The sequence below is a fragment of the Carassius auratus genome, unplaced genomic scaffold (assembly GCF_003368295.1).
Source record: "Carassius auratus strain Wakin unplaced genomic scaffold, ASM336829v1 scaf_tig00021540, whole genome shotgun sequence".
Classification (NCBI taxonomy): Eukaryota; Metazoa; Chordata; class Actinopteri; order Cypriniformes; family Cyprinidae; genus Carassius; species Carassius auratus.
This window is the reverse complement of record NW_020525119.1, coordinates 1-71,129: the sequence shown is the minus strand read 5'-3', so window position 1 is coordinate 71,129 and position 71,129 is coordinate 1. Positions and strand designations below refer to the sequence as shown.

Genomic DNA, 71,129 nt, shown 5'->3' with positions numbered 1-71,129 from the left:
ATGGAAGTTGAGTAAGTCTTAAAGTGGCAACGGGAATCCCACTGATGAGTAGGCTTTTTTAAAAAAAATTTTGTTATGCTCGACTCTCAGCCAGGGGCCCGGGCCCTCAGCTAATGTCCAAGATGACAAGATCGCTCAAATTAAAGCGAATGGGAAATGAACCAGAAAGGTGAGAACTATTGTATCGTATTGAATATGTGTATTTGCGCGCACACACATTGGTAATGTAGATTAAAACTGAGTGATATTTCAGAGAAAATTGTAATAAATCGAGTTAAATAATCTGTATCTAACATGGTATTCTCTCTCTCTCTCTCTCTCTCTCTCTCTCTCTCTCTCTCTCTCTCTCTCTCTCTATCTATACATTAATATAACTTCAGATATTTCTATTTATTAAAATATATTACAATATGTATTATGATTGTACCAGTCTGAAATAATTATTGAAATTCATTACTCAATTGTCAACTAAATTTATTCCTCTTTTCTTTTTTGGTCACAGCACAATCAAACAATTATTTGTTTATATAACATGCCAACAAGCTTATCTACTTAAAAAAAATTCAGATAAAAGAATGTGAAGTAGTCAGAATTGTATTAAACCCATGACCTGTGTTGAATATGTAAGTAAAGGTTAAAGGGACTCTAGTGCTCAATTTTGCATTGAAGTTTGCATTTGATACGAAAGATGCTTCTTTCCGCCTAGAAGCCAAAACTCATTGTTTCGATGTTAAATCAGCCCTGTTATTAATTCGCCCTCCCCAGTTTTAGGTGGACGCTGTTTTCCATGTAGCAAAGCAGTGAATCCGTGTCTTTGACAGATCGTAGGTTGTTAATGCCATTGGATTCTATTGAGCGTCAACACGGTAGCCACATCTTCAAAACGCCAAGATGAGCGTCCGCAGACCAGCAAAGTAAAAATTTAAAGTCATGTTTGGAGTCGATAAACTAGGTTTGGGTTCTCGTTTTTTGGATTAAAGGTTCGCGAGCTGCTGCAGACGCAACCGGGCCGGTCAGGTGGACGATATTTGATAATAAAATGCATTGATTTGTCTGCATGGTTTCTGATCAAAGGGAGGACCTCTGTGGTGCGTGGTTTATGTTTGGTAAAAATAAAACAAATGCTACTCGATCCGAGACGCGACAAAGGCCGGGTCTATCAGTACTCAAACCAGAGTGAAGTTGAGTCACTCTTCTGGTGATCTCAGTAAATTGGACGATAGGAGTAAAATTACAGCTTTCGGTCTACACCCAAGCTTCCACACCGGGGGTAACAATTGGATGAAACCATGAATGTTCTGCTTCTATAAGTCTGCTTTGAGTGTTGCTGTCTTATGTAGTGATTACTGTGGCATATTCTTTAGGTGATCTGTGAAACTCAAGTCGACTGGCTACATGTGACACTGTGAGGGAGGCTGAAGCTCTGCTTGGGAGTATTTTTAGCTGCACAAATGCTACTAGTAAGTTTAGAGTCGGTCTTGGTTTGGTGTATTTGCATATTTGAATGTGCTTTTATTGCTCAGGGCTATTCTGGTTGCCTGTGAGAGATGTCTAGCTGTATATGGGAATTTTGAAACTTTGTGTAAATGTGGTTGAATCACTGTGATCTGATGAACTCGATGATTTTTAATTGTTGCAGTAGTCAGAAACATGGATTGAAATGCATTTGGTGTCGTTTCTTCATTGCGTGTTTTAAACTCACGTGACTGGTGTCGCGTAACACGTGCACATGCATTGACGTTGTATATTGTGTACTGGATTTCACCAACCCTATATCTGTTGATTGACAACATAACCTTTTTACCTAAATGGACTGTTTTACATAATATTTTAGAAAATTGAGTTAACGTGAAACATTTACAGCCTTAAAAAATAATTCACACTATTGTTTTTTTTTTAATGCGAGATGTTTGTTGTATATGGTTTAATTTTTCACAATTTGGTGTTTGTATATACTCTTTATTTATTTGTTTGTTAATTTAATTTTAATATACTATTATTTGAAATTATTTGTATTGGTCTAAATTTAGACCTTAAGTATATATTGCGGAGACATTGTAAAAAAAATACTAATAATAATATTACTATTATTAACATTATGTATGCATTTCAAAATAATGAATAAAAATATATTTGATTTATAGATCATATTAAAATAGTCTGAAAAATGTATTTCAGTTCACAGTTGTCAACTAAAGTGCTTTATTCTACTTTTTTTCTGTCACGGTGTAATGAAAAATTCAAATTTCTGTTTTATTAATTTTAATAAAACTTTACAAACTTGGCAACCATATCTCCTAAAGAAGTAATAATAATAACAATGCTGAATTTACTATAATATTATTATTAATAGTAAATATGATTTTAATCAATCTGTATTGGTCTGTCAATCTCTTTAAGTGTGCACTGATTTTTATTCTATTTGCTCTAATCTAACACTTTAAGTTCAACTTCAAGTTAATATTTAAAAACACTAATAATTTATGGCAAATGTAATTTTTGTGAATGCTGTGCAGCTGAAATGAATTTGGTTGATTTAGTTTAGTATTTAATTTTAGACAATGATATTAGAATTTTAATATAGTACATTTTTTGTTAAAATATGTAAAAGTATTTAGCTTTATTTGCCAGACTTTTAGTGTCAGTGCATCCCAAGTGAAAATCAGAATTTTGACCTCCTTATGTCTTCTCATTAGGTTGCATGATTTGCTGTGTCGTTAAAGTCTGCAGCTCAGGAAACTTCTGCTTAATTCAGTCTAATTCTGACCGGAAGGAACCATTGTTGTGCACTTGACTTTCACTTCAGCCGTAGATGACCAGTTTGCCTCACATCTGCACTTTAGCTTCTTGAAGAAAAAAAAAACGTAGAGGTTGTGTCGGTCGCTTGGTCATCTGGTGAATGCTGTATTTGGATGAGAGCTGGGCTTCACCTCTTCTATTCTTGATGCTTGTTTGAGAGAGAAAAACACTGGTAGTCAGAATGACTTGGCTCTGCAGAAAAATAGGTCAGCCGTATTACTGGGCCGCCTTGTTGTTTGTATGTCAATGGGGAAATGCATTGTGGCATCTTGGTTTATTGCACATGGTTCCTTTTTCTGTTTGTTGTAACTTTGAGTCCGAAGGTTTTGTTTTATCCAGCAGAGGTTTGTCACCCAGCAAGCAAAGATCGTTTCTATAGAGATTTAAAGGAATAGTTCACATGGAAATGGAAATGCTGGGAAGTCATACGCATTTTTATTTTATTTGAATTTTTAACAACATTAGGGGGAAGCAGAACTTCAGTTTTTGGGTGAAATGTCCCTTTGAGATATGTAATTGCAACAGCATACATTACTAAGAAAATTCGATAAATTCGAATTAGATTTTTTTTTATAAACTTCACGCACTTGAGTTTTTATTTTATTTTTTTATAATTGAAAGTGAAGTACAAATGTTTTGGTACTTAAATTTGCATAATTGGATAATTGAACTTTGTGCAGTTTAAAGTGTTTTCTCCAATGATAAATTTAAACCATTTGTGGTAAAGTCCTTTGCCAACAAGCCACTTCACAAAGTTTCAGCCAAACAAATTAGACACAAATCTACTCCAGGATTTAATTGAATATTTATTTTTGTTGGTCACAGTGAAGTGAGTCCGTGCTGCTGACATGTTCACCTGTTGTAGCTTTATCACATTGTGTGCATGAGATATGGATGCTGAAACGGTCGAAATGTGTCGCTAGAAAAGTGCCAAAACTTGCAAATGTGGGGACGTTAAGTCACAATTACTTTCCTTGTTTTTGTTGTTTAAATTCCACAGTGGAAAGAAAACAGAATTGCGAGATGTAAATTTAAAATTAAGGAAAATGTCAGAATCTTTAGAGAAACTTTTTTTTTAATTTTTTTTTTTTTATCACAATTCAAATTATTACTATTTTTTTTTAAGAATTCAGTTTTTTTTTTTTTTAATTCTGAGTTTATATTTCTCAATTCTGCCTTTTTTATTTTCTTAGAACTGTGAGGTTCTAAATATGACAGCTCTAAGTTTATGGCTTGCAATTCTGGGGAAGTCTGAACTGTGAAATGAAAAGTCATAAATCCTTTTTTTCAGTGTTTTATTCTGCGGTGGAAACGAGCTTCCATAAGATAAGCCGCATTGCTATCAAACTGACATGTAAGAGAGAATCCAGTTGGACTCTGTCTGCTCTCAAAAGAAAGTCCGAGTCCTGGCGCAGAGTTTTAAGGAGTCAATAGTTGAAGTAGTTCAGAGGTTGTTCTTGGATTACAGGTCGGCCGTGCCAGTTTCTACGTTCTGCTCCTCTGGAGACTAGCATGTAGTGTACAGATGGCTTCAGTCAGCAGGCTGCACAAACACTCATTAAAGGGCCATAATGATCTTGGGAGGATGTTTATCTACCCTTTCTTGATGGGTAAACTACATTACATGCTGGGTGTTTTGCCCCTGCATTTGGTGTTCAGGGTTATCGACCTACACAATGGCTTGAGTGACACCGGAGGGAGAAGCACAAGCATCTGCGTCTTCACCTTCCTCTTAGTTTGCATTTCTGTGCAGTTCCACAGGTGACTGCCATTTGATTTGTTGCTAAAGCTGTAGCTTTATCTGACCGATGCCAAGCCTGGTGCTATGACACGTCCACAGGTAGTTTAAAAGGCATAGTTCATCTCAAACAAAGCGAAACTCACTCTCATGTTGTTCGACACCCATCTGACTGAGTTTTTGTTAAACGTCAAAGATGAAGTTAAGCAGAATGTCTGAGCTCCTCTTTGATGGTTGTGGTCACCATTTACTTATATTTAATGTAAATGATTTTTTTTGGGTGTGTGAACTTTTAAGCTGTGACTTTAAAGTTGCTGCATGTCAGATTTTGACTCTACTGAAGCACACAAATACCATATGTTTGCAGATATTTAAGAAACATGCTAAGTTAACATACTTGTTTATCTGAAAACGATAATCGGTTATTCTTCTTTGAAAATGTGTTTCCGGGCCGGAACGTCGGTCTCTGTTTTGGTTTATGAAACCCGTCTACTGCCAGTTTCCCCAAATGTATTTCTGCACCTCTGGTTGCCAGTTGGTGGAAAACAGTTTCATTTAATTAATTCTCAAGTGTGCTCATTCCTGTTTGTGTCATTAATCTGGCAAGAGGCTCCTGGTGGAAAAAATAAAAATAAACTCCAATATTTTGAATTTGGACTGCAATACCTAGTTCAACCACTCAGTGTCAATCATACAAATAGCACCTTTAAATAGTCACCTAATATAATTTTTTTTTAGTAGTGTAGCAACTTTTAGTGAATCACTTCGCTCCGACAATTCATTTTAATTGTTCAAACACGGATCTTCTGTTTAATTACTTAATATTCATTACTTACTTAATATGCAGCAGGATTTAATGTATTTAAGTAATTACGGTTTCAGTGTTTTGTGAGCTGTTTGAGTTAGCACACCTTAGGGCTGCACGATTAATCGAATGCGATTTGTCATTAGCATTTTTTCAGTAAAGCCGGTTCTGTAATCAGCAGTAAATCGTCATCACGTGCTTTCAGATGGAGTAGCATTTAGTACAAAGAGCCATAGTTCATTGACACAAAAAGCTTTCCAGTGAACTACGGCTCTGTGTAATAAATGCTGCTTCATCTGAAAGCATGTAATAAAAAAAAAAATACCACATTTAAAAGCATTTTTACTCCCAACTCCCTTCATAATGTCAGGCGAGTGTTTGAAATAAATCCTTCGGTCATATGATGTAGCTTCTTACATAAAGCATGCAACATTGCATAGAATTCTTAGCAGTGATAAAGGCATTGCATTATCAATATACTTTAATATAAAATAATGAGAACTCCGATAAACCATATATAGTCATAAGTCGTGTGTTTATTAGTTATGCTGAATCAATGAAAGCAGCTAAATCTTCTGTTTATCCAGCTACCGCTATAGGCACTTCCTGGGTTTCTTTCAGAGCCAATGTGGATTTTCAGTGCTAGAGCGCCCCCTTGCCTTCAGATGGAGATTTACTGCGGAACACAGAACTGTGCTTCACTGCGCATGACAATCGAAGCTTCTGTCGGATCGTGATTTCAATTCCATTTTAATTAATCGCGCAGCCCTAGCACACCCCTAATGAAGATTTGTTATTCTACAATATATGATATTATAACACCATTAAATCATTTTATGTTGTAGTTTTGATTTTATCAGAAAAATCGCAATTCGTTTTTTCCCTCAATTGTGCATCATTAAGCATATTCGGTGGTTCATTGCTTACTACCATTCTGCTTGGTTTCTCCTTAAATATTTACTTATGTTTGTTTATTGTATTTAGCATCAAATTTTTTTTTGTTTGCTTACCCTAACAAAGATTTATTTTTGCACAAGAAATAATTTAATTCGATAATATCTTTTGCGTCGGCCTATTTTAAAAGCGTTTTGTAGTATTGTTAACTAATTCTTTGTGCAATGTGACTTAACTTATGAGTAGTTTGGCAAGGAGCTTCCCCAACAATTTTCAGAGCCAGAAAATGACGCAAGACTTTATGGTGACATAACCATGGCATTTGATAACATGAATTCAGAACAAACCAGTCAAGTAGTTATTTGTCCATTTAGACTTGAGGATACATTGAGACAACATTGATCGCAAACCTTGTTGCACAACCTGACTGCAGTAGATGGACCAGATTGTGACTGGATCCACGTGGAGGTCAGTCACTGTGGCATGGATATTTAAGGAATGCTGATACTACGTTTTTCAGTGCTGGAACTAGGGCTTGGTAAACCAGAATTAGTGCCAAATATGACTCTGAAATGTCAGGCTGTCATGAGACCGTTGCACTTTGTGTTGAGGTTTCATTTTGACCTTTTGACAGTTTTAGATTGTAAGCCTAAAATTGCTGTTAAACCATTTCAGTCCTGACTATGATGTTATCTGTATATTGCAGTTCCAAGGTCCAGATTCTTATTTTAAAATCTGAAAACGAAGGAAACTTATGCTCATTACAAACAGGTTTTTGATTCATTTAGCGGTTATGAGCTCTGGAGTCCTTCCGCTTCCACAGCGTTTGGATCCCTGTGTTCAGCACTGCTTCAAATTCCACATCGTCTTGAACAAATACTGAATGTTTTTGTTTTGACCCAAAATATTAGTAATTCATTATTATGTTGACTTGTGTTATAAATCTAGATAAAGTCTTAAGTTTTCGGCGGCAACAACTTTGGTGCATTCCTACTCTAATTTTAAAGAATAAATCTATTTGATGGCAAACATAACGATATAATTTATAAATATTTTGCTTATTACACACAGCAACTTTTGTTGTTGTTTATGGTCAACAGGTGATATGGTGACTGGTACTATAAATCTAGATCAAATAAATAGGTGTTTATACAACACAATTGTCAAATAAAACAGAAAACTTTTTGGCCATTTGTTTACGACAGTGCCTTTTTGGTGGCCAGAAATCAAAAGAGTTTTGGCATAAACAAATTTCAAAGTGCAAGTTAAAAAGGATATTGTTATTGTCTCTGCATAAACAAAAAAAACGTAGGTTTGCGGAAAGGATGTCGTGTGATTTGTGTATTATATGTCTGGGCTATAGGTATATGTGTGCAGGTGTGTAGTGTTTCTTTACAAAGTGACATTGCCATCTACTGGCCTGGCATGCAAAAGGGATTTTTTTTTTTTTCTTTTTTTTTTGAGGCAGTTGTCGTCGGAATACAAAATTTTTCAAAATGCAAAGGAAAAACTCTTACTGTTGTCATGTAAACATACCCTAAATCTAAAATAAAATAGGCCTATATATTGATAAGTCTAAAAAAACACATTTGAGAGAAAATATATATATAATTCTTAAATATCCTGCTTACAGCCAACTCCTTTGTATTGTATTGTACTGGTCATCATATCACTTAAATGTTTTTGGTCGAGGTCAAAATTTCCATATCTGTGCATTGTGCATATCTAGCGTCGTCCAAAATTAGTGCCAGCGCTCTGCCTAGATCTGCGTTGTGTGATCCGCTGGGGTTCCTACTGTGAGTGTTGGTCCGGAGCCACCCTCTGTCCCAAGGTTAGCGCTGTGGAACATTCTGGGCTCGTGTCCCAGTGAATAGTGACATGTCAGCAGCCCATTCAAATGAACAGGCTGAGGGCTGCACTCTTTTTAGGGCTGTAGAGAGTGATTGGCTCGGTTTGATGCCTGTATTTAAACCGCTTCTGTTGAGATCTGATGTGGATCGTCATGTTTATCTCTAACTTATTTTCTATTGGAAAAAGAGAACTACAGGCCTGAACTTTTTTTTTTGTTTCTTTAGTTCAGATTTTTCTTACCTTCCCCTTAGATTTTTAATTATTTTAATTGTCACAGAATGCATTAATAGAATGTTCTGTTAATTAATGAAGTAAAAATTGTAAATTTGTATAGTACAATACCAGCTCATTTTTACAGCTTCTATGAAGACTACACTTCATAAACACTTGCTGAAATCGTTACTGATCACTTTATAATAGAATTACATTTTGCAGGGTAGCCACCATATTTAATTTTAATCAACTGACCTGAAATGCACTCTCACTGGCCATCGGCTCGTCCTTATTGTTGAGCCCTGAAGTAATAAATCCTTCAGTCTTCTCAACTAGACCTAATTATCCTCTGTTGCAGTTCATATGAACATACATTGATGTATTATTCTTAACCTAAACAACTGGGCTTTGTGTGTGTGTAGAATATACATGAAGTACAAATTTCCTGTGTCCTGTCTTCTGTGAATGTACAGATGCCGATAATTACCGTAGCATTGGATTTTGACGTACAAAGCCTGTACTGGCGGTGTAATGTCTCCATTATGTGTGCCTATCTCAGTCGCAGATGGAATCAAAGGGATGATTTATTCATTTCCTGATGAGAGCCAGAACCCCGTTGACTGAACACAGTGCATCACTGCATCTGTACTATTTGAAATGAACCATGATAACATGCTACTGTAGTCTTGAAATTTCAGCTGGGATGGGATGAGATGGTGACCAGTTTTGCCTTTTTTTGCATTACCTGCTTTGTGCCTCCTGTTGCCCAAGTCATGTTGATTTATGAATGTTCTCGTTGAGATAAGGGTGAAAATCTTGAGCTAAATTGTAGAGATGCTGTTATTTTACAAAAATGTTCATTATCTGATTTAAGATGACCTTTTTAGTTGATTTGAAAGCCTGAAACATACTATGTAGTAAGTCATCACGAAATATACTAAAGTAGGTTGCAGTGAGAACAGAACAGACCAGGTTCATACTCCATCTGTGGTGCGTATGCAGTGCGTAATTTTTTTTCCTGTGCTGATGTTAACAGATCAGTCAACGCGTGTCAAAATCGTGATTTTAAACTCCTTTCATTTTATGCTCACGCTGTCTGAGAGGCACATGTAGAAATTTGTTTTTGCTGCTTTACCATTGAATTACCATTAAATACGTACACTGGTATATGTGTCAAAAAGCCCACCTTTGCAAGTATCCTTGTAAACACTGTAGTTTAGGTCTTAAGTGAAAGCGAACAGTCAAGAGAGAAAATGTGTAACATTGGATCCGGGCAGCTCTTATAATGACAGCAGTCTGTCATTCCTGTTAATCAAACAACGAAAGTGACAATCTCTCACTGCTTTTGACTGAATCACTTTTGTAACTTTTAATAAGAAACATTTAATTTACACGGTGAAGAATATGCAGTGTTTTTGTACATTTGATTTCTTAATACGATGTATGTAGCCAGAGCCCTAAAATTAACATTTTCCAAGCGCCAAATCAGAGTAAAAATCTGCATTGGTGAGTATATGTAACAGTGTCAGTTGCTAGTTGGCGGGTAAAACTTTTATGAAGTATAACAATGTAATGTAGTGGGAACAACAGCCCATTTTGAAAAATTAGCTGTTTCTGATGGAAGCAAATCTTCGTGATGGTTTAGCTTTTCTGTCATAAGTGACTCAAAATAAGTGAATCAAATAATAGGATACAAACGGACTGATCAGGTCAGAGCGGAGTGTGATAGCCAGCTTGTCCCCAGACACAGTTCTAATAACTTTTACCTGAGAAAATATTGCGGCTTCATTTTGGAAGTAACTTTTCCCTTCTTTATTGTTCATAATCTGAGAATGCGGCGACAAATACCTGGAGTTATGCTGCAGAAACAGTGCAATGGACTAGGCTATAGTTGAAAAGGTTGCTTGTTGACGATGAGCCACTTTAAACCGCTCACCAGTTGTGCTTCAATGGTTGAAAACCATACAATTATGTCAAAATAAGACCTTATTTAAAGCAAAATGAACTAGGCTATATTGTGATTGTTCACCTCTAGCAGTGCACGTTAAAGTAAATAGTGTAAATTTAGACTCTGACAACCTCTTTAAACAAACCCTAAACCTTAATTATGCGTAGTTGCGATGCTAGTCTGGTGGGATCTGCTTGGCTGACGTCTCTCCAAAACACCTCCAGTCCTCCCCGCTGATACAATCTTCCGCTTTTCTTTACGGTTTCCTTTTTTCCCCTCAACGTCATTATCCGAGGAAGGAAGTGCGACACGTTTTGTTTACACTCAGTGGTTTGCGAAACGCTTCCTTCCGAAAAACGAGTCCTCGGTGACTGGTGCAACTAACCAGACCAGATCTTCTCATTCTTTTTTTTCTTTTCCTCTTTCTCTCTCTCGTTCTATCTGAACTTCAGTATGATTCATCCAGCCAGACGCTTTCCAGCTCATCTGACTCGCTAATTAACGCCAAAGCACCTTGTTTGAGATTCAGTCGTTTGATTGGCTGATTGGACGCTTTTCCGGCCTGACATTAATTTAATAAGTGGCTCGCGCTCCGATTTATCCGTCAACCCGAGATGAACCTAGCTTGTTTACTGAAACCGCTTTGAAGTTGATGAATGTTTGTCCATAAAAGATGCATGTTTTAGTCTGAAGTGGGTCGTAGGTGGCATGATAGCTTTAGACAATGATAGCCGGAGTTGAACCTTTCATATTGAAGTAGTCTGTGTTACTCAAGGGCATGTAGTCGACGTAGTTTACTCATGTGCGTAATTGTCCCAGAACACTCTCTATAAATGTCATCGACTAGACTTTACGGAGTGCCATGGGTCTGGTTTGTTGACTTGATTGTGGTGTTTTTGTTGGTTTTCTTGGCACATTCTCCAGTCTTTCGAGAGCCTGCTGAAGCTGCTCTTGCCTGATCTAAAGCTCTTTATATTGGGAAACAGACCACATGGCTCAAGCGGGGAATTACTTGTAAAGCGTCCTCTTATTGCACTTGTGCGTCCTGTGTTTGACATCTGAAATGCCAGACGTGGTTTCGGGGGTGTATTACGCCGCACTTGGTAGAGGTTTCTGCTGCATAGAAATAGTGTTGATCAAACAGTCTTCACGTGTTTATTGGTGCTTGATCCCTTCTTGAAGTATCTGAGAGCGTCTTGTAAATTTAAACTGCTTTGACTAATGGAAATGCCAATGCTTGTTAACTTGAAATGCATAAAACATAAATCCGGTTATGATTCCTCGTTTTATAATTTCTCCTAAACTGTGCTTGATGTCTAGCATCTTTTAATTCATTTTTATTTACAGTACTTCTAAAGTCAGGTTAATAGATGTACAAGTTTTTAAATATAAATTTTATTTAAAATAAATTAATCCATGTATACAATGCAATAAAAAAAACATTTAAGTGCAATTTTAACTATTAATATCAAATATTATTACATAAGAAAATTAAGTTGAGAGAAACGGTAATTTTTAAAATGTAATTTATAGATCCTGTAATTTTATTAACAAATATTTAAATCTTTAATATAGTTTAATCACATTATAAAATGTATAAAAAAATACATTAGGCCTACTTATGAATTGATATACAGTGATTGTAATTACATATATAAAAAGATTACATGTGTAGGCATTAATTGCATTGCTTATATAAAATATTATTTACATTATTTATATTTACATTAACTTTACATTATTTAATATAAAAAGTATTTTACATTAATGATATGATAAAATTTGACTTATTTAAATGACTTCTATTTTTGTTGCTATATATATATATATATATATATATATTAATTATTTTAATTGCATTATATGAAAAATAGTGTTTTAAATTAGTGATTTGAGAAACGTAATATTTCAATGACTTGTATAAATGATTTTTGTTACGAATTAATTGATAAATAGCAGATTTTAATTGCATTACGTTACTTGTCATATTCATGATAGAGAATATAAATATAATTGTGTGTATACACAAATAAATTTGGATGTGAATGTTAATGTTAATTTAGTTAATTTCTGAATAATGATTAATTTGTCTTGATTCTTTTTATTTTATTTATTTTTTGCAGGGCCTGACTGCTAAACCATTAATAGGATTCACAGGAAACCAAGGGGTGAGTATGCAACTTTATTTTAAACTTATGTTTGTTTAGTGGCTGTAAACCACTTGAGACGATGATTGTCTTGTTCCATCATGGAGCCGCAGACCTTGCGTGAACCCGGGACTCTCCCCAGTTCTTGTGAAGTGTCCTGGTTGTGAAGCTAATGCGACAGCACTGAGACTTCCTGCTACACAGTCATCCATCGCTGAAAAAACCACAATATCCTCTGCTCGTTGTTGCAAAATCAGCATCGAATCACAGACGGTCATCAGTACGATTCTGCAGTGTGTCTTTATCTCCACTTTCTTGGACGAATAAGACAGGAAGGTGTCTTTAAGATCGTAGTCTGTAGCTGTAAACACATGCCCCACGCTGGCATCACAACATTTCCTCCTCGCTTGACATCAGAACCCACATGCTTTGTTGTTGTACATCTAGTTTTGTTTTTTCATGAGTTCAAGCTCAGCTCAGACCTGACAGTGAACAGCCCAAGAAATGTTCATTCTGCTTTTATCTGCATCTCATGTTGAAGAATGTGGTTTTTCTGCCTCGGAGCCATTTAAAGTTCTCCTGCACACATCTTCTGTAAACATGCAGACACACGGCCACAGTTGATACAAGCAGCCAAATAAAACCACCATGTTCTCTGATTTAGAGAGGTGATGTTTATGGCGGATGTTTCCAAAACTTCCAGCCAGTAAAATTAAGAATCTGTCATTATCCGTATTTTTCGGACTATAAGTCGCACCTGAGTATCAGTCCAAAAATACGTCATAAGGAAAAAAACATAAGTCACACTGGACTATAAGTCGCATTTATTTAGGACCATCAATCAAGAGAAAACATTAGGGCGCTCTGTTTATTAGGGGTAGACTACAGGAGCACTGAGCAGCATAGAGCGCCTTCTCATGACTGGAGACGGTAATGTTTTCTCTTGGTTCATTTCTCCTGGTTCATGTCAAATTAATTTTGATAAATAAGTCGCACCTGACTATAAGTCGCATGTCCAGCCAAACTATGAAAAAAATGCGACTTATAGTCCTGAAAATACGGTACTCGCCTCATGTCTTTCAAAACGAAGTTTCTTTCTTTAGTGGACCAGAAATTCTGTTATTCTTTTTAATTAAAAATAAAAAGGTAATAATATTTTATAATGTTACCGTTTTTACTGCAAAATCAAATAAATGCAGAGCCTTGGTGAGCACAATTTTTAAAAACAAAATACTGCCCCCAAATGTTCAAAAATCGTGTACATTTAATAAAGTAATTACAAATAAAGTTGAGTAAATTTAATAGTTTAATTTATACAGTTTTATACATTTTATTTAAAAGTAAATAATTTAATTGAAAAGAAATTGTAATCGCAATAAAAATCTCTTAGTGTTTTTACTGCATTTTTAATCAAATACAAACAAATGTATCCTTAGTGAGACTTTAAAAAAAAAATTTCTCTGACCCCACATTTTCAAATAGTAATGTAAATCTAATTTTAAAACTGTTTTTTTTTTTTTTTTTTTTTTTTTATAAATAAGTTGAAGTTTTAAGTTCAGTCTGTCTCTTCTCAGATCACAGTTTGTTGCCCCGGTGGACTGATGCGGCAGTTTTGGCCTCTGTAATCCACGCTAAACGTTACTAGCGCTAACTGTTAAGTGCACTGGATTTCACACTTTGAAGTGCGTCATGTTTTTTGGCCTGTGACTCAAGCTCTTCCTCTCTTCTGTGGGTTTTTTCCTCTCAGCACAGACATCTACAAACTGAAGTCAGGAGCCGTCTCATGCTTTCTGAATGAAGAAATTAGAAGTGCAATTTTAACGACTAAAGCTGCGACGTCTCAGCCAAGGCGGGTAATAAAACGCAACAATAGAAAAGACGTTAACTGCTAATATAAGTCGTGATTGTGACAGACAGAGCTTGCTGAATCTCTGCTGTGGCAGTGTGAAGAGCGAAGTGAAGCGTTGAGCAGAGCGAGTTTATTTCTAATCGGCCACCTGCAGGCCACACACACACACACGTGTGAGGAACCTTGAGTAAACCGTGTGTCTGTGAGCGAGAGAGAGACACGGCACAGTGTGTCCCGCTGCAGGGGTCCTCCAGCGCCTCGGTCAGGGCCACGCTCTCTGACAGCTCACCCACAGCAGTGGAGCGCCACGTTACCAGACAGGGTTTTATTAAGGATGTACAATGTTAATGTACGGTTTTCAATCAAATTAAAAATATATAAAGAATTTGAATGAATAAATTGGTGTGATTTGAATTAATTAAACTGGTGAACTTGGTAAGTGGTACCAAGGTAAGTGAACACTGGTAAGTGATCAACTAAATTTAACAAATAATAGAAATAAATACTTTAAATATATTTCAATTTATAGCGTCTTTGTTGTAGTCTATTATTCTTTGAATTAAGTCTTATTTTTTTTATTGATAAAGCTGATCATTTTTAGAATGAAATAAGAAAAATGCTAATAACAATAGACTTTTGTTTTAGTGATAGAAAATGTGTTATCTGTATAAGTTATACACGCGTATAAATATTTACATACGTACATACGTTTAAATATGTGATACTTGATGATAAAATTATGGTATTACAATTATATTTAAATTATATAAAATGTTTGTTGTTGTTATTATTATTATTAAGTTAATTGAGATATACAATGTTAATGATCAATAAATTGACTTTAGTAACAAGTTCCCATAATACTAATAATAATTTAATGTAATAAACCTTTTATATTTTAATCATATTTTTTGTTATTAGTATTGTTAATTGAAATTGTGTAATGTAAATTATCAATAAAATGTATTGATAGCTGACACTTTATGTAATAATTCATGTAGTTAAATGTTTATCTTATTGTTATAGTATATTGTTATACTTTATTATGTAAAATGTTCTTCTTCTTCTTCTTCTTGAATAATTATGTAAATGTAAAGTGAATAAATGACTTAAAATGAATAGAGTACTTATAAATACTACTAATATAATGTCATGTAATTAACACACTCTGTAATGGTGTTAAAGGTCTGTTTTAGCTGAGTTTAAGGAGATTTGTCTACTGTGCAGGAGCTCACACATCTAGACCAGTTCACACTTCTCTTGTCGCGGCTTGGGATGCAGTGAATGTTGTATTTTTTCATTTATTTAACAAGGCCGACAGTGTGGCCAGTCACACGAAGCGAGTGTCAGGAAAGTGCTGTAAATGACTGCCGCGGGTGTGTGCGTGCGTGCGTGTGTGCGTGTATCCGTGTATCCGTGTGTGTGTGTCAGCTGCCGCCACCGCTCAGTTGTTGGCTGTAGTTTGGCTCACGACGCAGAGTCTGAGACTGGTTTGTTTGCGGTCATCTCAGGTGTGCTGCTGTTGGTCTGTATTGCAGCACATTAATGGCTGGAGATTACAGAAGACCCCTGAGGGTCACAAGCAGCAGTTGTCATAAGTGGTCAAGTGCAGATCTTTAAAAGATGATGCTTTTGCAGTTTGGTCACTGTAGGAAAACTCATGGATGACACACACACACACCATCTACCATGATCTCAAACCGTTTGGAATTTAGTGTAATGTAACTTAATTTATTCATTTTAGTAAATTCATATTTTGATTTGTTTATTTGTATGTTTAGTCATATTTTTATTTTATATATAGATTACGGCTACTGTTTTATATTTTTGGTATTTATTAATAACTTATATTTTAGTCCTTATTTTTGTCATTTATTTGAGAAATATATATATATATATATATATATATATATATATATATATATATATATATATATATATATATATATATATATATATATGAGATTTCATTTTTTTCAAATGATTATATCTGAGGTTTTTGTAATTAAGGCATATTTTGATTGTACTCGTATTCATCCATATTTATATGCAGTATTTAAATATACAGTATATACATTGTATTTATCTATATTTTTATTTATTTTAGATATTTAAAATTGTTATATATTTATATTCATATATTTTAGTTTTTAATTTACCCATTTTGTTATTTGTTCATTTAGAATCATATATTTAATATTGTTTGTAATTATTCATGTTTTGAGGATCTATATTTGATTTATAAATTCATTTTTATATTTTAGTATTTGATTTGTGTATTTAAATTTATTTTGATTTAGGCTATTCATTTTATATATTCATAGAGGTTTTATTTTGAGAGGGATTGTTTATATTTAGGGTTAGTTTATTCGTACAGAGATTTTACTTTTTATATATTTTAGATTTATGCATTTTTATTCATTTTCTTATAGTATCTAGATTTTTGAATGATTGAATTTTTTTTTGTATTTTTATTTTCTTAATCTTCATACAAAAAAAATCCAGGTAAATCTGTGTAAGCCATTTTGTACTAAGCAGCTGTTTTGAACAGGCGGTCTCTCTCTCGTCTGTCTCGGTGCTTATATTGGCTGTTCTTCTGTTCTGCGTCAACAGAAAATCTCAATACCGCAGTCAGAGAATCCAAATGAGCTGCGAACGTTTACGTTCTACCTGTCCAATGTGGGGAAGGACAATCCCCAGGGCAGCTTCGACTGCATACAGCAGTATATTACAAGGTAAGAACAGAAACAACATTAAACCACATGATTTATTTCAACAGATTCACGACCCTCTCAAGCTACTGTAACGACTTCTATACAAGTGTTTGTATTTGCAAAGGAAATGTTGCCATGAAAACAGTTGATCTGAGGTTTGAGTGTTAAAAACTCTTTGTGACTGTGTCCATGGCATCTTTGAGCGCCATCTGTTCCTTTCTCTGTTCACGCTACTGGACGAACACCAGAACAGAGAGAATAAATTGAATTTGGCCAATTGTCCAACCGAATGAGGAAGAAACAAGAAATCCGAATGCAGACTCGCTGTTAATGTCTTCAAATGTTCGTAAGAAGCCCGAAGGGTCAGCAGAAGTTCAGGCCTAATGTTTCCTTGTGAACTCTGAGATTCCCTTTACAGTGTTTAACTCAAGCCACAATCTTTATTCAACGTCACAGGGAGATGAAAGACACAGTTTTTCAATCTTACGATGTCGGAGCTAAAACAGGTTGCGCAATAACTGCTCCCTTTCTGTTGAATTGGCCTTTTGTTGTAGATCCGTGTTAATGTTTCACTGGCTTTCTCATATAATTAGTCCAACTTTTCACTCTGTTCAGCCTGTTGCGCCTCGTAATTAGCTAATTTGTCATTTAGCTTACGCTTGCACCTAATGAAAGTGCGCTTATTGTATGCAATAAAAAAGCTCTTTAAGGTCTTTGATATCAACATTTTTGGTACCATAGAAGTTTCATTATTCTTGTCAGCAGTGTTAATATCACAAAAAACTAGTACTATCCTTATATATATATATATATATATACTAAAAAAGCTGAAAACAAGTAAATACTCGGCGATTTTAAGAGAATAAGAAACTAACTACAAGAAATAGGACAAAAACAGTAGAAAAAATAAGAAATGCTACGTTGTAATCAAAATTGTAATCAAACGTATAAATACACTGCATATTCTTCACAGTCTAAGTTTATATATATATATATATATATATATATATATATATATATATATATATATATATATATATATATATATATATATATATATATATATATATATATATATTCTTAAAATTAAAGTTACAAAAGTGATCGAGTCAAGAGCAGAGAGATTTTCTCTTTTGTTGTTGTTTGATTAACATGAATGACAGACAGCAGGAATATAAGACTGCTGTCACTTTAAGAGCTGCCAATGTACTGTTACACGTTTTCTTTCTCGGCTGTTTGTAGTTTAGGTCTTAAGTGAAAACAGTGTTTATAGGATACTTGCAAAGGTGGGCATTTTGACACGTATTTAATGGTTCAAGGCCTATAAAGGAGTAAAAATAACTCTACATGCGCTTCTCAGACTGTGTGCACATCTAATGAATTGAGCTCTCTTTCACTGCGGATTGCATTTTATTAGCTGAAAATCATTTGTTTTTAAACCACAATGCTTAAAAACGCATGCAAACGATATATTTTGTGACCACGTAGCAGAGGTACGTCATGTCTAACTGCGATCCAAACGATAGTCCAAAATCTCTACCAGTACTGTATATCGCCCATCTCCGTGTGAGATGTCCGTTTAGTTTGGTTAATCAGGTCGACTAGTGAGTTTGGCTTTTCATTTTTATTAAAAGTATTCATTTGATTTTTAAATTAGAATCTTATGCTACTGTTAAAGTGTTTTTTTGGGGGGGGGCGTGTCTCATGCTCACCAAGGCTACATTTTATTTGATGCAGAAATATAGTAATACATTAATATTGTAAAATTATTACACGTTAAAATAACACTTTTCTATTTGAATATATTTTAAAATGTAATTTATTCCTACGATTCAAAGCTGAGTTTGCAGCAGTTTTTTGTTTACTCCAGTCACGTGATGAATAGAATAGATTTTTAGTGAATAGAATAATGTAAATGTATAAGATTTAAGAGGATAACTTCGGAAAACAACTTGTTTCATCTCTACTGTTTCCATAATTTACCTTTTTTTTTTTTTATGCACATTTCATATTTTGAATTTGATTTTTAAATTAAAACACAACAACAGAAATTCTAGATCAACTCATTAGTCTACCAAATCTATATTGGTAGAAATGTTAATTTAGTTTTTAGTGTTTTTATATAATATTTATAAATAAAAAAACAATTAATTATCTGTAATTACCTCAACTGAAAAACAGTATCTGCACCCACTTATAAACGTAATTTTATAATACCTCATTGTATATAACTATATATTTGTTTTCATTACACAAATGGATAATCAGAGTCATATATATTTGATCCTGATGATCCATTTGTGCTTTTGGTATTATGAAAAAAAAAAATTGTTGGACTAAAATGAATCACAAATTTTATTTTAGTCAACCTTACTAACATTCTCACAACACACACTTCATCGGAGTTTTTCTTTAGCGCCGGCCAGTGCTTAATTTGAGCCGGATCCTGTTCTTGAAAAATTGCAGGTTTATGTAGATGTATTTGGAGCATGATTTGTAGATTATGCATTGGTCCTCAACATATTATTGACCATATTATCAGCTTTTAGTTCAACATCGCTCTCATTGATTGTTGCTACTCCTTAACCAACTTAAAGAGAGCGTAATAATACCAGAAATAATACAAATAAAGTGAAATATTAAACATTATAACCACTAGTTCCCCTCAGTCCAAAACATGTAAGGCTATGCAGAACCGATCAAGAGCGAAACGAATATAAATCAAAACTGAAAGTACCATTGGGCTAACGTTCCTCTCTCATTCGGCACAAATCCAATGTTTTCATATTCACAATGCATTTCAGTGTTAAACTATTTTGCGTTCGCATATCGACGGAAACGATCATCCTCTTCACATGCGCAAAAACACACTTGGCACGCAGCAGCTGTAGACCGGTTATACTACAGACTCTTTAAATTCACGTTTGACTGTCTGTGTTGTATTTTGATAATGAACAGTCTGTGATGGCAACACCGGCTCAACACCGTGATGTCTATCAGCTAAACCAGCTAAACTATGCAGGAAGTGTTTCGGACTAGCTCGGAAAACCTGCCAACTTGCCTATATTGCAGATGAGCTGTTTTGCTCTGTGCATTGACTGTGATCAGATGTTTTGACTCGGAGGCAGCTGGCAGGGTTTCAAGGTGGATGAGGCGGCTGTAAGAAAGCTCTCTCTCTTAGAGGACGCCCATCCCACCACCCGGGCTGTCAATGAGCCGTGGCCACACATTTGAAAGTGGATAACTGGTGAGCTGGTGGTGCAGTCGGTATCTGACAGTATCTTGGTCTCTCTCCAGCGAGGGGAGCATACAGCTGGACTGCCTGGGAGGGATCCAGGACAAAATCACCGTGTGCGCCACGGACGACTCCTACCAGAAAGCCAGGCAAAGCATGGCTCAGGCCGAGGAGGAAACCCGCAGCCGTGGAGCCATCGTCATCAAGCCCGGCGGGAGATACGTGGGTAGGTTTGACGCACCTCTTGCCGTCACGTTCCTTGGCCTTCAGCTGGTCAAAATCTGCTGTGTTTACACGTAGTGTGCTTCTTAGACGGGTGGAAGGGGGCGATTGGAGCCAGTGCGTCTCCACATGTCTGGAACTGCAGCGTGCTACATAATTTATGAAGCTGTCTGTTCCGGTGCTCACTGATGAGACGCCTAAAACTATCATTGACAAACACTAGCTTTCACCAAAGACATGTAATGAGCAAAATCAATCAGCTCAATACATTCCCACCGACCCGCAGTGCTAAGTCACGACACAAATGTATTTCCCCCTCAAATCTGAATAATATAATATTATTTAGATTATGTAATGCTTAAGATGCTTTATTTATTAAATAGGTTATTTTAATGTTTAAAATTTGGGCCACATTCAGCAGTAGTGAAAGAAGAAAATCTTTAAGTCTTTAAATTATTCGCTTAAGCCTGACGTCACGTAGCAGCGCTTCCGTGTCCAAGCGGTCTATCAGTTACCATGAGAAAACAACAAAAGGTGCTAATATAAACTCACAATGTGATAGAATACTAGCGAAAAAAGTTATAATCTTAACCTTTAACTCCATACCGAAGTCCCAGATAGGTAGACAATGAAAATATAAATATTAAAAAATATATATAAAAATTATTTGTGTTTGGGACGCTGTGAGCACGGAGACTATAGTGTATACCGTAAGTTTGAAAGCGTTTAGTTTAAATTATCAATATGAATAAACAGTGCTCATAAACGGCTGCTGAGGTCATATTCTCAAGTGAAGCGAGTTGAGGCTTGGACCCGGAAACAGCGCTTCTTACGTCATCACTTAACAACCGAATACTTTAAAAACTTTAATCCAAAATTCTTAAGTCTGAATAAATTACCTTTTTTGCCCCGCAAGAATATCAATTATATTATTTATATATTTGGAATAAAACTGTATTTATATATATATTTTTTTTAAATGTAGTAATTTAATTTGTAATCTTTAAACCATTTAAAAATATGCACCTTTATTTCTTTTTTTTATTTAAAAATGAAATTTTAAAAATATAAATATTGCAAGTATATACATTTTATTTAGTTTAACACTGCTGAAGGTGGCCCAAAATGTATTTATTAATCAATTATGAATTTTCTTTTTGTAATGGTTTCTATATATTCTACATTTTATATACAATCTTATAAAAAAAAAATTGTCAAAGTAAAGATGTAAGACTTACTGCATTTTGTATCAGTAAGGTTAAGTCTGTAAATTCTTTTTTGCAGAATGTGTAAATTTATTATAATCATTAAAATGCAATTTAAAAAGTGTCTACACGTGTGCAGTAAATGCTTGTCTGTTCATTTAACATTAAATCAAATGTCCTTTTTGACCTCATTACATAACCTCCTCTTTTTTTTTTTCCTCTCCCTCTTCTCTTGGCTGTTCAGGGAAGCGTGTACAGATCCGGAAGCCGATAACGGTTGTGTCGGATGTGGCTCCGTCTCGACGGACCTCACGGCCGGTCATCATCTCCAGCAGTCAGAAGAAGAGCCCGCCGCGGCCCCTGAGGGAGCGGCTGGTGCATTTACTGGCCCTAAAACCCTACCGCAAACCCGAACTCCTGGTGCGGCTCACCAAGGACGGCCTGTCTCCTCAGGACAAGGAGACGCTGGACAGCCTCCTGCAACAGGTTCATAACCAGCGCTGATATTACTGTGTGATAACTTTATTCGGCTACATACGTATAGAGCAAGTATCCTATTCTGAGCATAGCCCGAGCAACCAAGAACCTCTTGAGAAGAAGTTATAGTTTTGGTTTATGACTCGTTTATTTAGTTTGGACCGTTCAAAGTCATGTTTTTGAATTCTACTTTGACATTAAGGCTGAAACTAGACACATTTGTCATTACATATACAAACAAGCTTAGCGCTGTGGAAAGCCAGAGTATATAAAACACAGGATGTCAGCAGGCCGTTGTTGTGTAGTTTGCTTTTCTGCGCTGGTGTTGAAAGGCACCGCTTGTACTCTTATTTTTAGAAAGTCAAAGGCTTAAGCCTGGTTTTATTTTGCTGTGTTTTTCTGGCCGGGTGTAGGTGGCTAACCTGAATAGTAAGGACAGCACCTTCACATTGAAGGATTGTTTGTTTAAGGAAGTCCAGAAGGACTGGCCTGGTTATACCGAGGTGGACCAGCAGATCCTGAAGAGAATTCTTGTACGGTAAGCTTCACATTTACAGTGAAAAATATATATTTTTTTGTCTTTGAAATGAATTGAAATAGTATTTTTTATTATTATTATTAAGTGATTTGAATAGTTTTCTTTGAAATTATTTTATTTTCTGTGATAATTCTGTGATTCTGTGTGAACTTCCTATGATGTATTAATACATAATTTCAAAGCAAAAAAAAAAAAAGTGCGTGTAACTAGGTTTTTTTTTTTTTATTCTATTTTTTTAATTTTATTTTGACTCCTAATCCTGAGGTTTTCTTTTCTCTTTGTATTAATTTCATGTAACTATGTAGGTGGTGTGTGTTTAGTGATTTTTATTTTATATTTTTATTTTTAAATATTACTTATGTTTTTTATTATTTCCTACTCCTAATGTATTTTCCCCTTGGTATTCATTTATGAAACTAAGTGGTATTGGTAGGTATTTGGAATGTTTGTTTATTTCAATTTTTATATTCTCCCATTCCTTTTTTTTTTTTTGTTTTTTTTTTTGACAAGCTGCGCAAATCTAAGCTGATAATGAACATAGATTTGCACATCTACTCCGTTAACAACGGCTCTGTGTGAAATTACGCACCTGATGGAATTTACAGCTGATTAGAGAACCGGCTTTACTGACGAGATGCGCATTTATTATCGGCACCCTTATAATATTTATCGTGCACCCTTAAACATTATTTTATTTTGGCTCCTACTCCAAATTTATTTATACATGTACATTGTGCAGCAGGACTCATTTGCCTCACAGTGAAATGGTTAATTATATATTCACCAGTATACAAGTTTTTTATTTTATATACATATACACGCACACACATACACACACACACACACACATTTATTTAGTAGTATTTTGCATAAAATGTATACAATTTGATGCTGGTATATGGTGCAATGGTTGGTCACAATACCTCCAAGAACCTTTATTTGCCCACAGTATTAGTTGTACAGCTGCATGCACCCTTGTTCCCCGAGCTCTTGATTGGCTCTAGAGGGAGAAGTCTGGGTTCCCATGAACTCTGGCTGTGGAAGACTGGCCCCTGGAAGCTAAATTTAGAGAAGGCTGTGCTGCGTGCTAGACTGGCGAGAACATGGTGTTGTGATATCTGTTCAAAACAAAATGGAAATATTTGCCAGCAACAAACCCAACACCCAGGTGGAACACACTCCACACGCTTGCACTTTGAGACCCGGTAGCGATGCTTATCAGCTGACAGCCCTTTTACGTCCGCAGAACCCCCTCCTTCTCGCACCCACCCACTTTCCCATCTGTTCGTGGACGAGCTGTGTGCAGTCGAGAGGGTAGTGATGCAACCTTATTCCAGCACATGCTGATCCATGTGTGGGTGGCACGGGTCCAAGGTCCGGCCGTGCATGGGCACACACAGTTCGACAGCGACTGTAGCGACTCATGCCTCCTACTCTCAGGCATAGTCCCCTGTCCGTTTACCCTTGATGGAGGCAGGGCCTGCTATTGGGAACCATTGGCCCGTGTCATACTGCCCCCTGTTGACATACAAACCTCAAGCAGCATTATAAACTTGTGTTTGAAGGCATTAAATGTTTTCAAGTTGGTAGTTCTGCCAAAAATGAAAGTTCTGTCATCACCTTGTTGGTCCAAACCTGTATGAGTTTCTCTTTTTTTTGCTGAAGTAAAAAAGACAATATTTTGAAGAATGTTGGTAACTAAACAATTGATAGTAGCCTGTAGTATATATTTTTTTCCATACCAGTGGTTTTCAACCTGTGGTCCGCGGCCCACGGTATTGCAGGTGGGCCGCCAATTATTTTCTGTTCATTTCCAGTCCATTCTAGGGTTGTGCGATTAAAAGAAAACGTCCTAAAATCACGATTTGAGCGTGCGCATATGCCTAACTCCAGGTTCACACACTGTCTGTGATGCGCCTTTTTTCTGAGCCAATGTTGACGGATCAGAGCGTTCTCACTGCGGTAAAAGGCTAGAAATAAAAACGTGCGAAAATAATTAATGTCTAACACATGAGCATAGAGTGAATTTGTTAGTGAACAGGATGCAGTTTAAGTGAGAGGAGACACGTTTTAAGTGTGCACACTCTCTCCTCGCAAAGCAGCGTGTATCTGAGCAAGCACGACCGGTTTTGTGACAAAGGAAATCTGATGCGAACAGAGAGATTCGCACTCGTGCATTATTTTAATGTGCTTTCGCGTTATATTTATGCGCTCTCACTGCTGACCGCATACACCTACTGTATACACACTGCAAACACCTGAGGCACCGCCACAATTAATGAGCTCTATGAACAATGCATGGCAAAAAATAAAAAAAAGTCCCTGTATACAGGATTTTTTTTATTTTTTTGCCACAAGTCTATACATTTTTTTACATCTTCGCTATAGTGATAATTTTGACTTATGTCTGTTCTAGAGATGTTACAACTTTTTGATAAAGCTCTGATTGGTTTCCTTTGGAAATATGTTTCAAATTAATCCTGAATGCATTTATGACTGTAAAAGCACAATTGCAAAATTGATCAAAAAAATCGCGATAGTTTTTTTTGTTTTGTTTTTTGTCCATATCGCACAGCCCTAGTTTATTCAATAAATATAGTTTAAAATCTAGCTTCTGAGTACGAAGTTATTAAACCAACAATAGCGGGGTCAGTTAATTTTTTTGAAGTGGGCCGCGCAAACATATGTGTTTGGTTGTGTGGGCCGCGAGTTGAAAAAGGTTGGGAACCCCTGTTCCATACTATAGAAGTCACTACCAGCAACTATTTGGTTACCAACATTCTTCAAAACATGTCTTTGTGTTGAACCGATGAAAGAAAGAAATGGGTTTGGAACAACTTGAAGGTGAGTAAATGATTTAGTTTTAGCGGAACTGTCTTTTTAAGAGCACTTAGTGCTTTTGACATTAAAATATGCACATTTCGATGGAAAACTAAATTGCGTAAAGTGATTGGAGTGCCTATTCTCTACCATGTAGTGATGTTTCACATAACCGCGACAAACAACACCATTTATACCTCTTAACGAATTTGTATTTGTGCTTGACATATTTTGGTGTTTGTATTGTTTTCAGTGGTATATCACACACCAATAAGTTAGTCTTATTGAGGCCAGTTTATTTAGTTTCTTTCCCTTTATTTAGGGCAATTAATGCAATTCCCAAAGCTTCTTAAACCGCTTCATCTGGTTTGGTCTTCATGGATACTAGTCAAAAATGTTGTTGACAAGTCATGACAATATTTGTATAACCAACATCTCGTTATAAGGAATCACATAAGATTTTCTCGAAGACACTCTTGGCAAGTTCAGATGGGACTAATGGATGTCAAATATTGTCTATTATCCATAAGAATTTAAAGGGATAGTTCACCCAAAAATGAAAATTCTGTCATTTAATTACTCACCTTCGTGTCGTTTAAAAACCTTTAAAACCTCAGTTCATTTTCTGAACACAAATGAAGATATTTTTGATGAAATCCGAGAGCTCTCTGACCCTCAATAGACCGCAACAGATCTGACCCGTTCAATACCCAGAAAGGTAGTAAGGACATAATTAAAATGGTCCACGTGACAAAGAAATTGTTGAATAAAGGCAGGTCTCTTGGCTCTTTAAAACTAATGATTGTCTGTCTTTCGTTCCCTGCAGAAAACTGTGTAAGCCTCAGAGCAGTGGCCCTGTGTCTGGGGAGAGTCCGGTCAGCCCACACAAAGAGCCGGCCAGCAGCTCGCCCTCTCAGGTCAGCCTTTAGACCCCTTTCAGACCCGTCAAAGTCTGTTATGATTGATCTGTGTAGATTGAGGAAATATTGAAGGGTGAATCCTTTCCTGTTCACACATTTCTTCATAATTGTTCTTCAAAATGCTCCGCCTCTGATTTCTTATTACTTATTTATTTTTTGTGGACATGCCTAACGCCTCTCTTATGCACTTACACAAGCATTGTTTTGCTACCTAATCAAATCATTTTAGTGTGCCTGATTCTGTATTGTGTTATTCTTAAGTTTTACTAAATCTTTGACCAAAATATGATACTCATGTTAAATTTCATTTTCTCTCTCTCTAAAACGCTGAAATTGAATCGCTATTTAATATGACTGTTTAAACCGTCCCAGTTTTACGAACAATCATTGCTCGCATCCAACAGAAACGACCTGCAGAGTTCATCGATCCCCTGGCCAATAAGAAACCCAGAATATCGCACCTAGCCAGCAAGTCTACAGGGCTCATTAACGGCAAACTGAGCTCGTCCAATGTGAATGACTCCTCTAGCTCTCAATCAGCCGAGACGTCGTCGAGCTCCAGCTTCCCTCCGTTGGAGATCTCCCGACCCTTTGACCCCCTTTCGGACGTCAGCAATGACTCCAACGGCCGAGACTGTGATAGTCAGGAGGCGGCGGTGGCCGAGAGACTGAGTCAGCCCCCATCGTTCGCCCCTCGCTCCACAACGCAAGAGGAAGTGCTGAGCTCCATGTCCCCGGCCCACAGTAGTCTGGACGTCTCTCAGACCCAGAGCACTCAACCCTCCCTGCATGGCAAGTCTAAGAAGAAGTCCAAAAAACACAAGGACAAAGACAAGTCCAAGGAGAAGGATAGGGGCCGAGAGCGGGACATGAAGAAGGAGAGGAGAGTTGATGAAGACCGTGGCTTGGACCAGAGGAAACCCTGTGACATCACGACGAGCGATAGGAGCCCAGGTGTGGATCAGTTTCTCTGAATCATTTATGATGTCGAGGCTTATGAGCTCAGATAGTAGTACACAGACAAACTTTTGTCTAAATTGAATCTAGTCTTGATTAGATCTGTTTATGTTGACAGACTCTGTGAGATAATTAGGTTGAATAGTCATTTAGACAGTCCACCAACCAGTCGATTACCGTATTTTTTGGACTAGAAGTCGCACTGGACTATAAGTAGAATTTTTTAGCACCAATATAAAACATTACCATCTACATTACCATCGCCCTCTCACAGCTGTAGATGGTTATGTTTTCTCTTGGTTCATGTCAAATTAATTTTGATAAGTCGCACCTCACTATAAGTCGCAGGACCAGCCAAACGATGAATAAAAAAGGGCAACTTATAGTCCAGAAAATACGGTATTAGTTTAGCAACTGACCTAGTCAGCCAGTGCGACTGATTAGTTCAAACATCCCACCAACAGTGATGTAATGTAATGAAGTAATAATGCTTTAAGTACTTGAGTATTTTCTGGTAGTATTTTTTGCATCTCTGAGCAATGGATGGTGTTTACTTATTGAATGAATTAGCCGTTTGAATGAATCGGCTGAATCTCAAGGACTCATTCATTTCACATTTCGACATTTATATTTATTTCAAATATTAGTGTTCTATGTTTTATGTTAAAAACTAAAAGACTCCAGAAAAGTTTTCTTATGTTGAAATAAGTACCGAATAAAGTGCTCCTTCTTAACCAAAAATACAAAATGGAAGAAATTGTTAAAACTGAAGACAATCTTGCTACTCAAGCTGTGTATGTACATTTTTTATATATATATAATTTTTTTTTTTTTTTTTTTCCATTTTGCATTTACTTGTACTTTAAATACTTTAGTACGTCAAAGATTATAAAAATACTTTTCGTAATGAAGTTAAAAAAAAAATCACATACTTGAAGACTTTTTTAAATGTATGCATTAAGCAGACGCTTTTATCCAAAGCGCCTTACAGTGCATTCAGGCTATCCATTTTTACCTATCATGTGTTCCCGGGGAATCGAACCCCCAACCTTGCGCTTGATACCGTAATGCTCTACCAATTGAGCTAATATTCTAAACGGTGACTTCAACTTCTACCAAAGTCATCTTCTGGTAAGATATCTGTACCTCTATGGCTTTCAGGTACGTTATACACCACTGCCCACCAATTAGTAAATTGTAAAAATGTTGAAACCCCCTTCAGGTTGTTTCTAGCATGTTTTTCTTTTTCTCTCCAGTATAATTCTGGACTGACGTCACAGTGCTCTGTCCTTGTCCCTCAGTCTGCAGGATAAAACTTTGTCCTTGAATTCACCTTATGTTTCTTTTCAGGTCTGAACGGAACGTGCAACAGCTCCAGTATCCCTGCGTCATCGTCTGAGACGGCAGACTATTTATTGTAAGCATCTCTTTGTACATTACACATTGCGGTTACCTTTTGCGTCAGGTTTGTTAGGAAAAGTGCGTTGTATAACTGAAAGAAAATAACATTAAACTTTTATGACGCTGATGTTTTTTTATGCTTGGTTTCCTCAACAGAAAGTACACGGTGATAAGCTCTCAAGAGCAACGTCAGAGTTACAAAAACGACTTCAACGCAGAGTACAGCGAGTACCGGGGCCTCCACTCACGGATCGAGAGCATCACCCGACAGTTCACTATACTCGACACCCAGCTCAAACAACTCCAGCAAGGCACAGACAAGTATAAGGTATCTCCACACTCAAAATGCAGTGCATCCATCCACACACATGATTACAACTTCCTTATTTTTTATTAATATGCTGTCAGCCCCTGCCCTGTCCCAGTAGTTGCATCTTCCTCCGGAAAATGAGAAATTAAAGTGTAGTTGACTCATCCGGAGTCCTAGTGTCATTTTTTTTTTTTCATCTTGATGAACATCACTATGCAAATGGTAAGAGAAGAAAAACAATGTAGTCTTGGAGCGTAATGAATAAACGACACAATCAACCGAATGATTAGAGGCGATAATGTTAAATAACCGGAGCAGAATGTCAGAAGGATCATTTATTTCTCCTGCACGCAGTCATAATCGTTTATGGGGCTCGATAATGAGGATGGCCCTCTGGCGTCGGGCCCAGTGCGAGAGTTTCAGGGTCAGCTGACAAAACTGCCACTTATATTATAGTTGTAAAACTGTGGTGCCAGATCTGGCTAGAAAAACGTAAGCAACATTGTCTAACAAAACCACTAAAAAGGGAAAAACACGAGAGGAAATGTTTGTGCATTATACACCGAGCTGGATGGATTACTGAGAAATTGTAGTGCGTGTTAATAAATCCAAATTGCATGACATTTTTGTAGTTCGTTATGTAATCTTTTCCATTACACATTTTAGGTAATGTAATCCGATTACTTTTGGCCTAAATCATTTATCACATTGATTTAAATAGGATAATCTTGTACCATACTGATATAAAAATACAACGTAAGAAATGGTTTCCAAAACTGGGGTTCAAATAGGAACTGCAGGGGGTTTGTGAGTTTAATAAAAAAAAAAAAAAAGCTAATTAAATCATGAAAAATTTAAATAAGTAATTTTAAAATAAGTTTAAAAAAAAAAAGCTTTTTTATATATATAAATATTTTATAATTATGACAAAATAGAACCATAAGCAAATGTTTCTTTTACAAGTGTTAAATTATTAAAATAATTCTACAATTAAATGTAAATAAGTAAAAGAACGCGAATTTGTGCATTTGTGTTTGAAAGACAAAAGCTTTCAAAGCTATACTAATCCATGGTTAACTAACCTACTGAGTGATGATTCAAATAAAAATGTATGTTTCTTCGCTAGTTGAAGCAAACACTTCTTAAACCTGAAATGATTTGTGTAAATCCAGCAGAGAAAAACTGGAAGACTTTGAGTGTTTAAAAGCAGAGGACAGGAACATTTTAATAAAAATAAAAAAATTATACATAATTATGATTATGGTCGTTGGGCCCAATGGACAACTGAAGCCAGCTGAAAGAATAATAGCAAAGAAAAAACGTATGTAATGTATTATTTATTTAAAAAAAATTAATTTGCTTTAAAGTACCATTGAACACATTTTACATTGTTTAAAGGCATTCAACAGACTTTACCCAAGTTTGACTATTATATGACACTACTGGATCTGATTCTTGAAGCTACATTTATCCTAAAGCATTCCATAGACCTGTAAGAAGAGACTGAACACAATTTGAAGAGTTCATGTAAAAATATCAGACGACTCTGCCTGTATTCAATCTGATAACACATTTCAAACTACTCTATCCGAGCAGGAGCTTCATTGTAACGATCGGTTTGTTCTTTTCACAGACAATCCACAATCAGATACTTGAAGAGTATCGCAAAATCAAAAAGGTAAGCTGACTGTCTCTTCCCGATTTTCGTTACGTAACATCCAACGTATATCAAGTTTGAAATACTCATCACATTCTTTTTGTTTTAATTTTTTTTCTTCACAGGCTAATCCAAACTATAGCCAAGAGAAGAACCGCTGTGAATACCTACACAACAAACTGGCACACATAAAAAAACTGATAGCAGAATATGATCAACAGCAACTGCAAAACTGCCACTAATAACAAGATTGGTTTTCTCAATTTTTTTTTTCTCCTTAATCTTTGTCTCGAAATCTCTGGATTTTTTTTTTTTTTTTTTTTTGGCTTGCTCTAAAAACAAGTTGTTCTAATGTAAAATGCCATGAAAATTATTTCCTTTTTTTTTTTTTTATGGGACTCGGGACATGGGCATACTCAGCCATGCTTACCTGTGTAGCCTAATGCATTATGGGATTGGTTGCCAGCTTCCTTCCCTTATCAAAGGTCTCCGAGTGTGAAAGGAAAAACTGTTCTTTGGAGATCTCTTCCGAACAGGGATAACCAACTCCCATTCCCAGAATCTCATAGTTTAAGAAGTAAAAATTGATATTTTTTTTTCTGTATGTACTAAAATGGAAGGTCCTATATTTTATTTTTCTTTTATATTTATTTTCGTCTTCCATAGGGATACATAAGTCCTATTATGAGTGCTAAAACATCTCATCCCGTCCCTTTTGGTCTCTCTTTCTTGAATCAGTCAGTATTTTATGCAAAAGCTGCCTTGGATTTTTGAGAGATCCCTAATGCAGCACACACCCCCCCCCCGTTTTCTTTTCTTAGAGTGCTGTAGTGTCTGAAATAGCACTATTTGGCTCCTTATTTTGTGCAATGTGCTAGACCACGTGCAATGGACATGAATCGGATGCCTATGGGAAAGAGATAACCATCTGTTTAAAGGCTTTGACAGTATCAGTATTACCATGGTAGAGCTCCATATGAATGAACTCGCCATTCTAAAGATGATGGAGTGCTTCGATGTTGGCACATTTTTACAATATTTTACGCTTTTAACTGAAAAACATATGACTTGATCACAACCCAATCATGAATCAGTTGTGGCAAATCTTGTAAAATTGTGCCTCGGGTATCTGCAGTAATCCAGTATTGCTAGTTACAAGTGTGACTGTGTAACATATCACATTTGCGGCCAAACTTTCTTGGTATTCTTCCAGAAAATAGCGATTGTATCCCTTTAACGCAGCCTTGAGGGCTGGTTGGTGAACACGACGCAAAAATGGTAGAAACGCAACCTTGGCTAGCTGTCTGAACCCTTTATCAATTCAATGCTTGCTTGAATACTGAGTATTTGTGGGGGGGTTGAATACTTCTGACAGTGTTTTCGTTACGAGATGACTGTTAAATTCCATTAAGGCATCTCATCGTGGAGGATCCGTTACAAACCTCTGACGTGCTCCTCACGTTACCTGTGGACGCTCGACCACAAGTTGATCATCTGTCGGGTCCTGTTGAACCATCAGTTGTACTTCTGATATCTGAACTATTATGTTTAAATATTAAAATTCAGCACTTTGCTCAGCCTCTTGCTGTTACTCTTACCTGGGTTTTGTTGCAAGGAGACACTTGCCTTGTCTGTGTATGCATGCTTTCTGACTGTTGAAGACACAAGAAAGGGTTAAGGCCAGTGTTTGCAGCGGATTTACACTGCTGTTTAATATTCAAGACAAATATTTATAAAAATTTCCCCCTGAATTTACCTGGTCCACTTTGGTTCAGTGTTGCAATTTTAGGAGCGGAATTGCCAAAATTTAAATGGTTGAATTTTGACTCTTACGAATTAACTGAGAATAATTCTCCATTACGAATTTACCACATAAAACTTTTTTTTTTTTTTTTTTTTTCAGAACTGATCATGATCTGCTTTTTGGTATTTTGTGTTTCCTGCAGAAATGGTCTGAAAATGATGCACAAGTTCAACGACAAATACGAATGACGTTTGTTTGGATTTGAAACCGCTACGATACTTTCAAAAAATGAGACAACTGGGGGGGAATGTGCCAAATGACCTGTTGTATAGGTTTGGATCAGATTAAATATGTTGCTGTTTCAGCAACAACAACAAAAAATAATAATAAAAATAAAGGGAGTGGGAGGAGCTTTGGGACGAAGGCTTGATGTCAATGCTAAAACCCAAAGCGTGCTTTTTGAAATATGGGACTGAAATTTATCTTGGTATTTCAATAAAATTCTTGGAAAAACTTGCGTTTTATTCTAATGTTTTGTATGTCCTCCTAATGATGTTTGTTTACCTCGTTTGCTCTTTTTTTGCTGTTAACTAATACAACACCAGCACGGAATTTACACTGCAAAAGTGGCTCTGACGCGCTTCTGAAGAGGCATTTAGGTGTCTTTACACAGACGGTTTAATGCAGCTCAAAGGTGGCATAAATGCATTTACACCTTACACAACAATTCCACCTTAATACAGTAGTTTGATACTAGGGGCTGAGGTGGGTCAGAGCAGCCATAATTTACTCTGCCTTTTATGCAGCATTATGAAGTTTATATTTAAAAAAATTAAGTAGGCACAGAGCAAAATTACTTTAGCTAAACAGCACTGCTGTGAAACTTGTATATTATATTAATTCATTACACACAGACTTATATATTGCAAATGTATATGGAATAACTTTGATATATTCCACTTACATTTATGAGTTTAAATGCATATTTCTCACCGCTCACCTATTTACTAAAGCCACTCGCTGCCGGTGAGCCCGGGTGCGAGGGCCCGTTCATCGCTGCTTGCAGCTTTAATTAGGGCCCGAGCACCGAGGTGCGAGGACCCTCTTGTATCTGCTTTGTTTTTAGGGCCCGAGCACCGAGGTGCGAGGACCCTCTTGTATCTGCTTTGTTTTTTATTATTATTATTCTTCTTCTTCTTCTTCTCCCGAATGAATCGCATTTTTGAGGGCTTTAAAATGCTCAAAAAGTCATGAAACTTTGCACACTCGTCAAACCTGGTGAAAATTTTCGTCTGATATATTATTTTTAATATTATGAGCATATTTTGTGTAATTTTGGTCATTTCCATGTGTTGTATTTTAACGAACTCCTCCTAGAGAGTTCTTCAAATCAACACCAAATTTGGTATGCCTAATCTAAAGGCCTTTGCGATGTTAAATTGCGAAGATCCTGACTTTTCGTTGAAGGGCGTGTCCGTGGCGGCCTGGCGAATTTCGATGATTCGCCATGAAAAATGAAGTTGCTATAACTCACACATACAATGACCAATCTGCCCCAAACTTCACATGTTTGATGAGACTCCGAACCTGAACAGATTGACATGCCCATATTCAGTTATAGTCATAGCGCCACCTATTGGCAACAGGAAGTTACATATTTTACGCTGCGACGAACTACTCCTAGAAATTTTATGACATCAATGTCTTTTTTGTGGTCAGTCTAATCTAAAGGCCTGTGCGATGTTCAGTTGTGAAGATCTTGAGTTTTCGTTAAAAGGCTTGTTCATGGCGCCGCGACGAAGTTCGATGTCTCGCCATGCGAATAAAAGATGTTATAACTCAGGCATAAGATGTCCGATCTTCCCCAAACTTCACATGTGTGATAAGAGTCCTGGCCTGAACAGATCTTCAGGCCAATATTCCACGTGGTGTGGCAGAATGGCTCTATAGCGCCACCTATACACTTTCAACGGAGTGCGCCTCGAGCTATGTTTCACGTACATGTACAAAAATTGGTACACACATGTAACACTCCAATACCTACAAAAAAGTCTGTTGGTACGAAATCCGGATCCCAACAGGAAGTCGGTTATTTTGAATTTTCCCTTCAAAATTGCTGTTGTTTTTGCCATTTTCAGGGGTTGTACTTTAACGAACTCCTCCTAGAGATTTATTCAGATCAACACCAAACTTGGTCAGTGTAATCTAAAGCCCTTTGCGATAATAAATTGCGAAGGACTTGAGGTTTCGTTAAAGGGCGGGTCCATGGCGGCCTGACAAATTTCGATGTTTCGCCATGAAAAAGGAAGTTGCTGTAACTCAGACATACAATGTCCAATCTGCCCCAAACTTCACATGTTGGATAAGACTCTTGACCTGAACAGATCTACATGCCAATATTCAGTTATAGTCATAGCGCCACCTATTGGCAACAGGAAGTTACATATTTTACACTGCGACAAACTACTCCTAGAAATTTTATGACATCAATGTCTTTTTTGTGGTCAGTCTAATCTAAAGACCTGTGTGATGTTTAGTTGTGAAGATCTTGAGTTTTTGTTAAAAGGTGTGTCCATGGCGCCGTGATGAAGTTCGATGTCTCGCCATGGGAATAAAAGATGTTATAACTCAGGCATAAAATGTCCGATCTTGCCCAAACTTCACTTGTGTGATAAGGGTCCTGGCCTGAACAGATCTGAAGGCCAATATTCCATCGAGTGTGGCAAAATGGCTCAATAGCGCCACCTATACACTTTCAACGGAGTGCGTATACACTTTAAACGGAGTGCGCCTTGAGCTATGTTTCACGTACATGTACAAAAATCGGTACACACATGTAACACACACCGATATCTACGAAAAAGTCTCTTGGTACGAAGTCCGAATCCCAACAGGAAGTCAGTTATTTCGAATTTTCTCTGCAAAATTAGTGTTGTTTTGGCCATTTTCAGGGGTTGTACTTTAAAGAACTCCTCCTAGATATTTATTCAGATCAACACCAAACTTGGTCAGTGTAATCTAAAGCCTTTTGCGATCTTAAATTGCGAAGATCTTGAGGTTTCGTTAAAGGGCGTGTACATGGCGGCCTGACAAATTTCATTGTTTCGCCATGAAATAGGATGTTGTTGTAACTCAGGCATAAAATGTCCAATCCTCCCCAAACCTCACATGTTCGATAAAAGTCCTGCCCTGAACACATCTGAAGGCCAAAATTCCATTATAATGATAGCGCCACCTGCTGGCAACAGGAAGATTGGCACATATATGGAATATACATTGATATATTCTACTTATATTTATGAGTTTAAACGCATATTTCTCACCGTTCACCTATTAACTAAAGCCACTCGCTGCCGGTGAGCCCGGGTGCGAGGGCCCGTTCATCGCTGCTTGCAGCTTTAATTATTATTATTATTCTTCTTCTTCTTCTCCCGAATGAATCGCATTTTTGAGGGCTTTAACATGCTCAAAAAGTCATGAAACTTTGCACACGCGTAAAACCAGGTGAAAATTTTCGTCTGATATAGGATTCAGAAGAGGGTGTGGCAAAATGGCTCGACAGCGCCACCTATACTAAGAAAATCAACAGCCTTCCAGCTATGTTTCACATACATGCACGAAAATTGGCACACATATGTAACACACCAATACCTACAAAAAAGACTCTTGGACCAAAATTCTAAACCCAACAGGAAGTCGGTTATTTTTAATATTATGAGCAAATTTTGTGTAATTTAGGTCATTTCCATGTGTTGTATTTTAACTAACTCCTCCTAGAGATTTCTTCAAATCAACACCAAATTTGGTGTGACTAATCTAAAGGCCTTTGCGATGTTAAATTGCGAAGATCTTGAGTTTTCGTTGCAGGGCGTGTCCGTGGCGGCCTGGCGAATTTCGATGATTCGCCACGAAAAATGAAGTTGCTATAACTCACACATACAATGTCCAATCTGCCCCAAACTTCACATGTTTGATGAAACTCTGAACCTGAACAGATTGACATGCCCATATTCCGCTATAGTCATAGCGCCACCTATTGGCAACAGGAAGTGTCATATTTTACGCTGTGATGAACTACTCTTAGAAATTTTTTGACATCAATGTATTTTTTGTGGTCAGTCTAATCTAAAGGCCTGTGCAATGTTCAGTTGTGAAGATCTTGAGTTTTCGTTGAAAGGCGTGTCCACGGCACCATGGCGAAGTTCGATGTCTCGCCATGTTAATAAAAGATGTTATAACTCAGGCATAAAATGTCCGATCTTCCCCAAACTTCACATGTGTGATAAGAGTCCTGACCTGAACAGATCTGCAGGCCAATATTCCACCGGGTGTGGCAGAATGGCTCGATAGCGCCACCTATACACTTTCAACGGAGTCTGCCTCGAGCTATGTCTCACGTACATGTACAAAAATTGGTATACACATGTAACACTCCAATACCTACAAAAAAGTCTCTTGGTACGAAATCCGGATCCCAACATGAAGTCGGTTATTTTGAATTTTCCCTTCAAAATTGGTGTTGTTTTTGCCATTTTCAGGGGTTGTACTTTAACGAACTCCTGCTAGAGATTTATTCAGATCAACACCAAACTTGGTCAGTGTAATCTAAAGCCCTTTGCGATAATAAATTGCGAAGGACTTGAGGTTTCGTTAAAGGGCGGGTCCATGGCGGCCTGACAAATTTCGATGTTTCGCCATGAAAAAGGAAGTTTATGTAACTCCGACATACAATGTCCAATCTGCCCCAAACTTCACATGTTGGATAAGACTCTTGACCTAAACAGATCTACATGCCAATATTCAGTTATAGTCATAGCGCCACCTATTGGCAACAGGAAGTTACATATTTTACAATGCGACAAACTACTCCAAGAAATTTTATGACATCAATGTCTTTTTTGTGGTCAGTCTAATCTAAAGACCTGTGTGATGTTTAGTTGTGAAGATCTTGAGTTTTTGTTAAAAGGTGTGTCCATGTCGCCGTGATGTAGTTCGATGTCTCGCCATGGGAATAAAAGATGTTATAACTCAGGCATAAAATGTCCCATCTTGCCCAAACTTCACTTGTGTGATAAGGGTCCTGGCCTAAACAGATCTGAAGGCCAATATTCCATCGAGTGTGGCAAAATGGCTCGATAGCGCTACCTATACACTTTCAACGGAGTGCCTATACACTTTAAATGGAGTGCGCCTCGAGCTATGTTTCACGCACATGTACAAAAATCGGTACACACATGTAACACACCAATATCTACGAAAAAGTCTCTTGATACGAAATCCGAATCCCAACAGGAAGTCGGTTATTTAGAATTTTCTCTGCAAAATTAGTGTTGTTTTGGCCATTTTCAGGGGTTGGACTTTAACGAACTCCTCCTAGAGATTTATTCAGATCAACACCAAACTTGGTCAGTGTAATCTAAAGCCTTTTGCGATCTTAAATTGCGAAGATCTTGAGGTTTCGTTAAAGGGCGTGTCCATGGCGGCCTGACAAATTTCGATGTTTATCCATGAAATAGGATGTTGTTGTAACTCTGGCATAAAATGTCCAATCCTCCCCAAACCTCACATGTTCGACAAAAGTCCTGCCCTGAACAGATCTGAAGGCCAATATTCCACTATAATGATAGCGCCACCTGCTGGCAACAGGAAGATTGGCACATATATGGAATAAACATTGATATATTCTACTTATATTTATGAGTTTAAACGCATATTTCTCACCGTTCACCTATTAACTAAAGCCACTCGCTGCCGGTGAGCCCGGGTGCGAGGGCCCGTTCATCGCTGCTTGCAGCTTTAATTTGGTACTCGAACCCCTCGCTCTTTATAAACATCCGTAACAAATACTAAACCCTGAGAGGAAGACGCATTTGGATGTATGCTCAGGGAAATGTCATGTGTGAAATCCTCAGCTGGCTTCACAGAACGGAGTTTGGCTCCAACGCCTCTACGTTGGCCTCAATTTTAGGGGAGCTCGAGGAGAGTCAGTGAGTTCAGTCTGGCGCGGAGCCAGCCTCCCGTTCCTGCCTCATTTACGTCTATCCCTGTCCTCGTTCATCCCGTTACGACACACCGAGCCCCCTGACAGCTGGAAGACGCCCTCAAGATTTAAGGCTTTCCTTCCTGTTTGCTTAGGCCCGCAAATTGCGCTCTTAAAGTCCGCGTTTAAGTTTCCCTCAAAGTTGTGGGAATGTAGTTTTAATATAGCTGTGTGTCCATGGTTAGGCTGGGTTTGCTGTTTGTCGTTAGTTGAGTGAGGAATAACACATTTAATTGGGTATCCACATATGGAGTGTGATATCCTGGAATGTTTACATATTTAATATGCCTGGAATCATGTTGACAAGACACAATATGAATCTGACATGTAAATAGAATCGCTTAGTAATAACAGCAGTTCACATTATATTAAATTTAATTACATTTTATTTATGCATTTAGCAGAAGCTTTTATCCAAAGCGACTTACAGTGCGTTCAGGCTATCCATTTTATTATTATTATTATATAGGAATTAAATGTTCCAAACTTAGAAAATGTTTTCATTGTCAAGTAGTTTTGGGAAGTTTGATTCATTTTAGCGAAGAGGTCATTTACTTTGATTCTTCAAGAAGAAAAAAAGAATCTCATAAGTTGAGACATGTTTCCAGATTTTTTCGTTAGTATTTATTAATATTTTGAAATAAACTATGTATTTTTTTTTCTTAAAAAATATTTATTATTAGAACGGATTTTAGTTTTAGTGGGCCTAGTTCTGTCCTCGGTTTTATTTGTTTTATTTATTTATTTATTTTAATAGAGTGGCTGAGCCACAACACACAAATCTACTTTAAAATACAGAAGTCAATCACTACTTCCAGTGTTTTTATTATTAACTCAAATTATTTAAATGTGTTTAGGTGCTGAAATAAAATAAACATATTAGATGTATATAAAAACAACTGATAACTAACTGAAACAAAATAAATAGAAATGTCAATCAAATACACTGACAATTGCTGTAAGAGTATTAAGTAACAAAGACTTTTAATTTATATTTATTATATTATCCTGTCGTGTTTATTATTTAGATTAGAAACTAATATTTCGGGAGTGGTAAAAAATTAAATAAAGTTATTTTGTCTTGATGTTGCCTAAACACCTGTTAAGGGTTTTTTTTTAAGAATGAAGCAGCTGCTTATTGTTATGATCTTAACTTAAAACACATTCCACAAGTTTACAGCTCAGGGATAGATAGATAGATAGATAGATAGATAGATAGATAGATAGATAGATAGATAGATAGATAGAGACAGACAGAGTTATGTCTGTGTCTGTCTATCTATCTATCTAGCTATCTATCTGTCTGTGTCTGTCTATCTATCTATCTATCTGTCTGTCTGTGTCTGTCTATCTATCTATCTATCTATCTATCTATCTATCTATCTATCTATCTATCTGTCTGTCTGTCTATCTGTCTGTGTGTGTCTGTCTATCTATCTGTCTGTGTCTGTCTATCTATCTAGCTATCTATCTGTCTGTCTGTCTATCTGTCTAGCTATCTATCTGTCTGTCTGTGTCTGTCTATCTATCTATCTATCTATCTATCTATCTATCTATCTATCTATCTGTCTGTCTGTCTATCTATCTGTCTGTCTATCTAGCTATCTATCTGTCTGTCTGTGTCTGTCTATCTATCTATCTATCTAGCTATCTATCTGTCTGTCTGTGTCTGTCTATCTATCTATCTATCTATCTATCTATCTATCTGTCTGTCTGTCTGTCTGTCTGTGTCTGTCTATCTATCTGTCTGTGTCTGTCTATCTATCTAGCTATCTATCTATCTGTCTGTCTATCTATCTGTGTCTGTCTGTCTATCTATCTGTCTGTCTATCTATCTAGCTATCTATCTGTCCGTCTGTGTCTATCTATCTATCTATCTATCTATCTATCTATCTATCTATCTGTCTGTCTGTCTCTGTCTGTGTGTGTCTATCTGTCTGTCTGTCTCTATCTATCTATCTATCTTATCTATCTATCTATCTATCTATCTGTCTGTCTGTCTATCTGTGTCTGTCTATTTACTGTCTGTCTGTCTGTATCTATCTATCTATCTATCTATCTATCTATCTATCTGTCTCTGTCTGTCTATCTATCTGTCTGTCTATCTATCTATCTGTCTGTCTGTCTGTCTATCTGTGTCTGTCTGTCTGTATCTATCTATCTGTCTGTCTGTCTATCTGTGTCTGTCTGTATCTATCTATCTATCTATCTATCTGTCTGTCTGTCTGTCTGTCTGTCTGTCTATCTGTCTGTCTCTCTATCTATCTATCTATCTATCTATCTATCTATCTATCTATCTATCTATCTGTCTATCTATCTATCTGTCTGTCTCTATCTATCTATCTATCTGTCTCTGTCTGTCTTATTATCTATCTGTCTATCTTTCTGTCTGTGTCAGTCTATCTATCTGTCTATCTTTCTGTCTGTATCTGTCTATCTATCTAGCTATCTATCTGTCTGTCTATCTGTCTATCAATCTATCTATCTGTCTCTGTCTGTCTATCTATCTGTCTGTCTCTGTCTATCTATCTATCTGTCTGTCTGTCTGTCTGTCTGTCTGTCTGTCTGTGTCTATCTATCTATCTATCTATCTATCTATCTATCTATCTATCTATCTATCTATCTATCTATCTATCTATCTATCTATCTATCTATCTATCTATCTATCTGTATGTCTGTGGATTTCATGCTCTTTATAAGTTTACACGAATGTTGATATTCCTTTATGCCACTATCATTTTAATTAATTTCTAAAATCTTTTCAAGAAAATTAATAAAAGTGCTATCTTAAAGGAAACCTAATGTATTAGTTTCACTTCACGTTCTCTCCCTTTATTTTAAGTCGAAAGTAACGGTCTAGCAAACTGAACCTGATAGTAAACATGGGTCCTTCACATTCTGCACATGTGCTGGGGGAAAAAAATGGTATATCCCGCCCATTCAACGGTTATTGGCACCGGCATCCTGATTCAAACCGCCCGGTTAATTGTCGATCCGTGTCATCGTTACCCAGCCAATGTGAGAGAGTTGTCGCGGAGAAATCCCCGCCGTGTGTGTGTCGGAGAACAGACGCCTCGCCCCTCTAGTTTTATACATACCAATTTCCACTCTCCCTTTCGTTTCGTTTTTGATGGTACGGCCTGTGCACCACACACGAACGAACGAATCGTTCACGCGAGTCGGATCTTTTCAATGAATCGGTTGAACCGCTTAACAAAACAGTTGAGTTGAGAGCGATTCGTTAGGGATATTTACCAAAAAAAAATACAATTGTCATAATTTACTTACCCTAATTTTATTAATTTATTTTGTATAAACAGAAAGAGTGTGTCTGAACCCGAACGTTATCAGTAAGAGTTTGGAGTCAAATGCGAGTGGACGCCATTAAGCGTTCGGTGACGTAAAAGGTTCATCTGAGCCGTTTTTACAAGAATTGTTTAAAAGAACCGATTCGAAGAAACGAATCGGCCCTCCCACCACCACCAACACACACATACACACACTCGGGCGCATTTTTTTTTCATCGTGAGCCGGTCAAGATGGCGGCGGTACTACCAAGACGGAGCAGCCGCTCGGCTTAATCGATCATTTTCTCTAAATCACCGGGGCAGATCGGGTTCAGACCGACCGAATCGCGTGGCACGACTGTGTGAAATCACCCGCGGCCTGCGATATACAACGTGAGATTCAATCGCGTTAAACCCGGTGTTTTTTTTTTTTAACGGAAATGCTCTTACTCTAGTTTGTGTCTCGTCCGTTAGCTCTATTTGGGGAGAATGGGAGACAAGCTGGAGTTAAAACTGAAGTCTCCGGTCGGAGCCGAAGCTGCAGGCTATCCGTGGCCCTTACCTGTTTATGTAAGTAACGTATTACTGTAAAATTGTTATTGTTTTAATACAAGCCGAGTCCAACACCGGGATTCCCTTGCGATCAAGCGAAGTGGGTCAGAGTACAACGAGTACATGCTGTGCATAGTGTATGAATATCTTGTTTTGATTTGTAAAATGTGCTTGTTTCAAAATTAGTGTTATAAGAACCAAGAACCGCTTAAAATTGGGACATGAGAGTGTCAGTACATCGTGAAGGCGTTGAATGTATCCTAAACTTGTAACGTTATCTGTTCATAAAGGTGTTCGGTAGATCACTAAACACTGCCGTTAGATAGACTTGAAATAACATAATTGTTTCGTTTTAAAATATATGAAAGCTGTTATCACCTCAGCTAATATTAATATCTGAATTGCAGGAAATGTGTGTAGCCTGCTGACCCAGTTGGCCGTCTCGTACAGTGGCTGTGTTTCAAATCTTAGTAAGCTGTCTTGCCTAGACAACAACTAACGTATATAACATGTTTATTACTGGCTAAGCCGTTCCGATACGATTTAACGCGTAAATAAAAAAACAAAATGACGTCTATGTTGTGATTCAAATCTTTGGAATTTGAATTATTTTCATTTGTCAGTTACCCTTTTCGAAGGACAGCTACGTAAGTTGAAAAGTGGGTTTATTTTTGGATGTTATGAGCAAGTCATAATAATATTCACTCAAACGAAATACCCAAACAAGTCTTAATTCGTTTTTTTTAATATATTGTTTATTTTCCATAAGCTTTTAGTTGATCTCACTAGGTAGTCAGCTCACGAGAGTTTGAGACACCGCCGCAAACCATAACCTGCCATAGCAAAGTGTGTGTGTTTGTGTGTCTATAAACACTTATTAATTCACTTCAGAAATGCGAGGCTATTGCCGAACGAAGTGTTTTACACGTTCATTAATGCACACTTAATGAACTGTGCGTTTAAAAAAATGTTTCTGGAGGCTGAAATTCACGTTAGCCGTCATGCTAACAGTCACATAGCAGGACTTTATCGCGTTTTACCCAACATTAACTGTCGTCAAACTCTAGATAACTTAAACATTGTAAATATCCGCCATAAGTGTGTGTGTGTATGTGTGCAGAACTCTAGTGTAATCCTTTAGGGTGAAATAAGCATCGTGCCGGCTCAATATCACACGGAGGGTGTTAAACAAAAGGCGAGTGGACGGTATCTCCATATTGTTAGTGTGTTTTATTGACATCTTTTATTTGTGTGACGTAATATGGGTATCTTACGGGTTTTCACAGTTTTGATGTTTCCTTTACACTGTTTCGCGGTTGTATCTTTCTAATATGACTACGTTTGGGATCTTATGAAGTATTGTGTGCTGGACATGTCAAGTTTGTCACTGATGTCTAAAAACGGGTTTGCTTGGGAGAGCGCTGTGTTTTGGTTACCATTTGGATACATCCTGACAAGGGACTGTGTCATAGTGTAGCCTGTATGGCTGATATTTCTTGAAAAACAAGCTGGTGTGCAGGATTCACTCTAGGAAGTTTGACAATAACTGACTTTTTATTGGGAACAAAGGGGTTGTAAAGCCTGCTGGACTCGAATATTGGCTTTTAAAAGTTGCTTTCCAGCATATGCATTATTATTGAATATTGTTAGCTGCTATTATTACACATCCAATGTACTCCCAACTCTTAGTGTTAAATATTTAGTGTGTTACTTATCCTGTACTGTTGTACTAAAAACACGAATGATGCCTCGTCTTGTTCTAAAAGTCAAAGTATACCTTGTTTTTTACATGTTCTTTAAAGGTTCATGTCATCCTTATATGACTTCTTTATACTCATTTAAAGTAGAGTTGTGTGAATTTCTGAACTCCTCATACAAGCACGGAGGTCTGTTGTTCAGTTTCTTTTCTGAAAGTGAAAGAACAATCAATGCATCAATATGTGAAGCCTGAAAAATTTAGATGAAAAAAAAAGAGATGAGTGGGCGGAGCTTGACGTAGTCTAGCCCCGCCTCCGTGGATCTTATAAGGGTAGATTGACCTTTGATTTGGAAATGTGGAGTTGCGAATATTGTGAAGACTTGATGGTGGTGGCTCTTAAACACTGTAGCAGTGCCACCCAACCACCCAAAACGCCCTCGCATTTTGGCGACAAGTTGTTTTCCATTGACATTATCTTTTGAAAATGTATTAGTAATCTAATTTCTATGATTATAGTGCCCTGAATGGAGTCGAAAAGGCTTGTGTGGAGTCGTATCATCCATTCTGAGTCAGCCGCTGCTCCTCTGTCTGTGTTGTTTCTGAAATCATACAGTCATTGCACATGTACAGTAATCATAACACACAGATTCCACGCAGTGATTAACTCCAGTGATGCTGAACTGGTTGACAGTGGGACAAGACACCCCCATAAAACACACACCCATGCACATGCTATTAACCCTGTTATAGCAGGCAGTGCGAGTAAGAAAAGAGATGAGGAAATGTCTTCGTGTTCGATGTAACTAAAGAAAATACAAGGCGGGGATATTTATTTTAATATTTTATTACGAGAAAGTGTTCGGAAAGTCTCCGCGTCATCTGAAAGTTCACATTTCTCACACCACCAAAGTTGCCACCGCTGTTTCGGTCGTAGACGGAAATTTGGGGGGGGGGGGGTGCAGATCAAAGCCTGTGGTTTCCACAGAAACGGCTGTCTCATTTGTCCCTCCCGATGTTTAATATACTACGATTCATGCTCTTTTCACACAAACCGAGAATGCGGCTTTCTCAGAAGCGTAGGTTATTTTCAGAGCTGCTGCATCACTGAAAACTCCTCTCGCTTTCATTTGAGTCACTCGGCTTGTAGTGTAGTAGTCGTGACCTCAGCCGCTTTACTGTCTCGCTTGGCCTCCGATGACTTCCGTCTTTGACATCGGCTGATAAGGGATGGATGCCCCACCTACTGAGAGCCATATTTCTGACCTGCTGTTGGGTAAACAGAGTTACAGAGCGCCTGTGTTTGGAGAGCTGTGGACGTGCCTTGCAAATTTTTGTTTAGGGAGGGGCGGATTGTGTAAATTAGGGAGTCTGGGCGGTGGTTATCCACATGCACTGCTGATGTAGACTTCCCTTACAGGATAAGGCCATTTGGTCACCTTTATGTTGTTCCAAGCCAATATGACTAGCTTTCTTCTGAGGATAACCAAAAGAGATGTTTGACAGAATGTTCACGCTGCTGCTTTTGTGTACAGAAAGTGAAAGGAGATGCTCCGGGGGTGTTTTTTTTGTTTTGTTTTTTGACTCTTAGGAGCCAGTTATTTTTAGTGAATCCAAAATATACAATACTATCAGTGTAGCCTGATTCACTAACAAATGATTCTCTTGAGCTGATTCTTTTTTTGTGAATCATATATATATATATATATATGAATTAATATATATGAATGAGCGATACCCTACCCTAGTCTCCATTCACAGTGATTTCATTGTATGGAAAAGAGCAGCGTGCGCATTCTACAAAACCTCTCCTTTTGTGCTGCTCATGACAAATAAAGATTGTCATACAGATTGGAAACATTACACAAGTAAATAAATGATGCCAAAGTCCTCATTCGTGAGCGAATTAACTCTTCAAACACCCCAGATGTGGGGAAAAATAAAAAAACAGGGAAGGTGAGAAACTGAAGTGCTGTGTTTTCCTCTCCCTGCTTTTTAAATATTTCTTGCTTTTATTCGAGGTTACGGCGTGTTTTACAAGGGACCAAAAGCCCTCCATTCATTCAAATCTTGTTTTTCAGAGACTCAACTGAGTGTTTTTTTTTTTATCTTCCTCTCCCGCTGTTGCCGGCTCCTTGTCCACTAGCCTCATGGCTTCACATTGTGCTCTGAACAAAAGCGTCCCACTCACCTGGGGCGGGAGGAAGGAGAGGGTTTTTATCCAACACTGAGCTTCAGTGTTTTCTGTCTTCCTTACGCTCCTATAACCTACATATCCGGCCAAATTTACATCCCATATCTGGCAACTGGTTTTTAATTGCTTCCACATGAAAGTGTCAATTCCTTAAACCTGGCAACAAAATGATTCATTCAGGGTATGAGGAATTACAATCGAACACCCCTCACAGTTCGAATGTTACGACCCGGCTAAGCCCATTATGACACAAAGGTGTGGCGTCTTGCCACCCCGGCCAAAACAAACAGTTGTGCAGTGCAGATGAGTGTTCACGAGGCGTGATTTTAAGTTATTTTTTTCCTCCACCTCCCTCCGTGAGTCACGTCAGGGCTGTGTGAGCTGGACGAAGAGCCCATTTTTGCCCTCGTGAGTCAAGCCTGCTCGTGACCGAGGGCTGTCGTGCTTTATTTTTTGCTCTCTGTCATCCTCCCCTCCTTTCCTATGGATATTTTTAGCTGTGGCGCTGGTGTTGCTGTGCGCCGGAACACCCCGTACACGCGTCCTGCGCCCCTCCTCTCTGCTTGTGCACGTACACACTCTGCCATCTGTCTTAGCGTTTGCATTTAACGCAGTATTGAAATAATGCCACATCCCTGCTTTAAATAAGTGCCCTTGTTTGGCTTCAGACTACGGCTGCATTATTTCCCAGTCCTGTGACACTGCCTCGGATCTGCAGGGGTGGGCAGAAGAGCACGAGACGCGCCGTACGTGCAGCTGAGCGGGAAAACGGCTAGGAGGAGCTTTGCGAGGCAGAGGAGCCCAGCAGCGGCACACTCAGGCAGGATGAGGGCTTCTCAGGACTCTGTTGACGGAAAGTGGGTCACTGGGTCAGGCAGCAGCAGAGCTCCAGCGGCAGGCTAGAGCGAGATCGACGGGGTCCCGTCCATACGTTGGACACAATCCGGGATTAATTAGCCTTGATAATTATTCATATTGACCTCAGAGCTCTTAAAGGGCCAGTTACATCTTTTTAAGTGCAGCACAGTCATGTGTGGTGGTTCTCAGGATTTTTTATTTGTAAAGTAACCGTTTTAATAGTTAAAATGTAAAAAAATATATAAATGAGAAATCTTGCTGATGGCCTTGTGGGGTGTTTCGCTTCGGGCGTCGCAAGTTTAAGTCCTGTCTCGCAGACATTTCCTGACCCCCCCCCCCCCCCCTCTCTCTCTCTCTCTCTCTCTCCCTCTCCCACTTCACTTCCTATCCACCTACTGTTCTAACTAAATAAAGGCATAACACACCAAAAATAAATATATATATATATATATAAAAGAAAAGAAACGTTGCTAAATTAAACGTTACTAAAACTGAAATATATCCTTGTTAACTTTTAACATAATACGTTTGGTAATTGACAAGTTGAAATAAAATAATATATAAATAGGAGCTAAAATACATGATCTTAAAGGGATAGTTTACCCAGAAATGAAGATTCTCTCATTAATAACTCCCATGTCGTTACAAACCCTACGTTCATCTTCGGAACACAAATTAAGATATTTTGACCCTCTCTCTGACATCAGTAAAATAGTCCATGTGACATCAGAGGTTGAACCGTAATTTCACGAAGTTACAAAAATACCTTTTGTGTGCAAAGAAAACAATAAAAAAAAAAAAAAAAAAGTTACTGTCTTCTGCCATTTTGGAGGGTCTACTGGCGTTCAGTAGACAGCGCGCATTCTGAAAGTAAACAGTGCTGATCACCTTTTGGGGTAGAATTGCTGAATAAATTGTTATAATTGTCTCCTATTTCTTTTTATTGTGACTCCCTACTTAATACTTGTGATTTGTAAATGGGGTCGATTTTCTTTTGCACGCACAACATTTATGCTAAAATGCTGTAAATTAAGCTGTGCATTCATGTACTGTAACACACAGGATCCGTGTCAGCTTATAGTGACATAATGCATTTATCAATCCAGCCATGTGTGCCCAGTGAACTTGTTTTTCCTCACTCGTTGCTGCGTGTGCAAGAATGTGCTACAGTTGTGATCTGTGACCCGTCCCAAACTGGAAAGGTCAAGATTCTGTTGTAGTTGTAGAAGCTTGTTTCTTGTAGATGGATAACTACATGCCACACGCAGAATGAGTAGTCTGCCGAGTAAGTAAAACATAAAATTTGGACTTTCTTTCATCTCCACAGGATAAACACCATGATGCTGCACATGAAATAATCGAAACTATTCGGTAAGTCCATTGGTTTGATTTTACCGTTATGTTTGTCAGCTCTGCAAGTTTTATGTGCATAATTAAAACATGACTCTTCTCTTTCTCCAGCTGGGTTTGTGAAGAAATCCCAGATCTTAAGCTGGCCATGGAGAACTATGTTCTTATCGACTATGACACCAAGAGGTGAGGAAACCGTCAAGATTGGGTGGATAAGGTATCATTGGAAAATGACGCCTAAAAAGTCTTAATAATAATACTATTTTTTATTATATTAAATCTATTTATAATTATTATTTAATTGTTATTAATACTATTTGTTGTTAGTATTTAATAATTATTGTTTTTATTTAAAGTATTAATTAATATTATTAAAAACAGCATTTGTACATGCTAATGAAACAATTCAATACAAGTTTTGTGAAAGATATGAAATGAAAAAAGCTTCATAAAATATAACAAATTAAATACTTGTACTAATTACTCTCTTAATTGTTAATTTAGAAAGTTTAACTGAAATATCATGCATCAATTTATTAGTTGTAATATGATTGCTGCCAAGTATGGTGACCCATAACCAGAACTCGTGCTCTGCATTTAACCCATCCAAAGTACACACACACACACACACACACACACACACACACACACACACTGTGAACAGTGGACAGCCATTTATGCTGCGGCGCCCGGGGAGCAGTTGGGGGTCCAGTGCCTTGCTCAAGGGCACCTAAGTCGTGGTATTGCCGGCCCGGGATTCGAACCCACAACCCTAGGGTTAGGAGTCAAACTCTCTAACCACTAAGGCCACGACTTCCCCATTATTAAACTTATTTCCACGTCATTTTAAATATATTAGATAGCACAGCCTCGTGGTTTATTATGAGATGATAAGATTTCTTTTAAGATAATGATAACAGGTTTTTGTATGTTTTTTTTTTCAGCTTTGAGAGTATGCAGAGACTATGTGATAAGTACAACAGAGCCATTGACAGCATTCACCAACTGGTATGTCATCTTGTTTTGCGAAAAAAAAGTCAAAATAAAACATTTTTAAATGTGTAAAAATCTGTGTTTGTGTGTTGCAGTGGAAAGGGACAACCCAACCCATGAAACTCAACAAGCGGCCTTCCAACGGCCTGCTGCGTCACATCCTGCAGCAGGTCTACAACCACTCCGTCACCGACCCAGAGAAACTCAACAACTACGAGCCATTCTCTCCCGAGGTGTACGGAGAGACCTCCTTCGACCTGGTGGCTCAGATCATCGATGAGATGGAGATGATGGAAGACGACACCTTCGTGGATCTGGGCAGTGGTTAGTAACATCTGTTATTGAAGGCCTATTCTGTGGTGGCCCAGCAGTGCAAATTAAATTCACAAATCAGAAAACTCAACGGTGAATTGAAAAACACTGCAATTTAGCTACCATAATTGGTCTTGATTAGCAGTTCAAGACTTAGTCCAAAATTGGCTAACTTGATTGATATAAACGAGTCGTGATTGTTGATTTAAGATTGAAAGTTCATCAAAAATGCACAGCTCTTTGGAAAACTCGAAATTCATGACCATAATTGATATAAACGGATCTTTACTAGCAGTTTAAGAGTGAATTTACAATAAAACACCACAGCAATTTGGAAAGCACGAATGTAAACTGAAAGATGCAAAAGCAAATTCACTACCATAATTGGTATAAAGTAAAAGTTTAACATTGAAAGTCAAAACAAAAAAATGCAACAGATCTTGATTACCAGTTTAAGATTGAAAGCTCATTTAATATGTGACCTACAGTGTTGTCTTTGCTTGATTTGCAGGAGTTGGTCAGGTAGTCCTGCAAGTCGCTGCAGCCACCAACTGTAAACACTACTACGGCGTGGAGAAAGCAGACACTCCAGCAACCTATGCAGAGGTGAAACATTAAACACTCGGATTTCTTATGTCTGCCTCAAAGTGTATGTTCGGCACTGGTATTTATGTCTGAATGTGTTTCCAGTCAATGGACAGGGAGTTTAAGAGATGGATGAAGTGGTATGGCAAAAAACATGGCGAGTACACGGTAAGTGTGTGTTTGGTTAATAAAACAGATGTTATTACTTCTAGGGCTGCAACTTACGATTATTATGATAATCTATTAGTTGGCCGATTATTTTTTCCGATTAATCGATTAAAACGCACTATTCCACATTCTGCCCAATGTCCTTAAAACAAATGTGCCGACTGAATGCTTTGAAAACATACAGTGCGTAACGATTTATTAGACCACCTTCCATAAGACAAAAGACAAATATTAGCAATCTGTCAAAAAAAAAAAAAATTCTAAAAATGTTATTGTAATTTTTGGACAAAACAAACTAAAACAACTAAATAGTATTTATTTTTTGCCTCTGATAACCGCTGGCATGCTTTCTGGTATTGTTTATGTACTTTCTGACTAATTGGGTATCTGAATAAACACTATAGCGCACTTGACAATTTTTCTGCCTTTCACAGATAACAGCAATAATTATATTCTAGCATTAAAAATTGCTTACTACTGTTACTAAAAAGCTTACGCGTATTGGAGCTCTAACCAATGCAGAAAGCTAAAAATTATTTTGTTATTATTAGTTGGAAACCTTACATAAATCACTGTGGGCTACAACTGTGGGCTAGACACTGAAAAAGTGTCTGATATTTATATTCGGACAATTACACGCTGCTGTCCCGTCACAGTTCCTACTCTCAGAAATTACTCGCACTGCATGTTGACTTTAAACCTAAATATAAATGTTAAACAACAGATATTTGTCATCGTGTTCTGTCTGTTTAAAGCGCGCCCACCGCGCTCTTTCAGTAAATATTTCAACTTAACGCAGACTGTCAGGGCGGGCCTTTAAGCAAAAATGGAAAGGCTTGCATGAATTTGTGACATTTACAGATAAGGATATGACCGTTGACTAAACCTTTTTTGTGCAGAGGACACACACAAGCATCTGTAAAAGCACGAATGCATCAGCTTATAGCTTAAAATAAAGATTTCTCATGTTTTGGGCAGCTTTGGATCACGTACTTATCCTGCAAGAGCTCATTCTGTTTCCTCCAATATTTGTAGATGCATTTTGTCCGTAGAAAGGCGTTATTCAATGCTGTAGCTTGATGCGACCGGCTGCAGCTGCACTGTGGGCAGACCAGACTAATCGATCATGAGAATCATTGTCGATGATTTTCATTATCGATTAAAATCGATTAGTTGTTGCAGCCCTAATTGCTTCATTATTGTGACTGAAGGGATGAAGTCTATATATATACTGATGTTGTTTGATCTTGTCCGGCAGCTGGAGAGGGGAGATTTTCTTTCGGAAGAATGGAAGGAACGAATAGCCAACACAAGGTATGATCACATACAGACTAGTTAACATTTTTCAGATTCGTGAGGTTTTTTTTTATTGTTATAATTTCTTTAACCGTTTGCTTGTTGTTTATTCGTCTTGTTTAAGTCTATAGTCTGATGTGCTTTTTTACAGTGTTATTTTTGTGAATAACTTTGCCTTTGGTCCTGAGGTGGACCACCAGCTGAAGGAACGATTCGCCAACATGAAGGAAGGTGAGCGGTGTCACGTGATTTCAAAAAGATGACTAAATAATAAGTGCGTCTTCACAGTCGAGTAGGCACATTGAAATAATTGAGAGATTGTGTAATTCTATTTGTGTAGAATGTTTTCGATCAGTTCAAATCACACTGTTAGTCACATTTGACCATTTTGTGCAGCCTTAACATGAAGTCAATAGCACTTGGCTGCTAACATTTAAAAAAGAAAGGGGGTCTGTGTCAGTGTAGCTCAAAGGCACCTGTGTCAACATGTCATTCTTGACCTTTGACCCCAGTCGGGCTTGTTTTTTGGTTCACATTGATCTGCAGATGTTGAGGGGGTGATATGCGTTTAGGTTTTCGCCCCTCTGTTACTTGGGAGTGTTTTTACTCCATTTTGTCTCTTGTAGGTGGAAAAATTGTATCCTCAAAACCTTTTGCACCTCTAAACTTCAGAATAAACAGTCGAAACTTGAGTGGTAAGTATAAAACTTCTCTCACAAAAGATGGTACTATATACAATAACTGCCATTTAACTTTAAAGATGTTTTATTTAAGTACCATGGTTATGGTAAAGATGCGGACACAGTTAATGTTGTTTGGCGAAATTCACAGGTTAAATCCAGTCATTCTGATAGGAATCTCCACGATCGGGAGTGAGGAAAAGTTGGTCGTATGTCTTAACGCAACATGTGTTAACGTTTTTTCATGCGAAATTTCACTAATTTGCAAAAATTTAGCAACAAACAGTTTACAGTGTCAATCTATGTCAATTCTGTAGTAATGTATGAAGCACCACTCACACAGAATTTAAACCGAGCAGCCTTCTGTTAGCCAACGTCGCAAATTCGCGTTAAAAATCTGCGTAGGAAATACCCAGCCTTATAGATGCAGCGCAATGTAACTATGACCGCACTTTTCCAATGTTTAATGGTCTTTATTGCATTTTTTTATTATTTATTTTTAGATATTGGCACAATAATGAGAGTAGTTGAGCTGTCCCCACTGAGGGGATCGGTTTCGTGGACGGGGAAGCCAGTGTCGTACTATCTGCATACGATAGACCGCACCATAGTAAGTGCCCTTTCATTTGAGTCACATGGGTTTCGTTGTTCCTCTTGGTGTACAATGGCTCTCTTATGTGCATTAGCCGTAATTGTTAGGCAAATGTTGATGAATGTGGCTTTGTGAGCATTACATGAACTGATATCTAACCAAAGGTGGTGGTGGTTGTTGTTTTTTTGCAGCTTGAAAACTATTTTTCTTGTCTCAAAAATCCTAAACTCAGGGTAAGACTTGTTTGGTTCTCATGTTGTTTATGGGTTTTTGGACAAAATATCAAGCTAGATCTCTTCCCACAACACTTGCGGCTTGTTTTTGGTTCCAGGAGGAGCAGGAGGCGGCCAGAAGGCGCCAGCAGAAGGACAGTAAGGAGAATAAGAGCAACACCACCACCCCGACCAAGCCCAAGGAGAACAAGGTAGAACTACAGGAGTTACTCCTTTATTTATTTAAATTAATGCATTTTAGTCATTTACACACACACAAATAAAAATATTTATACATTTCTTTTTTTCAAATGTATCTTTATATACATGCATTTTAAATAAATATATATTTATAAATTAATTTGTTCAATTTAACTTTTCAATTAACATAATTTGACATATATAAAAAATATATATATTTATTATAAATTAATTTATTTTCAATTATAATTGTTTAATTACATTTCTAATTATATTATGTATTGTAATTTTGTGTTATACGAATATTTTTAATTCAGAAATACATTTATACATTCATTTTAAGTGTATTTATTCATAAACATTTTATTTACCTAATTCTATATTTATTTAGAATTAATTTTTTTATATTAATATTATTTCAAATTATTTTGTTTAATTACTTTCCGAATTAAATTGTATTTTAATTGTATGTATTTTAAATATAAAAATAAAACAAAATACTGTTTATCTATTTAAAAGATTTATGAATCTATTTTATTTATATATTTTAAGTTTTACATTTTCTATATATTAATTTTCTGCACAAGGAACACTATGTAGACCTACAGCAATGACATTTATTTCAGGTTTATCAATTTGTTCATTTGAAACCTAAATTTCCATATTAATATATTTATTTTAAATTATTATTAATGTTTTTAATTAATTAATTTTCTGCTTAAGGACCACAAGGTAGACCTGCAGGAGTCACTTTTATTTATGTAAAAATGTATGTATTTTACGTTTATGCATTGCAAAAGTATGTTTTTGTATTAATAGAAAATTCTCTTTACCTTGTGCAGCAGGCGCAGCATGACTCTGGTGGTGAGGAGGAGCGCTCAAACTCGCTCGTGCCAGTGAAACCGTCACCCAAACCCCGCCGGGCCAAACTGCTGCCCAGGGGCCGCAAGCTCAGCAACAGGAAGCGTGGACGGCCTAAGAAAGCTGCCGCTGCCACTGCAGCCGAGCGCAAGAACAAGAAGAGCCAGAGCGCCCTTGATCTGCTGCATGCCAAGACCCTCTCAGCGGCCCCCCCTCAGGGTGAGACACTGACCTAAAACTGACACGCCTTTGATGGCCATTTATCAGCAACAGTACCTTTGACTATTGTGGTTTGTTTTAATCCGCAGATGCATACAGGTCACCTCAGAGTCCATTCTTTCAGCTACCTCCCAAAGTGCAGCATTATACATCCAGCCAGCTTCTCATGAGCCCCACTCCACCAGGCCTGCAGGCTCTGCTCGGTAAGTTCTGAGCCAATCCGTTTCAGTCAAACAGACATGCTCAGGTATCTGCTCTAGTTACAAAGTCAATCACCCAGTTGATGTAAACCATCCTTGCTCTCGCTGCAGATAACGTGAAAGTCCAGTACCTGCAGTTCATGGCCTACATGACGACACCCCAGTACCGGACCAACCTGCAGCAAGCCCTTGAGCAGGAAAAGGTCAATCTGTCTTCTCTGTGTGTGTGTGTGTGTGTGTGTGTTTATTACTAATGAAATAGTATTTTATAGTTTATAACTATAAAATAACAAATGAATAAAAACAGGATTATAAAAGAATTAATCAAGTAATACGTAATTATATTTGCCATTTTAACTGTGTTAATTATTAATCTCCATTATAATTAATAATAATAAAATAAATAAAATAAAATGACATACCTAATGCTAATATTGTTATTTATACTTTTTATTTGCTTGATAATATAAATAATAATTTAATTAATGAGATGTTGAATGTATAATCAATAAATGATTGCAAAAATTTTGTATGTTGTTTTTAAAAATATTTAATTTAAATGCCATAAATTTGTAAAAATATTGAAAAATATTTGTTTACCAATACTACTAGATTGTATAAATAATAATTAATGGGAAAACACATTTTTAAATTACTGTGTAAATTATTATACTATATATATATATATATATATATATATATATATATATATATATAACATTTTAAATAAAATATTTGTGAATGTTCTTTATTATAACCTATTAATTAACAGTATTTTTCCCCACTTTTGTGAATTTGTGAGCTCGAAAATATATGGACTTTATGGTTTTGCCATGACATTATTTTAAATAATAGTAGAAATAATAATAATAAATGAATTGGTGAGAAAATATTTAGATATTTAAATGTATAATATGTTATTATACAAATGTTGTATTTTGTTAGTTTACTTTTTAAATACAAACAATGGCATGCATTTTATTCAAAATATTTTCAAAATATTTGTTTAATAACAATGCTACAATAGAAATATTAATACATTAAATATTTGTATATTTAAATATAAATATTTTTGTTATTTATAAATTATGAAAATTATACTTTATTTGTTTTTCTTTATAAACGCTAATAAAAAGAACAAGCGAAAATAAATCATTTAAATCATGTCTTTTAATTGCGAATATGTGGATTTACATTTAAGCATAAATGTCAAATATATTATAATTTTTTAACTTTTTAGCAGTCTTTTTCCCCCAGTTTTGTGAATTTGTGGGCTTAGAAATTACATGGACTTTATGGTTTTGTCATAACATTATCGTTTAACGTTTCTCTCGCCGTGTCTTGTCACAGCTGAGACACACAGAACTGTCGGGTCAAGCCCAGCAGCTGCTCAACACTTGTCACGCTCATAAAGAGAGGATCAGAGACCTTTTCCAATCCAAACTGGAGGAGGTAAGACTTTTCACAACCTAGTGAGCAGTCTACCTAGTCGTCACTTTCAGATCGGTGATATGCTAAATGTAACCCTCACAGCTGGGTGTGAAGGCGGTGACCGTGGAGGACCTGGTGCAAGCTCAGAAGGAGATCACAGCCCACAACATGCAGCTGAGGGAGCAGACCAAACAGCTGGAGCAGGACATGGCAGAGCTTCGCGATCAGAGCCTGGTGCTGGTGAGTGAGCCGCCTCAGCAGAGCAGAAGGATACGCTTTCTGGCAGAAGAGGAACTGAACGCCCATTGCTCGTATGTTTGTGTGTTCGTCAGCTGAAGGCTCGGTGTGAGGAGCTCAAGCTGGACTGGGGATCTCTGTGTCTGGAGACTCTGTTGAAAGAGAAAGCGGCTCTGCGAAGACAAATCTCGGAGAAACAGCGCCACTGTCTGGAGCTCCAGGTACTCACACGCACAGGTTTCTCAGTCAGCTCAGAGCTAATAGGCCATTGCTTCATAACCATTGGTACAGTTGGTGCTGTGGCATGCTGATTTTGGTGCTCGTGCAGGTTTCACTGGTTCAAACCTGGCCTGCAACGTGGTACGATCTCATTTTCCCTCTGTGGTCTTTAGCAATTTTCCTGTTTCCCCTCTATTTCGGTCTCATAACGATGCACTAGGATGTTTTTGTAACCCTCGTGTTTTACATGAATTATGACAGCTTGCACGCGTATGTACCATTTTATATCCAATTAAACATCTGAAAAAAAAAAAAGATTACAATTTAAATGTATTATGAGTTAATCATTTTCGTTACTAAGATTCAAGAAGATTTCAGTTCTTTGGGTCATTAAAAAAAAAAAAAAAAAACTTGCTAGCAACAGTTCATATTTGCATGTTAACATTTTATAAATTGTTATCTTAAAACATTTATGCCTTATAAAAAAAAAAAAAGTCAGATCTTTTGACGATATGAATATACTACTAATAGTTAATTACATATAAATTATAAATCTTTATTTTGAAATGATCAATATTTAAAATCCCAGCAAAATGTGTGTATCATTTTACATGTAATTATATAATAAAAATAATAGCCATAATAAGCAAACTATTTTTATATAGTTAAATGTGTAATTTGTTTATTTAAATATATATTTTAGTGCTGTCAAATGATTAATCGCAATTAAGCGCAGTTTTTGTTTACATTATGTATATATAAATACACACACATGAATGTATGTATTTCAGAAAAAAGATGTTGTTTATAGATTTATAATAAATTTGATAAATATAAAAAAACATGTTAATACATGTAAATATTTTCAAAATATATATACTGTATGCGTGTGTACTAATATACATAATAAAAATACACAGAACACGCCAATATATTATGCAAACAAAAACTTAAATTGTTTTTGTATGCAGTTTAATCACGAGTAATCATTTGACAGCATTAATATTTCTCTAGCTTTTATCTTTCTTGTCATAGACTTGTTTGTAAATGTTCCGACAAAAGCTTGTTTACAGAAAACTGAACTAGCTCCTGCAAGGATATATTTGTTTTTATCATGAGCAGTGTGGGTTGACCGTGTCTACATCAACGGCTCCCCCTGGTGTTTATTTGCAGATCAGCATCGTTGAACTAGAGAAGAGCCAGAGGCAGCAGGAGCTCCTGCAGCTCAAGTCTTACAACCCGTGTGAGGACTCCCCCTACCAAAAGGCCCTTCCTGGTCCAGATCCCCGGCCCACAATGGATTCCGACACCCCCAAACTCACCCCGCACGCTTCTGTAGCGCTCAACGGCCTCAGCCCAGAACTGTCCATCAATGGCACGGCCTCGCCGGGTTACGAGAGGGGCAGTGGCAGCGGAATGGGCAAAAACAAGCTTCTCACCCGTTACCTGCCTATTTCCCCTGACCACGAAATTGTGCCGCCCACCCCCGACTCAAGAACCAGGCAGCTAGGGCAACCCCTGCCCGACTACACCCGTTTCTCTCCAGCTAAGATCGCCCTCCGCAGGCACCTCAACCAAGATTCGGCTGCCAATCAGTTTAGAGCCCTAAGCAACATCCACTGGTGAGTAAAATTAACGGTTAGTTGACTAAGTCTCTGTTCATTGGTCACTGATCACTTGTGGCTTTTTTCAGGGGTGACACAAGTGCCGTTTCATCTTCAATGCTGGGATTCAAACATTCTTGCTCCTCACCCAGTTCAGCGGATATTCAAGCGACCACCACACCCAAGAGCACAGATAAGGAAAAGAGCCCAGCTGCCCCCGGCGACACCATAACCAGTCTACCAATCAGCATCCCCCTCAGCACTGTGCATCCCAGCAAACTTCCTGTCAGCATCCCACTGGCCAGCGTGGTGCTGCCGAACCGTGCTGAAAGATTGGTATGGATCTGTGTGGGAGGAAGTCATGATGTGCAGTCTTGTGGGTGTTTTCTGCAAACATTTTAGCAGTTACTCAGGCTGTGGTTTTCTTTTGGCAGAGAAACACTCCTAGTCCAGTTTCAAATCCTGCAGGACAGAGCAATGGCAAGCCGCCTCTCACGCCTACCTCAGGTACAGTCCCACTGCCTGCTTTGTTGGTCATAGATGAAGCCTAGCAGTTAGTTAGTGCATGTAGTTCAAACCATTGCACTAGGAAACATGACTTTTGCCACGTTTTGGAAGTCCGCATAAAATAAAATGGCCTGTTATTAAAATTAGTATTCCTTTTTAGAAATAAATAAACAACCGCAATTTAATGAACCCTTTTTAAAAATCCTAAAAAGTGTTTTTTGAATGTGGCCTGTGGTGCTTGTTTAATTCCATTCCTGATCCAATTTTCCCCATCGTTTCCTGTGCTTTCTTCATTTTTGTAATAAACTGAATTGGCCAAATGGCCAAAGGCATGCTTTTTTTGACCACCTCTTTCATGGAACCACATAACCAGATGTCCAGAAATAGTACAAGGATTCCCGCAGTCTTGGAAAACCAGTAATGAGGGTGCCTCATTTAAAAAGTGTGATTTCTAGACCTAGATAAGTCATGTCAATAAAGTCTTAATTTTTATACAACTTTTTTTTCTAGTTATTCCAAACTTCCAAACTCAAAAATTGAGCAAAAATTATTAGGAAAAAAATCCTTATCCAGTCGGTGCCAATAGCCTCATGGGCTGCATGCCAACGCATAACACTGTTGTGCTATAAGCATCCCGAGTTTGAATTCCTGTTTGAGGACCTTTCCCGATCCCACCACCCTCTCTGGCCCACTTCGCTTCCAGTCAACTCTAAACTGTCCTATCAAAATAAAGGTAAAAACTAACAAAAAAAATATCCATTAAATAACAAGTGACCGCAAAAGGCTTGTAAATTCATGAAAAAAAACAACTAACTTTGACGCCAATAGCTTTGTGATTAGCGCATCGACATACTGCACTCGCGGCAACCCAAGTTTGATTCCTGTCTCAAGATCCATTGTCGATCCCACTCCCAAAATATAAAAAGAAGAACATTCAACTCTTAAAACATCTGGAATTGTGATCTTTAATTCACAGAACCAACAAGTGTCCATACGTCTAAATGTAACTTTTGCATATTGTCATAGACACTGGGGGGGGTTTGTAGTCAGAAAGAGTTGAGAACGTCCAATCTAATCTAACATCATCCATCCATGTAGTTTACATCGTTCTGTACCATATCCAAAATTTGTTTCCTCTTAGTAGAGCTTGCACAGACCATTCGACTAGTTCACGTCAGTGCTCTGCCATTACACTTTACGTTGCTTGGCATCGACTAGTCGCCGGTCCTATAGAGGGCGCTACATGATGATAAATATTTGAAGGACTTCCACATTTACGCTCCGTTTCCAAACAGTTAAAATGAGACAAATGCATACTTCAAGAGCTCCATAAGGCGTGTGACTATTACTGGATGCTCAAATTTGAACGGGGAGAATGCACATTTGAATCAGTTTATTGTAGAGGTAGATTAATCACTGTTCTAATCTAATGCGCTGCTGCACTGCAACGCACACACATAGGCTAGAGACAGTAGCTTGTAAGTCACGTGCAGATCGCGCACACATACATCAATCAGCTAGGAAATGTACCATCAACACTGTGCTGTGATTTCTCAATAAAATAGCTTACAAACTGAAAAGTTCAAGCATATATTTCTTAATAATTAAATCCCACGGCGTCACTACTACTAGAGAGATGCTGCCATGTAGCATTAATTCACACATGCATACGCTCTCACTAATGCATTCATATAAATGTAGTCATTACTGTGCTACTTTATCTATATCTGATTTAGAACGAGCAGAAATCTGTGAGAAATATAATGACCCAAAGACAAAAGAACTGCTTAAAATTAGCTTTTATATGAGCAAAAGCCATGTGGGGCAGCGCTGTGTTCTATGCCATAGCTGTGCACACGGTGTTTGAGTCTCAGCTCCAGATTTATTTGTTTATCATGTCATCAGCGACTAGTCAACTTTGACTTAACTTTCATCACATAAAAGTCAACTAAAAAAAAATCAGAAGTCGTTCAACCCCTACCTCTTAGGGTATTCCTCCAGCTCAGGATTGGTGAATGGCTCTCACTCCGCCATGCTGACCGAGGACCAAGACTGTGATGCTGCATCCCCTCCCCCTCACAGCACTCCCATCATGGGCCTCCAGCCTCGCGGCCCTGGCCTCAGTCCTGCGCTGGGCACCGGAGGTGTGCTGCAGTACGCTGACGGCCCACCAAGGCTTCCCCCCGAGGACGGCCATGACCGGCATGGCCCCGAATCCGACACAGATCTTTTGGACAGTGAGGCTCGTCGCCGTATCTTTTTCTCCTCGTCCTCTTCTTCCTCCTCATCCTCGTCCTCCACAGGAGGTTCAAGGCTCCACCACGGATCATTAAAGCAGGGTCACCATCATCACAGTAAGCAACATCACCACCACCACCACCACCATCATCATCATCACTCTCCGAGCTCCCACAGCCAAGAGGGCCGGAAACGAGGGCGGCGGAAGCGCAGCTCCTCTGGGGCCATTCCCATTAGTGGATCCCCCAAAAGAAGGGCATTTCCGGGACTTGGCTGCTCAAGCCATTCTTCTGGATCACCGCTTAATATCAATTCAATGGTGAGTGGACAAAAATGGCATTTATTGGTATTGCTCAACTTACGATTGGCTTGAAATCAGACCTCAAAATGTTTGTCGTTTTACCAGGTGAACAACATAAACCAGCCTTTGGAGATCTCCGCCATCTCTTCCCCAGAGCAGTCAGGACGAAGTCCGTGCGGGACAGATCTAGATCAGCCTCCTGTGCTCAAAAGAGAGCGTCCCCTGGAGCTCAACAACACGGGTCGTTATTCCTCCGCCCCTAGTTCTGATGAAGAGGGTGCCAGTTTTGCCCCGGACACCTCTAGTTCAAGCCGGTAATTGCTCTTTTCTTTCAAATCCAGTTCATTAATCAGTAAGCTTTGTAGATCGTTGAAAAGATGGTTGATGGACAATTGTTTTCTCTTTCAGAATTGAACGGAAAATCGCCACCATTTCTTTAGATCGAGATGGACCTATCAGAGATGTGGAAAGAGGTAAGTTCGATGCATTTTGGCTAACAGACATTTCACGTTCTCCACTATTTATTTCTAATGGAATGGGGCGTTTTACAGGCTCGCAAGGACGTAAATCAGGTGCCAGTAGCGTGAGCAGTGAGGTATCATCTTCCTCTGGAGCCAGCAAGTGGAAATCCACCTTCTCCCCAATCTCTGACCCCAAGCCAACTTCTACGGATCTCCGCCAGGGTGGCTCGCCTTTTGGTGTTGGGGATTCCCGAGGCGGTACGGATTCCGACTCGGACCAGAAACCGCAGAGGAGAGGGGAACGGGAACGGGAACGTGAGCGTGAGCCTTACGGGAACTCGAACCTCTTCCTCAGTCAGGATGGCAGCGGTCGCCCAGTCGTCAGCGCATCAGAGCGGCCACAGCAGAAACAGAAATCGCGAGAATGGGACCTGAAATCCGTAGGCGGATTGGCCAGCCAGAACCTCTTTATATCTGCAGCGGCCAATGGCGGCATCTTGAGTGGAAAAGTGGGTGGGGCCACCAACATTTCCTCCGCCTCCTCAGTGGGACAGTACTTCCCCCTGGGTGGGGCTTCGGTCCTCCAGTCCTTTTTTGGAGCTCAGACGCCTGGACCCACCACCGGCGGAGCCCCCCGGTTGGTCAACGGACATTCGGCGCTCAGCAGTTTCTCCAGTGCCGGGCTGGCAGGGGGCGCTGCAGGAGGTGAGTTGAATATCTTCGCTTTCTAATACTATTTTCCGGTGAATATTGAGCTCATGGTCAGAACAGTCGCTTGGGTGTAGATAAAAGGTAAGTTATGACCCAGTGCTGCCACCTTGCCTGGCTATCCCACACCGCTTTGCTGTGCTGAGTGTGCAAAGGCTACAGCTAAACACCTAGAGAAAATGACAGCAGGTTGTAATAATGAATTTCACAGAAACATGTCTGACATATATTTCATCCCAAAGTCGAAAGGAAAAAGTATACTTATAATTTAAATTTTTTTTGTTGACTTTTTGCTGTGCAATGTAACTTGTTCTTGACGTGCTTCGTGGGATTCACCCAATTGAAACGTACTATTTGAATACAAAACTTAAAGAGCTCAGGCCTTTTAAATAATTTTCACTGGCCTTGATGGTGTAAACTGCTGATTTACAGGCCTGTGAAAATATGTTAGAACTGTTAAGCGATCTGTTGTTTATGGGATTGGCGAGAAACTCCTCGACTTTTATGGCTGTATTTCAAGCCTTCACATTTTCTCTGGGTGTTTGACTTTAATTGCAGGTCTTGTTTTTGGCTGTTGAGGCATTTCACCATTTATCCGCACCTCGCAGACCACAAAGATAAAATTATTTCCTTAATCAGATAGATAAATAGATCTAGAATGAGAGACATTTATAATCTGACATACAAATATGGAGATAGATGGGTTGAAGTGTAGAAAGAGATATTTGCATATAGATATAGGTAGATGGATATTGATAGATGGCTAGAGAGAGAAATGTTGGATAGACATAGATCTGGAGGTAGGTAGTTGGATTTAGATGGAGGTAGATGGATGGGTTGAGATAGTTAGATATAGAGGATAGAGAAGTGATAAAGAGAGAGATGTGTGGATGGACAAAGGTAGTTTGATTTAGATTGACATAGATGATAGTTGCATCGACTGAACGATGGCTATAGATGAATGAATGGATAAACAGATATAAATTGATATAGGTAGATGCATGTAGATGGATAGAGAGTTGCATATAAAGATATTGATACGTAGATATCTCTACCCATGAATATCCACTAGTATTATAACTAATATTTATGAGGATAGATGGATATAGGCAGATGTAGAAATTAAACCATGTATTTAGAATCTTTACATGAAAGCTTTACATTTATGAAAAAGCATTAACTGCAAATCATTTATGATCCTTTAGAAGAGGTGTGCTGCTCTCAGGTTTGGTGTCCATCATCCCATCTGGTCTGTGCTTGCTTGTCTGTTGCTCTGGCTTGCTACTGTGCACAATCTGGCTCAGCCCCATCTTCTGTCTTTTGCTCCCTCTCTGTGCTGTATGTCTGCAGGGATTTTTCACCACATGGTGCCTTCAGTCTCCTCACAGCAGTCTGGGGCCAATCTCCCGGGCCCCGGGGCCCTCAGTTCCCAGCAGAGGCATCTGGACACAAACCCCAAAGCGGGGGCCTCGTTCTTGGCCTCGGGCCCCTCGCAGCACAGCCGCACACAGACAGTCCTACACACACCCTCCCCACCCGCCCTCCCCCAGCCCCCTCCCCTCCTGAACACGTCCTCCGCCGCCCCGTCCCAACCTCCCTCCCCGCGTCCCGAGCGCCACCAGTCCTCAAGGCCGCAGTCGTCCCTCCCCGCCTCATCCTCCTCACCGTCTCTGGTCGCCGCATCAGCTTCTTCCACCTCCTCTGCTTCCTCCCGGCCCTTCACTGTGCACTATCCCTCGCACCTGCCACCTCCACACCCTGCCGGCAGCGCAGGTTCAGGTGGGGCTGGGATGTCCTGGAGGACTCTGGGTATGCAGGCGTCCTACACAGCCTCGCAGATCCCCGGCAGTCGCCCCAGATAGGACCCGTCCAGGTGTAGGAGGGTGGGGGGAGGGCGGTTTGATGTGGAAGTAGACTATTGCTAGACAGACACAGGGAAGCTACTGCGCTCTGCCGGCTGTAATGTTTTGAGTCCCTACAAGGTATGTGGTGTTGGCATGGAAATGGGCTACATGCTTTGCTGCTTATTTTTTCTTTATTTTTTTCTTTCATATTTGCATTTCCTGCAAGTTCTTTGGGTTTCAGAAAGCGACTGTAAGACCATTTATGTCAGAATTGCCATTTTGTCTGAAAATATCATTACATGTTCAGGGCTCAACAATGTGAGGAGTGATTTCTACTTTTACTAGCCCACAAAAATGCGATTTTTATTTTACGCAGTATGAATACACAAAACCTATAAGTAATGTATTTTTGGAAGTGTTTTAAAAAATATATATATATTTTCTCCATTAAATGCTTCTTCCCCTGCGAAAAAATGGACGTTTAAAATGGGTAATTTGGATATTTTACTATGTTTCATTAAAATAAAATAATTTAATATTTTTATAATGTAACTAAATTTCATAAACTTTTTTGCGGTTTTGATTATGATGATTGATTGTGCAAAATCTAATTGAGATACAATATAAAAAAAAAATATGATTTCATAATATTTTTTTGTTAATTGATTTGATAAATGTGTGTGAATCATTTAAATAGCTTATTTAACTTGATTTAATTATACATTTTGTTATTAATATTTGATTTTATATAATTATAATAATAAATTCAGAATTGGAAGGTCCATATGATGAAATTTAGCTAGTAAACATTATGTTGCACATTTGAGTAGTGCATGCTATGTACGTTTTCGACTGTAATTATAAAATATTAACCAGTTTATTAATAGTTCATTATAATATAATGTATAACTAATTATCCAAATCAACTTTTACATTTAATAATTCAAATTTGTATATTGTACATAAATCATGTTTTGCACAGTAAGTCATAATAATCACCCAGGACAAATAGTTCTAAAACAGCTTATGTATTATTTTGTTGTATGTAATATTATTACTTGTATAAAACAAGATCAAATTCATACAATTTTTAGCTCATTGTAAATCATTTACAAGCAAGTCCGTCTTGCAGAAACATTGCAGTCCAAATACCCAAGTTTGTCAGGCATGTGAATTGTTTGAGCCCTGATGCTGATGAAACATGTCCACATCTTGTGTAATTCCTGGATTCTACCCTCGACTGGTTACAGGTAACTGAAGAAATCTACCTCAACCCAACGTAACCTATGCAACGGACAGGTGTGGACCAATGGGCTCGACTCGCTCGCTCACCGGTGCTCTAACATTTGCTAAAAGACGCCACTGTAAACTGGCATGGGTATCAGAACTTATCACAGGTGCAGCTTAACACACACACACACACACACACACACACAGCCCCTGAATCACATTCAGATTGACACAGTATGCAGCTTCCTTGTTTTTCCGAGTGTTTTAAGGTGGCACCATGTTGGGCTGATGCTAACCTCCATTTATCAATAATTGTGAGTTTAACATGGCCTTACTGATGAATGGTTTGCTAGATTTGCAGCCATCTTCTGGTGGATTCACAATCGATGTGAAGTGTTTTATATGTCAGGAATATAAATTACAGTCAGCTCGGTTTCAATGGGCCGTACACACACACACACACACAAAGACTTGTGAATCTCTGTAACCTTGCTGCTGTTATCAGTGGAAAGAAATGTGGCTTTTTGTGATTGACAACTCCTATTCAGATGGACTCCATGAAGCCCCTGGAGCCCGATTACTGTTCCCCTGCTGGGACGTCACCCTCACAGCCCGAGCGTTTGCGCTGAACTCACTACTTTTGTGAAATCGATGTTAACAAATCTGTCCGATAGTGCAGTAGTCACCTTGGCTTGGGCATTTTAACTTCTCATCATATGAAATCATTTCTTTGTAAAGTGAAATGTAAAGGAAACCACAAGCTCCAGCTGTATAAGGGTGAATCTGCAAGTGATATTTGACCTCAGAAAGACGACAATTCGAAATGATTGCTTAATATTAAACCAAGATTTTTTTTAGTTAATTGTACATTTTTCATGACTGTTAAGCACATTTTCCCAAAATTTTGATTACAATAATGAAAAAAAAGCATTTGTCATGTACTGTAATCATCTGAATGTTTATATATATATATATGCATACATGTATATGCTTGGCAGTTTTACCTAATTTAGTTAAATTGCAATACTATTTATCACTGCAGTACTAAACATGCTTATTATGTAACATTTTTTATGCATTACAGTATTGGGAGGTGAAATTCACTACAAATATTATTATTTTTTTAATTTCACGTTCCTTTCTGGGGTGAAATATGACCTGGCATGTTCTTGATGGGCTTCATGAGATGCACCAATAATTCAATAATTTCACGTGATTTTTACACTGGATAATTTACCTGTGGAGCTGTTAATGACAAACGTATTCAAACAGCATGTCTTTTTTTTTTTTTTTTTTTTAGCTTTTTTATTAATCAAAGGGAAAATGGTCATTTTACACGCATGTAAAATTAATTGTAATTTAAGAATGAGACGGACACAAACGCACCTTCCAGGAACACACGATTAAAACACAATCTGCAGGGAGAGCCACAGAATGAGTGACGAACCTGTAAGGAGCTATTTAATCCGGTTAGTTGCTTTAACTGCCGGCTCTTATTGAATCACTACGTTTAGCGTTTGGTTTAGGGCCCTGTTTTAATACTCAAGCTTCCATGTTCCTAACAGTTAGTTACTGCTGAACCTTTAATACAATGCACATATTCTGTTCAATCGGAACGCTTGGTCTTACACGGTACAGGCTTATTCAGGTGAATCTGGTGCTGAACCATACTCCTGGCAGATTTCATAGGTGTTTTCCTTTGGATTACCAAATCCGATGTCATCGTGGTGCTCTTCGCAACCTGGAAAACCAGCACACGCTTGTACATACAAACACACTGATTAAAAGATGAACACACACTGGGAAAAACGCAAGATCACAAAACTACTGGGCAACTTCAACTCATCCTTTTGTTTCTCTTTTATTCCTTTGTTTTTTTTTCTGTACTGTGAATGGATGTCTTTCTCAGACTGTATAATTGTGTATATAATTTGGGTTATTTATCAATTTAATTTTCTGTCTTTTGTTGTTTCTTTTGGTTTGTGTTCGCTCTTATTTTGTGTTGGAGCAGAGCACAACGTGTGCAAAGTGTATGTACTTGACTTGCAGTCTAAAAAAAAATGGTGCTACAATCTGTACAACTTTAGACTGTGCTTATTTATATTAAGATCCTTAACAACAACAACAAAAAAAAGAAATGAATAAAGATTTTTGGTGCTTCTTTTACACAGGGATGTTTTCAAGCCTCGCGGCATTTATTTTCTCAATATTTATAATGTATTATTTGGCGCCCAGCATGAAACAGCCCCTGTCTGTTTGGATCGGTGTCGTTTTTATTTAAAGAAACACCTTTTGGTCTTAATCGAGCTTAAAGAAGCATGAAAGTACATTGCAGAACTTTATAGGATGATAAAACTTTTTTCTTTTGAAGTATTTACTTCAATGGTGCTCCGGAGTCGACCTGTGTTGGCAGGTAGTGAATGCTTTGAATTACACCTATGGCACATTGGTGCCATGTGGCATTTCATAACATTTTTGATTTCTCGTAAAGAGAACATGTGCTAAGCCTGTTTGCCTACCGTCTTGGCCTGTACGGGCTCGGTGCTGTTTCTAAAAATCGTTGAAATCTTCGCAAATGTAAAGCATACAGCTTCATCTTTCACAAACTGGTGCTGCTGTTCACACGGATGTCGAAATATACCAGTGCGCCCATACCAAAACCTACTATCCCACTGATCAAAGCCTGTCCTAGAGTGCGTCGTGTAACCTAGAGTTTGAGTCTATTTGCGTATCATGACGTAAAGTTGTTCAGATGTGACCGGTCGTAGATTTGGCTAGTGTTTTGTCAGTTGGCTAGTTCTAGTGCGTTGACCGATTGGGTTTTCCAATGGACTGTTATTCATATCTAGAGTAGAGGCTATTAAAATGACTTATGTGAAATATTTGGACAATAAAATGGATAGTTCACCAAAAAAAAAAAGAAAGAAATTTGACATGTCATTGTTTATTCACCCTCATGTCGTTGCTAACCTGTACGACTTGCTTTATTCTGCGGAACACAAAAGACAATATTTCAAAAAAAGGTGGAAAACCGTTTTTGTTCACACAATGAAAAAATCAAAGTGCGTCCAAAATTTTGACCCCATTGACTTTGTATGGACAATTTGGGAGATTTCCACTTGCCCGATATATCGATCTGTCACTAACTGGTACAGCGTTCATAAAATAGTAATTGGCGTACAACATCGCCAACTTGGAGACAAAGCAGGAGTGGATGTCCTCATCGTTTTGCGTCCTTATTTTCTTTTTATTGTGTTTTTGTTGCTTAAGTATGTGCTCAAGGAAAAATCAACCTCGCCTAAGCTTTAGTCAGAATGCTGTGGAATAGACTTTGGTGTATAATCCTATAAAAAAAAACAAAACAAAAAAAAACCAATGTGTAAATGGTCTTTCTGTCCAATTAACATGGACATTGTGATGAAATCACAATGACCAGTACATGAGTACATTGTTACCAGCACTGATGTTTTTTTTTTTTTTATTGATGGTAATTAATAGTCATTGTTAATGGTACCTGTTTTAATGGCCAATTTGTGTTTTAATATCTTTGCGACTCTTTATCAATGATGGTTTTATGATTTGGTAATCCTGACCATTTGGATACTCCATTAGAACCAGTAAGGTGCTCTCCTACACTTTTAAACAAGGAAAATGCAGCTAGTAAATCCTGCACCTCTTGCACTGCAAGGGGTAAACATTTAATAAACATTCAATGCAAGCTTTGCTTGTTTTACATCATTGTAATGTCTTCATTTGAACTATCTTGTCCATCGACGCTGTTTCCTGTTGGGGTGGCAATTCTTGAAATTGATGTTAAACTATTTAAATGTTAAACCGATCATAACTCTTGATGTTGCGTTTTCTTCAGGTACATGTATGAGGTTGCATTGGCAAAAGGCAACTCCAATCCTTTCGCATGTTATAAATAGAATAAAAGAATATTGACATTTAGATATGTCTAAAAATGTAAATTCAGTATAGGCTTTGTCTAGTGTCTCAGTGAATGTCAGTTCTGATTTTTTGTTAATAGTTTTGCATAAAATGAAAGGGAATGTTGGAAACCTTGGCTGTCTTCCTAGATGACAGATATAAATGAGAATGAAATTGCTTTACTGTGCATTATTTACTTGTGATAGAAATTTCCACTGAACGCATATACTATTTTGTCTGTTGTTAACTTGACCCCTTAAAGTTGTTATTTGATAATACATGCATTCCCAATTTCAGTTCATCACATTGTTCTGCTTTTTTCATGGTCAGAAATCAAACGTCACAGGATAATTGCTGCAACAACAGCAAACTCCTAAGAGTCGTCATATTTGTGACACTGTTTGGTGCTTTTAACGTAATGACAGCCTAATTCAGTTGAAAGTTTTTAAATCTCAGCTTTTTGTTAATAAAGGTTTCTAATGAAAGCTCAGTTTGATTTCTTTATTTATTCTTATTGCCTTTACTAGTATTGATGTACAAAGATGAAATGTCCATCTGGGAAAGGTAATAACACCCATTTAGAAATGAAACAATTGCAACCCAATTTAAAAATGATCTGAGGCTTTTGTGAAGGTCACTATACTGTGGCCACATTCCCTGGGACCTGCTGATGAATCACGATAACAGAATGAAATTTGAAAAGTCCTTGACATGCAATGAAGACCATTCCCTGCAACAACATCAAGCGTGTAAGCATTCAAGAAATACCCCTTTCCCCCTTTCATCAGGAATCCCAGATATGGCAAAACAATCTAGCATTTTGTCCTCCGTTGATTTGTCCTGTTCTTTTGGCTAAAAGATACCTGCCTTATCTTTGGGACTGGTCAAACATCTAGCACACCACGCTAGAAGGACCTTGAAAGTCTGGGAAAACAAGTGCAGCTGTAATGCCTTCCAGAGATCAGGGCTAGAGTAATGAAAGGATAATTGTTGCTGTTCCTTTGACAGTCAGCAATTCACCCAAGTCAACCTTTAGCACTTTTCATTTTAGGGCTTTTTACCTTTGTCATTAAAAACTATGCCAGAGACTAGGCACGATGTGTAGGGCAATTGGGAAATGGTGCAGGCGTATTTGGACCTTAGTCCCCTTGAGAACTACGGCTCTTGAGTGTTGTAATCACCCTTGCATATTAGCGATCTGTCAATATCATGCCCAGTAAGGCACTTAAACTTGGGTTGCTCGAAATAGATAAAAACTAAAAGCTGCAGGTGTCATGGCGCTGTCTTGTCTAAATGGTAACCCATGTTTTGCAGAATATCTTGCAACTTTGAAAAGCCATTGAGATTGTCTTAAAGTTTTTCAGTTCAAAGGTTTGCCATTTAGATACAACGGTGCCCCTGTTCATTGTTTTTTGATCAACTCCTTTCAGGGTTTGAACCTACACCCTTTCAGTTACTGACCCAGATATGTCCTGTTACCATGCAATGTTTAATGAAGTCGAGAGCAAAATATAGGAAATTACAATGAGGATAACAAAAATGTACCCCAAGAGATGAGGACACTCGTAAAAGTCTTAACTGCGTCCCATGGGAATGAAAGGAAGAAATTTAAAAATAGAACTTTGTTTCAGTTTGCCACCAAGGAGGGATCCGTGTGTCTGGGGTCTACAAAGTAATCC

The 71,129-nt window shown here is 37.9% G+C and overlaps 2 protein-coding genes across 4 annotated transcripts; both read left to right on the top strand.

Moving 5' to 3' along the window:
• Window positions 1–11,110: 11,110 nt before the first annotated feature.
• LOC113077115 (RNA polymerase II elongation factor ELL-like) lies at window positions 11,111–31,034 on the top strand. Its single transcript, XM_026249569.1, has 12 exons — window positions 11,111–11,119; window positions 12,372–12,416; window positions 16,858–16,979; window positions 20,256–20,419; window positions 21,865–22,106; window positions 22,511–22,635; window positions 26,282–26,372; window positions 26,780–27,329; window positions 28,683–28,749; window positions 28,890–29,061; window positions 30,677–30,721; window positions 30,826–31,034. The coding sequence occupies exons 1-12, from the start codon at window positions 11,111–11,113 to the stop codon at window positions 30,940–30,942; spliced, it is 1,749 nt and encodes a 582-aa protein (XP_026105354.1). The 3' UTR covers window positions 30,943–31,034.
• A 10,917-nt stretch (window positions 31,035–41,951) lies between these two features.
• Window positions 41,952–65,911, top strand: LOC113077116 (histone-lysine N-methyltransferase, H3 lysine-79 specific-like). 3 transcript variants are annotated; one of them, XM_026249571.1, is made up of 28 exons: window positions 41,952–42,164; window positions 42,246–42,341; window positions 48,399–48,442; window positions 48,533–48,607; window positions 49,366–49,429; window positions 49,510–49,738; window positions 50,238–50,332; window positions 50,417–50,479; window positions 51,738–51,793; window positions 51,927–52,006; window positions 52,402–52,470; window positions 52,959–53,065; window positions 53,239–53,280; window positions 53,379–53,471; window positions 54,303–54,540; window positions 54,630–54,743; window positions 54,852–54,943; window positions 56,091–56,192; window positions 56,274–56,411; window positions 56,504–56,629; window positions 57,801–58,249; window positions 58,321–58,567; window positions 58,666–58,738; window positions 60,727–61,295; window positions 61,383–61,591; window positions 61,686–61,750; window positions 61,829–62,443; window positions 63,797–65,208. In XM_026249571.1, the coding sequence occupies exons 2-28, from the start codon at window positions 42,261–42,263 to the stop codon at window positions 64,306–64,308; spliced, it is 4,647 nt and encodes a 1,548-aa protein (XP_026105356.1). In that variant the 5' UTR covers window positions 41,952–42,164; window positions 42,246–42,260; the 3' UTR covers window positions 64,309–65,208. The 3 variants fall into 3 exon arrangements, with proteins under 3 accessions (XP_026105356.1, XP_026105355.1, XP_026105357.1); XM_026249570.1 differs by having other exon boundaries at window positions 41,952–42,341; XM_026249572.1 differs by lacking the exon at window positions 63,797–65,208 and adding an exon at window positions 65,541–65,911 and having other exon boundaries at window positions 41,955–42,341.
• Window positions 65,912–71,129: the final 5,218 nt, after the last annotated feature.

Excerpts from the sequence above, each read along its gene's own strand:
- LOC113077116 (XM_026249571.1), top strand. The coding sequence starts at position 42,261 with ATGGGAGACAAGCTGGAGTTAAAACTGAAGTCTCCGGTCGGAGCCGAA. Across the intron at positions 61,296-61,382 it reads CGCTTAATATCAATTCAATG|GTGAACAACATAAACCAGCC; the intron begins GTGAGTGGACAA and ends TCGTTTTACCAG. Across the intron at positions 61,751-61,828 it reads TATCAGAGATGTGGAAAGAG|GCTCGCAAGGACGTAAATCA; the intron begins GTAAGTTCGATG and ends GGCGTTTTACAG.
- LOC113077115 (XM_026249569.1), top strand. Across the intron at positions 28,750-28,889 it reads GAGACGGCAGACTATTTATT|AAAGTACACGGTGATAAGCT; the intron begins GTAAGCATCTCT and ends TTTCCTCAACAG. Across the intron at positions 30,722-30,825 it reads AGTATCGCAAAATCAAAAAG|GCTAATCCAAACTATAGCCA; the intron begins GTAAGCTGACTG and ends TTTTCTTCACAG.